This window comes from Gracilinanus agilis, chromosome 2 (assembly GCF_016433145.1).
Source record: "Gracilinanus agilis isolate LMUSP501 chromosome 2, AgileGrace, whole genome shotgun sequence".
NCBI lineage: Eukaryota > Metazoa > Chordata > Mammalia > Didelphimorphia > Didelphidae > Gracilinanus > Gracilinanus agilis.
The window spans coordinates 719,473,866-719,545,954 of NC_058131.1; the positions used below are offsets into that span (position 1 = coordinate 719,473,866).

At 36.9% G+C, this 72,089-nt stretch overlaps 2 protein-coding genes across 2 annotated transcripts in view; one reads left to right on the forward strand and one right to left on the reverse strand.

Annotated features, from left to right (window-relative positions):
* The first annotated feature begins 6,537 nt into the window (after positions 1–6,537).
* Positions 6,538–35,777, forward strand: LOC123234439 (gastric triacylglycerol lipase-like). Its single transcript, XM_044660339.1, has 10 exons — positions 6,538–6,642; positions 6,843–6,960; positions 16,468–16,666; positions 18,028–18,134; positions 20,601–20,740; positions 22,021–22,086; positions 26,647–26,793; positions 31,094–31,165; positions 32,749–32,826; positions 35,544–35,777. Exons 1-10 carry the CDS (start codon positions 6,538–6,540, stop codon positions 35,775–35,777), a joined length of 1,266 nt encoding a protein of 421 aa, XP_044516274.1.
* A 15,985-nt stretch (positions 35,778–51,762) lies between these two features.
* The window catches only part of LOC123234440 (lipase member J-like), a 44,871-nt gene continuing 24,544 nt past the window's right edge, over positions 51,763–72,089 (reverse strand). The window contains 9 exon segments of the mRNA XM_044660340.1: positions 51,763–51,996; positions 54,383–54,435; positions 55,983–56,073; positions 60,730–60,876; positions 64,418–64,557; positions 67,111–67,217; positions 67,841–68,039; positions 70,739–70,856; positions 71,056–71,169. Coding sequence (XP_044516275.1) covers positions 51,763–51,996; positions 54,383–54,435; positions 55,983–56,073; positions 60,730–60,876; positions 64,418–64,557; positions 67,111–67,217; positions 67,841–68,039; positions 70,739–70,856; positions 71,056–71,169 — 1,203 coding nt within the window.

The following is a 72,089-nucleotide window of genomic DNA, read 5'->3' on the forward strand; positions in this document are numbered from 1 at the left end:
TGGTTTAAAATTAAAAAAAATAATTACACTGAAGAGAATGACAATGATGAGACATCCTACCAAAATCTGTGGGATGCACCTAAAGCAGTACTCAGGGGGAAATTTATATCCTTGAATGCATATATTAACCAATTAGGGAGGGCAAAGATCAATGAACTGGGCATTCAAATAAAAAAAACTGGGAAGGGAACAAATTAAAAATCCCCAGTTAAAAACTAAATTAGAGATTATAAAAATTAAAAGAGAAGTCAATAAAATTGAAAGTAAATGAGCTATTGAATTAATTAATAAAACTAGAAACTGGTAGTTTGAAAAAACAAAATTGACAAAGTACTGGTCAATCTAATTAGAAAAAGGAAAGAAGAAAACCAAACTATCAGTATCAAAGATGAAAAGGGAGACCTCACCTCTAATGAAGAGGAAATCAAGGCAATCATTAAAAACTATTTTGCCCAATTATGTGGAAATAAATATAGCAATCTAGGTGGTATGGATGAACATTTACAAAAATACAAATTGCCTAGATTAACAGTAAAAGAAATAGAATACTTAAATAATCACATATCAGAAAAAGAAATTGAACAAGCCATTAAAGAACTCCCTAAGAAAAACTCGCCAGGGCCTGATGGATTCACAAGTGAATTCTGTCAAACCTTCAAAGAACAACTAATCCCAACACTATATAAATTATATGATATAATAAGCAAAGTTCTACCAAACTCCTTTTATGACACAAATATGGTAGTGATCCCAAAGACAGGTAGAAAAAAACAGAGAAAGAAAACTATAGACCAATCTCCTTAATGAACTTAGATGCAAAAATCTTAAACAGAACATTAGCAAAAAGGCTCCAGGAAGTAATCATGAGTATTATTCATTATGATTAGGTGGGATTTATACCAGGAATGCAAGGATGGTTCAATATAAGGAAACCATTCACATAGTTGACCATATCAACAAGCAAACCAACAAAAATCACATGATTATCTAAATAGATGCTGAAAAAACCTTTGAAAAAATACAACACCCATTCCTACTGAAAACACTAGAAAGTATAGGAATAGAAGGGCCTTTCCTAAAAATAGTAGATGGTATATATCTAAAACCATCAACAAACATCATCTGCAAAGGGAATAAATTAGAAGCCTTCCCAATAAGATCAGGAGTGAAACAAGGATGCCCATTATCACCTCTATTATTTAACATTATACTAGAAACACTTTTTTTTTTATCCTGGGACTCCATTCTAGGAGCATAGGGCCACAACCAGTAGGCAATGGGTCACACAGTCGCTCAGGGTCACCCAGCTGGGAAGTGTCTGAGCCCGGATTTGAACCTAGGACCTTTCGTCTCTAGGCCTGGCTCTCAATCCACTGAGCTAGCCCAGCTGCCCCTACTTTAGGTTGCAGTTTCTTTAGCAGATGTAGTTTTTACAGGGTGGGGTTGCTAGCCCCATGCCCAACCCTCCTCCTTTTTCATCCGGGCTAGGGACCGTCCTTAGCCCAGGAGTGGTAAGGGTGGGCGATAGGGGTCAAATGACTTGCCCAAGGTCATACAGCTGGAAGTGTCCGAGGCCGGACTTGAACCTTGGACCTCCAGTCTCTAGCCCTGGCTCTCAATCCACTGAGACACCCAGCTGCCCCACTAGAAACACTAGCAGTAGCACTAGCAGTAGCAATTAGAGAAGAAAAAGAAATTGAAGGTATCAAAATAGGCAATGAGGAGACTAAGCTATCACTCTTTGCAGATGATATGATGGTCTACTTAAAAAATCCTAGAGAATCAACTAAGAAGCTTGTAGAAAGAATCAACAACTTCAGCAAAGTTGCAGGATATAAAATAAACACACATAAATCATCAGCATTTCTATATATTTCCAATACATCACAGAAGCAAGGGTTAGAGAATTTCCATTTAGGTCTTAGGGCTGTTAGACATGTTTTAAATCATTAACACCTTGCAGCTTAATCCTTACCTTAGGGCCCAAGACCTGAGTACAAAGACTAGGTCAATACTGCCACTGCTTCTCATGATATATGACCTACTGTACTACTTTGGAATATGGCATTATTTCCTTTTAAAGCCATATTACAGTCTTGGGTCTTCTACCAAGTCCCAAGTCCTCACGAGAATCATCTATGCTCAAATTTACATCCTTACTCTGAGAACTCTACCTCAAGAAACTTATTAATTTTAATTTTAAATTGTGGACAAATATTTCAAGCTTTTGTGTTTAGTAATCTCTCCTCTCTTAAAATGGGTTGGAAGTGAACTTCGTGTTGTCTCTTCTTCATCCTTGTTAGAGGAAGCTTCCTCCAGGGAAATTGTCTATAACAGCATAACTAGGATTTGGAATCTTTAGAACTGTGGTTCTAATCAAGCATGATAAAGCCCTCCACGTCTGTACAATAAGAATGATAAGCAATCTCTTGAATAAAAATATATTCAGCACCTGCCAAGGAAAAGCAGTCCCCTGAAAGAAAAAAAGCAAATGAAAGCCACCCACAAAGAAATCTCTTGATAGCTCAAGAGCCCTCCGTCAGGGTTCTAGAATTGATTTGGTAAATTCCTGTCATCCAATGGGGCTCAGGTCAATGTACCCTGGATCACAGATAACCCAAACTGCCTCATGTCCAATCTGAAGTCTTGGCTCACATTAGCCCCAGTTAGTGCGTTAGGGGAAGAGTGAGGCAATTTCAAGCTGTATTAGCTTGAACAATTTCCTGACCCGTGACAAGATTTTAAAGAGTCTGCATTGAAATCTAAAGAGATTTGAAGCATCCTGCATGAAGGCTCCAATCAGTCATTTAAACAACAAGCATTTGTTAAATGCTTACTATGGTGCCAGTCATTGCCTCATTGCCAATTACATTTTGTTTTCTGTTTGGTTAATGGGGTGGTTTGATAAGAAGCTGTCAACAGAAGCATCTCAATGAGCCTGGAGCTTTGTTCCACAGCTGTAATGCTCAGAATGCCATTCTTCAAAAGTGACGTTTAATGATTGGCTACAATATATGCAAAGCAAAATAAGTATTGACAGGGTTCACATGGGTCACTTGACATAAGGAGCCAAGTCTGTTCAACAGTTCCTGCCAAGGATAGTCAGCAAAAATTTGAGTTTTCTTATATTCTCTCTACTGGCTGTTAACCTTGGCTCATTACTATCTTCTATTAATTTGCACACAGACTTTGCATAGTGGTCTGCCTTATGGACCACCTTCATGCTTTGAGGGTATAGAATCAATGGCAAAGCGATTTACTTCAGGGGAGAAAATAGATTAAATTTCTCTGAGCACATGTGTTAAGTGTTTGAGAATTCACTTGGAATTTTTTATATTTCATTGAATGCTTCTTCTAGTGTGTGTGTGTGTGTGTGTGTGTGTGTGTGTGTGTGTGTGTGTGTGTGTGTAGAATGAAAATTGTGAGCCACCCAAAGGACATGCTTGGGAAGAGATAGGGGGCCCTGAATGTCCCCTGGCAACAGATAGAAATTCTGCTGTCTGTCCTTCATGACCTGTGTCTCAACTGTTACGATTAAAAATGATGAGGGCCGAGATCAAAAGGGAGAATAGTATTTTAATAAAAGCCATGCTGATAGAGATAAACTGACCACGCACCTGTAAGGAACCTATTCCAACTTCACTTCAGCCATTACACTTCTTTGGTCTCTGCAACATCACTCTAGTTAAAAGCACTTTCTAAACTTAGTCTGAAGCCTAAAATTTATCCCATAATCTTGATTGATTTGTTTCACCTAGTCAAGGCCCTAAGATACTTTCTCACTTAATATGAGCATCAGAATGACTTGATTGAACCAAATGTACCACTATCCATGCATCTTTATATTCCCAGTATCTAGCTCAGTCTTCCACACAACATGAACACTTAGTAATTCCAGTTAATTGATCGAGTTAAATGCATTAACCATATGATCATTTAATAGGACATTTTTCATAGTATAGTAAATACAATGCAATGAAACAAAAGACAGTGTTCACATATAACTCTTGGACATGTCAGAGCTTCTGATTACATTACCTAAAACTCAACTGGATTCAGCTCATGGGTGAAAGTTTTATTCCAGGAATCCAGGGCAAAGTGATGGTGAAAAAAATGAGAAACATGTCAAAAGAACCCAGAATGTAAATCTATCCAGCTTTCTACTTTGTCTTGATATAGCTCAAGGCTAAAAATTGTTGATGGGGGTGGGGTCTCCTAAATTGAGTCACAAGACTGATTAAAGATAATTTTTTCCAAAGCATTGCTCCTCCATTCCTTTTCATTTCATTTCAAGTTTCTCTGGCATTGAATAGCAGAAGAACAAGTTTCCATCCTCTACAGATGAATCAATGTGACCTCCTCCAGGAGTATTTAGACTCTGATCTGATGTGTCCTCACTGATGTTTCATCAGGGCGTTTGGTTCAAAGGAACTTTCAAGTATTTGATTCTTTACCTCCTCCTGAGTTGTACTGCTCCACATTCCTTGTGGTCTCTCTCGTGTCTCTTTAACTTTATTCCTCCAGTTCTCCCCTTTTAGTTGTCCTACTCCTTTAAGCCCTAGTGTCTTCCATTTCAGAACTATAGAGGCTTCCGAGGACCAGCCAAGAGAATCAAGCTGAAATCTCCCTTCTTTCTATGGCACAAGGAGTTCCAATAAGGTAAGCTTCCAAATACCATGAAGACTCCAAGAGACCCTATTAGGGCATGTTATATTTGGTAGAACAAAATAAAATGCAATAATAAATCAATGACTGTATTCAAGTGTGAATTACAGATTGTGACATGTTACTCAACATTGTAATATCCAGATCAAATTAATCTCCAAAATTCAATTCAAATTGATTAGAAGGATAAAGTCCAAGTAGAACACAAAAAAGTGACCAAGGATATTTTGAAACTAGAAGCATGGAGGAAATTTGGATTTTATTGGCTTTGTAATCAGAGGATATTGGTTTAAATATCACCTCTGGCATAATATAACCTTAAACAAGTTATTCATTTTCCATAAGACTAAAATTTCCTCATCTCTAAAATGGGCCTCATGGCCACTGAGTTTTGAGTCTTTGAGTTTTCAGTCTACCATTCTGAGATCTTATGACACACTTCTACTTAGTTCACAATCCTTTCCAAGTCACTTGATTTCCCTAGTTCCCAATTTTCTCATCTATAAAATGAAGTGGTTAGATAAGAGGATTCAATTTAACAAACATTGATTGAGAAGAGATGCTGGTGCTGAATATGGAGATCTGGGAGTCATTTGCATAGAAAACCTTAACTGTATTTGTTATCCAAGGTTCAATCCAAAGCTCTTTTTTATGCTCTCTTTATACCTTCTCTCTACTTCTCCATCATTTTCTTTATGTCCTTCTCCCTATCATCTCCCCTTCTCAATTTGTCTGTCTGTTCCCAACCCCAGCACACATACTACTCCAGGAAGAGGAGTGGTCATACAACTTAGATCCTATTGCCATTTTCAGACCCTCCATTCCATGTGCTTCTCTTATCCTATTCAATTTTAAAATTTTAGATTTTTAGATCTGGCCTCCAGATCATTCCCCATCTTTTCTCAGAGAGTTCTGTATCTGGCCTCTCTTGAACCCAAACCCCATGTCATAACACTCTGGTGTTATAACCAGAGTCATAACACTTCAACTATCTGAATTGTAACTCTCAGTCACACAGAGAAATGAATGGCCATTTCTTGGTCTCTCTACCACCAAACTGAAATTCCTCATTTAGATCAGAACCTTTCCCTTTTCCTCAGTTATACTGAATGATTGATTTCATTCTTACTGTAACTCTCCAGTCACAAGAAAATCAAGGAAAGTGACTCTGCTTTCCCAGCCCATGAACCCCTATTCTGGGATTTCTTTCCTGCAAGTAATCAGTTCCATTCATCACATCCTCTACCCTTGAATCTTTGGACCAATTTCTTTATCTTTCTACTTGTGTTTTCATACACCAGTCTTGGATTAACCCAACCACCACCCTTTCAACTCATTCTCCATTGTGCTAAGTAGAACAGGAGGAAGACACTCAGCTTTGCCCAGATTGACTTTTGATCACAGTTTCCCAGCAATAGTTTTAAAACTTCACCTGTCTCTTTCAGCTTCCTATAGTAACCATCTATCACCCAACATATGCTTTTTGTAGGATATGACATCATTAATAAGATGAATACTCTTTTCTCCCAAATATTATGCATAATTTTCTCTCCATAACATTCTTTTCATTTTGTTAAGTCTTTTTCATCAAAGGCAATTTCTCTATTTGTTCCCCTTAGCTCACCACCTCCTGACTCCCTGGAGAGTCTCCTCTGTAATTATTCATCATTCTTTCTACCTTTCATGCATGTTTATCCACTGGCTCATGACTCTGGTATCTTCAAGAATTCCTTTCTGCATCTTAGCCAATAATGATAATTATTTATAGTTTTCTATTACTGGTCTGATGCTTTCAATCTATGTTTCTAAGATCATTGTCCTTGTCAATGCTTATGCAGTGCCATTAATCTCCATGCTCCAGGTGAAAACAAAATGTGGATATTTGTCATGGCAGCATTTATAATCCAGGCACTGGGAACAGAATGTCATTCCTGTTTTCTCAAAAGACCTGTGAATCCTGAAGTTCTTTTAAGTGCTGTAAGTTTTCTACTTATTAGGAAAAATCACATTCAACTCATTGCTCTATATCTATGATTTCAAATTTTTGTTAAAATTTAAGAGTTTGAGCACTAGCAGTAGAATAATCATATGTGTATTAGGAAACAAAATAATGGAATTGAAATGGTAAAAAATGGATTGCCTGTTCTCTAGACTGAATGCAGCTTTTCTCCAACTAGAGTCAGATCATTTGCTACTGGAAATACCCACTTGAAGTGCATGAAGTTGAAACTGCTGATTCATATATCCTTACCCTTCATAGAATTCCTTATGGAAGAGCAGGCAATAAAGTACCAGGTATGTACCAAGTGAAAGATACCCAAGTTTGGAGGACAAGTATCAGGGGTGGAATCCCAGCCTTTTGTTTACTGGCTATGTGACCGTGGGCAAACCACTTCCCTCTGGGCTTCTCTATTTTCCTTTTTTCAATGGGAGGGTTATATTGGATAAATTAATATCCATTCCACCCCTAACAATTTTTATTCTTAAGTGAAGAAATACTTCTGAGCTAAAGGCTATGTCTTCCCTTTAGAGAAAAATAGAATAGGAAAAGGATTTTGAAGTCAACTGGACTATGGAAAAGGCTTAAGAAACCTCTCTTATCCAATGGAATCACATCCACCACTTTTTCTAGAATTCTGGTTAGAGAAGGACCTGACAATAAAGTTAAAGACAATGAAGGGTGGGTGGCTATCCAAAATCTGGGGTGAAGGGAATGTCTAAGTTCTCTTTGTTTTTTCCAAGGAAGAGTGGCCGGCAAGTCTTTTTCTGTTAACCCATGTACTCTTGTACATGGTTCTCTGGGAGAATACTTCATGATTCTTTGATAGACTAGAGCCCCAAGCTCAGACTCAGGTACTTCACTCAGCCCTTAGCAGACACTCATGCAGAGACAACTAACACCAGAGCTGGTTCATACCGACTGGCTTATTTCTTTTTTAAATTTTTTGGTTTTTATTTAGAATATTTGTCCATAGTTACATGAGTAATGATTATCCTCTCCCTTTTCTTTCTCCCTACAAGAGTTGCCAAACAATTCCACTTGGTTATATATGGATCATTTTTCAGAACCTATTTCCATGTAATTCATATTTGCAGTAGAGTGATCTTTTAACATCAAAACCCTAATCATATTCCTATTCAATTAAATGATTGATCATAAGTTTTTCTTCTGCATTACTGTTCCCACAGTTCTTTCTCTGAATGTGAATAGCATTCGTTCGCATAAGTTCCTTTGGATTGTCCTGGGTCATTGCATTGCTGCTAGTAGGAAAGTTTATTACATTTGATTGTGCCATAATGTATCAGTCTCTGTGTAAAATTTTATCCTGATTCTGCTCCTTTCTCTCTGCATCAATTCCTGGGTATCTTTCCAGTTTACATGGAATTACTCCAGTTCATTTTTCCTTTCAGCACAGTAATATTCCATCACCATCAGATGCCACAAGTTTATCAGCCTTTCCCCAATTGATGGATGCCCCCTCATTTTCCATTTTTTTAGCCACCACAAAGAATGCAGCTAATAAATATTTTTGTACAAGTAGTTTTCCTTACTATCTCTTTGGGGGAAAAAATCCAAGAGTGGTATGGCTGGGTCAAAGGGTAGGCAATCTTTTAAAGCCCTTTGAGCATATTCCCAAATTGTCCTCCAGAATGGTTGGACCAGTTCACAACTCCAACAGCAGTGTATTAGTGTCCCAGTTTTGTCACATCCCCTATAACATTTATCACTTTCATTAGCTGCCATGCTGTCCAGTTTTCTAGGTCTTAGGTGGTACCTTAGAGTTGTTTTAATTTGCATTTCTCTTATCAGGAGGGATTTAGAACACTTTTTTCATGGGCTTATTGATAGTTTTGATTTCTTCATGTGAAAACTTCCTACTCCTGTCCCATTGCAATTTGTTGATTGGGGAATGGCTTACATTTTTGTAAATTCAACTGAGTTCCATATATATTTGGGAAATTAACCCTTAGTCAGAGAGTTTCTTTATAAAAATGTTCTCCTGGTTTGTTGTATTCTTTTTTAATTTTGGTTACATTGGTTTTATTTTTACAAAACCTTTTTAATTTGATATAATCAAAGTCATTCATTTTACATTTTGTAATGTTCTCCATTTCTTGCTTGGTCTTAAATTTCTTCTTATTCCACAGATCTGACAGGTATACTATTTTATGTTCATCTTATTTATTTATGATTTTGCTCCTTATATTGAAGTCATTCAACTATTTTGAATTTATCTTGGTATAGGGTGTAAGATGTTGATCTAAACCTAATATTCCCTATGCTTTCCCCCCCAATTTTCTCAGCAGTTTTTGTGAAATAGTGGGTTCTTGTTTCAAAAGCTGGAATCTTTGGGCTTATTGAACCCTAGCTTGCTGAGTTCATTTACCCCTAGTCTATTCCATTGATCCACCCTTCTGTCTCTTAGTCAGTACCATATTGTTTGATGACCACTGCTTCATAGTACAATTTAAGATCTGGTACTGCTAGGTCCCCATCCTTCACATTTTTTTTCATTATTTCCCTTGATATTCTTGATCTCTAGTTCTTAGATGAACTTTGTTATATTTTTTCTAATTCTATAAAAAAGTTTTTTTTTGTAGTTTGATAAGTATGGAACTTAATAAGTAGATTAATTTGGGTAGGATTGTAATTTTTATTATGTTAGCTCATCCTACCCATGAGCAATTAATGTTTTTCCAGTTATTTAGATCTAATTTTAAATGTTTGAAAAGTGTTTTTTAGTTGTGCTTGTATAATTCCTGTGTTTGTCTTGGTAGATAAATTCCTAAATATTTTATATTGTCTAGAGGGATTTTAAATATAGTTTCTCTTTCTAACTCTTGGTGCAGAATTTTGTTGAAAATATATAGAAATCCTGATGATTTATGTAGGTTTATCTTTTCATCATAACTTTGCTATAGTTGTTAATTGATTCCACTAGTTTTTAGTTGATTTTCTAGGATTCTTTAAGTATACATCATAACATCTGCAAAGAGTGATAGTTTAGTTTCCTCATTGCCTACTTAATCCCTTCAAATTTTTTCTAGAAAAAAATTAAATAAATAGAGGGGATAATGGGCATCCCTGCTTAATTCCTGATCTCATTGGGAAGGCTTCTAACTTTTCCCCATTGAGGATGATACTTGGTGATGGTTTTAAATATGTACTGTTTGTTTTTTTGAGAAATGGTCCTTCTATTCCTATACTTCCTAGTGTTTTCAATAAGAATGAGTATTGTATTTTGTCAAAGGCTTTTCTGCATCTATTGAAATAATCATGTGATTTCTATTGGTTTGATTATTTATATAATTAATTATGTGGATGGTTTTCCTAATATTAAACTATCTTTGTATTCCTGGTATAAATCCCATGTGGTCATAGCAGATAATTATTGTGATAACTTGCTATAGTCTTTTTAGTAGTATTTTACTTAGATTTCTGCATCTATATTCATTAAGTAGATTGGTTTGTAGTTTTCTTTCTCTGTTTTTGGTCTGTCTGCCTTTGGGATCAATATCATATTTGAGGCAAAAAATGAATTAGGGAGACTCCTTCCTTGCTTCCTTTGTAAAATAATTTGTATAGTATTGGGATTACTTGTTCTTTAAATGTTTGATAGAATTCACTTGTAAATCCATCTGGCCCTGAGGATTTTTTCTTAGGAATTTTCTTGATGGCTTGTTCAATTTCTTTTTCTTAGGTGAGATTATTTAAGTATTTCCTCTTTTTTAATCTGGGGTATTTATATTTTTGTAAATATTTACCTATTTCACCCAAATTGTCATATTTATTGCCATAAAATTGAGCAAAATAGTTCTTAATATTTACCTTAAATTCCTCTTAATTAGAGGTCATATTACCCTTTTCATCTTTGATACTGTTAATTTGATTCTCTTCTTTATTTTTTATTAGATTAACCAGTACTTTATCTATTTTATTTGGTTTTTCCCAAAGAACCAGCTCCTAGTCTTATTTATTTGTTCAATAGTTCTTTTACTTTCAATTTTATCAATTTCTCTTTAATTTTTAGAATTTCCAATTTAGTTTTCATCTGGGGAATTTTAATTTATTCTTTTTTTAACTTTTTAAGTTGCAAGCCTAATTCTTTGATCTCCTCCCTGCAAATTTTGTTGCTATAGGCACTCAGAGATATAAATTTCCCCAAATATTGATTTGGCTGTATTTCATAGGTTTTGATATGATATCTCCTCATTGTCATTCTCTTTAGTGAAGTCTTTAATTATTTCTATGATTTCTTTTTTGATCCACCAGTTTTGAAGAACTAGATTATTTAGGTTCCAATTAATTTTAAATTTGACTTTCCATGGACCCTTAAGTATAATTTTTATTTCATTATGATCTGAAAAAGTTGTATTTATTATTTCTGCTTTTCTGCATTTGTTTGCATTATTTCTATGCCCTAGTACATGGTTGATCTTTGTATATGTATCATGTACTGCTGAGAAGAAGGTATATTCCTTTTTATTCCTATTCAGTTTTCTCCAGATATCTATTAACTCTAATCTTTTTAGCATTTTATTCATTTTCTTTACTTCTTTCTTATTTATTGTTTGGTTTGGTTTATCTAGTTCTTAAAGGGGAAGTTTGATACCCCCCCCCATAATATGGTCTTACTACCTATTTCCTCCTTGAGCTCCTTAATTTTTCCTTTAGCAATCGGAATGCTAGGCCATTTGGTGCATAAATGTTTAGTAATGATATTCCTTCATTGTTTATAGTACCCTTTAACAGAATGTAATTTCCTTCCTTATCTTTTTTACTCAGATTAATTTCTACTTTAGCTTTGTCTAGTATCATGATTGCTACTCTTGTTTTTTTTACTTTAGACGACACATAATAAATTCTGTTCCAGCCTTTTACCTTGAAATTGTGTGTGTCACCCTGCCTCAAATGTGTTTCTTGTAACCAACATATAGTAGGATTCTGGTTCTTAATCCACTCTGCTGTATGCTTCTGTTTTATGGGTGAGTTCATCCCATTCACATTCAGCATTATGATTACTAACTGTATATTGCCCTCCATTATATTATCCCCTTTAAATCCTTCTCTATTCTCTTTTTCTCTGTTCCTCCTTACCAATGTTTTGCTTTTTGTCAATCCCCCCTCTTCTTCCACCCTCCAATTATCTCCCTCTTCCCTTGTTTTATTTCCCTTCTAATTCTCTGTGGGGTAAGATAGAATTCTATACTCCAGTGAGTAGGTAAGATGGAATTCTATACCTTAATGACTATACTTGTTTTACCCTCTCTGAATCTTTTACAATGAGAGTAAAGTTTAAGCATTGCCTGTCACCACCCTTATTGTCCCCTCTCTACAATGATTTTCATGCCTCTTTATGTTATATAATTTACTCCATTCTATCTGTCCCTTCCTTTTTCACTCAGTGCAGCCCTCTCTTTCAGCCCTTGATTAATTTTTACATAACATTCATATACATACATATCTTATCATACATATCATTTCATATCATCACATTTACATATTCATCATATCATCATACTCAACTTACTTCTCCACCCTCTTTCTGAGTAAATGACTTCTATCTTCTCTACTACTGAGAATAATTTTTGAGAATTACAGAAATCCTCTTTCCATGTAGACATATAAACATTTTGACCTTAATGAGCCCCTTAAATTTTCTCTTTCTTATTTACCTTTTTGGGTTTCTCTTGTGTCTTGTGTTTGGATTTCAAAATTTTGTTTAGGTCTGGCTTATTCCTGAGGAATGTTTGGGATTTCTACCTCATGGAATATCTATTTTTTCCCTGAAAGAATATATTCAGTCTTGCTGGATAGGTGACTCTGTGTAGTAAACCCAAATCTTTTGCCTTCCTGTATATCATATTTCATGCCTTTTGGTCCTTGAATGTAGAAGCCACTAGGTCCTGTGTGGTCTCAATTGTAGCTCCATGGAATTTGAATGATTTCTTTCTGGCTGTTTCAAGTATTTTTTCCTTGGCTTGGTGGCTTTTGAATTTTGCTATTATATTCCTAGAAGTTGTCATTTGAGGATTTCTTTCTGGAAGTGATCTGTGAATTTTTTCTATTTCAATTTTATTTTCTTATTCGAGGATCTCTGGATACTTATCTTTGATCATTTCTTGTTATGATATGCAAGGTTTTTTCTTGATCATGGCTTTCAGGTATTCCAATAATTCTCAAATTGTCTCTCCTAGATCTATTTTCCAGGTCAGTGGTTTTTTTTTCAATATTTCATGTTTTTTCATTCCTTTGATTCTGTTTTATTGTTTCTTGATTTCTCATGAAATCATTAGTTTCTAGATGGTCAGTTCTGTTTTTTAAAACCTAATTTTCCTCTGTCAGTTTTTATTCTCCTTTTTTTAATTGGACCATTTCTTCTTGCATTATTTTTCTTTCTCATTTCATCACTTTCATTTCTGCTTTCATCACTTCCCTTTCTCTTTCCCACTTTTCCTCTGACTCTCTTAATTGGTTTTTGAAATTGTTTTTGAGTTCTTCAAGAATCTGTGTCCAATCCATATTTTTTTTTGGACTTTGGATGTGTTTCCTTCCTTTCATTTCCCCCTTCTGTGTCTTCACCTTGCTCTTTGTCTCCATAAAAATTCTTAAGAGTTAGGTGTATTTTTATTGTTTACTCATTTTTTTCTATTTAATTATAGGTAGGCTTGGGATGATGGTCTGAGGGCTGAGAGCTCTTAGAGCTTAGAGTCCCCTCCCCCTGATGATTCAATTAACCCTTGTGATGCTGATAGCTTAAAGACTTGCCTAGGCTTAGATGTAAGCTTTTGATCTCATTCTGATATTAATCAAGTCAGGGGCTGATCAAATTCTAGCCTCAGGCTTAGTCTCAAGTTTTTGGTCTCACTATGTACTTGATCCAATCAGGCACACCCTTGATTTTCCTGTCTTGGAACTCCATCCTGAGCTTTAGGCATAAAGATCAGTACTTAGTATTTCTTATTATCATCCATCCCAAAGTGTGAATCAAGTCCTTGTCCCAAGCCTAGACTGGAATTACCTGTATTGGGGTTCTAGACTTCTCCACAGGTTTGAAATTTCAAGAGATATGGGTTGACTTGTACCTCTATTTGTTCAAGCAGAGTCTCAGGATCTTGATGTTGGCTCAGGCATAGGTTCCTGAACCTTGGACAGAAGATATGAGGTGGGGCTGGGTGGATTGCTCTTCCCTCCTTTCTCCTACTTCTTGGTGGGTCTGTTCTCCTCTTATCCCAGTTCCCCAGATGTTCATTACCTACCTTTTGGGTTTTTCCTCTTCTTGAAAGTTGTTTCACTTTGTCTCCTTGTTGGTTCTTTCACTCCTATATTCATTTTGTGGTGATATTTTAATCTTGGTTAGAGAGGATTCTCATGATGGCCCAGAGCTCCTGAGAATTACTCTAAGATCTTGCCTCCCCCCCACCCTCAAAGTCCCTTGAGTGGCTCATTTCAATGAAAGTGTCTCCTGAGTTTCCTTTGATCCTTGTGCCAGATCCCTGAGAGTTGTGGCATCTGACTAAGTAGAAGCTCTGGTATTCTGGAAGAATTCTATCCTCCTGCCACTGGAAATTGAGAGCCATTGGTGGTAAGTCAGAGAACCTCAGTTTTAGTGGTAGCTCCATCTCTAACACATCAAGTAGCCTTAATCACATCCCTTCTATTCTCTATGTGTTAATTTCAATGTTTATCAAATGGGACAGTTTGGTAGTACAGTGAATATTTGGATTAGAAGTTGGAGTAGATTTGAGTTTGAATCCTTCCTCAAATACTTTGTAATTATGGAATTCTAGGCAGATCATTCAACCATTTCTATTCTCTGTTTCTTCATCTGTTAAAATGAGAATAATTTTAAAAATCTACCTTACAGGGTCATGAAAATCAAACTAGATAAACTCTACCAATTTCTATTATTATTATTACTATTTTAATCAAGCTATTCCTAAAATCCCCTTCTAATTCTTGAAGCTTATCTTGTTTCTAATCTGGACATGGCTAAAATAATCGTCTCCTCCATCACTTTGCTTACTTCAGAATGTCACTTTCTACAGAGCAGTTATTGATTCCTGTATGCCTATTTCTGAATAAATGAGATTCATATGGGAACATTGGATTGAATGGAAATGACTAATGAACTAAGGATAAGCACCCTATTGTTCTGGAGTTGGTTCTGGAAATGCATATTATAAGAAACATTCTTTTTTTTAAAACATAATATATTATTTCCCCCAAAATTCACATGAAGCCAATATTTTACATTTCTTTTTCAAAATTTTGATTTCCAAATTCACTTCTTCTTTGCATTCCCCCCCCCATTCTTTGATCTCTCTTACTGAAGGTGGTAAACAATTTGATCTAGGTTATACTTGTGTGATCATGCAAAGCATATTTCCATATTATCCATGCTGTGGAAGAAGACTCATATTTTAAAAAAAACCATGAAGAAAATAAAGTGAAAAATAGGATGCTTTGATTTGTATCTAGACTCCATCAACATGGATAGCATTTTTGGTCATGATTTCTTCTTTTATCGTATGTTCCTGAGAATAGATGTCATTCAGAGTTGATTACTGTATGATATCACTGTTACTGTGTACAATGTTATCCTGGTTGTAGACATTTTATTTTGCATCTGCTCATGCAAGTCTTTCTAGGTTTTTCTGAAATCCTACTCATAATTTCTTATAGCACAATAATATTCCAATACAATCATATATGGCAACTTGTTGATCTATTCCCCAAATGATGGACAGTCCCACATTTTCCAATTATTTGCCACCTGAAGAAGAAGTAACATAAACATTTATGTACAAATAACTCTTTCCATCACTTGAGTTTTTTCTTTTTAGGGTACAGGCCTAGTCATGCTAATGGCATTTTCCTTTTCTTTCATTTATACCAGTCTGACAGGTATGAGATGGCATCTCACAGTTGTTTTAATTTGCATGTCTCTAATCAATATTTTAACACTTTTGCATATTAGTATATATACTTTCTCTTTCTTTATCTGAAAACTGCCTTTTCATATCCTTGGACCATTTATCAATTGGGAATTGACTAATATTCTTATAAATTTGACAGAGTTCCCTGTATTTTTGAGAAATGCTGTTATCAGACACATTTCCTGTGAAACTTTTTCCCATTTTTCTGCTTTCCTTGCAATCTTTGATTCATTGGTTTTGTTTGTGCAAGACCTTTTTAAGTTTAATATAATCAAAATCATCAGTTTCATATCTGGGAATGCTCTCTCTTTTTGGTCTTACATTCTCCCCTTATACATACATCTGAGAGGAAAACTGTTCCATGCTCCCAAAATTTGCTTATAGTATCACTATTTATGTTTAAAGTATGTGCTAATTTTGAACTTATCTAGGCATATAGTATAAGATGTTGGTCTATTCATAGTTCCTACCATTCTGCTTTCTATTTTTCCAAGAGGTTTTTGTTATATAGTGAGGAATTATTATTTTATTTTAATTTTTTTAATACATTTAAAATTTTAAAAATAGTTTTCCATGTTTTCATGATTCATTTTCCCCCTCCTCTCTTCCTTCCCCCTTCCTAGAGCCAACAAGCAATTCCACTGGGTTGTACAAATACTATCACTTGATACCTATAGGAAATATTATTTTAAACAAAAGGTAAGTCTTTTTTTCCTCTGATGGATGACTATATTTCCAACTCTTAGCTCCTGTGGTTTGCACATTTCCCTGGGAATCCAAACTCCACATGTTTAAGTAGAGATTTTCAATGCCAATGTGGCAGAAATTTGGTTGTGAGTATTCAATATGTCTCTCTTTCAGGTCAGCGGCCTGTTATATTTTTGCAGCATGGTTTGTTGTCATCAGCTGTCACCTGGATTAGCAACCTTCCCAACAATAGCCTGGCCTTCATCCTGGCAGATGCAGGTTTTGATGTGTGGATGGGAAACAGCCGGGGGAATACCTATTCCCTGAAACATGCCACCTTGTCAACAAATTCCAAAGAGTATTGGGCTTTCAGGTAGAGAAAACTTGATTAAATATTTTGTATACCTTTGATCTTTCAATCACTTAGCATCAAGGAATGTAATGTCATCTTTACTTAGTTTATTGCAATTGAAGCTATGTCTTTGTAAGTTTTGCCTTGAAAAATCATCCAGCCTTGAAGAAAATTCATTCTATCTGGGTATCTGCTTTCCTGTGATACATTTGCTTTATTTCCAATGAAGCTCTGGATGCCTGATATTGTAGGAATGACATTATAGAGAACTGAATTTTGATAAGAGCAAGTTTGAGAGCATTGGAAATTATCTCCAAACTGCTGGGTTCAAGCCAGGAATCCTGGAGAGAATTCTGGAATGCAGGAGCTGAGAAAGAAGGAGTTTGAGGGGAGAACTGAGCTGGAAGAGGAAGGGACAGCTTTCCTGGGCTACCTTATGTTAACCTGTTTGTGGAAGTTTGGAGGTTCCTTTTCAACTGGAGAGCATCTTAAGGAAGATCTAGATATTCTTGGTGTGTTTACCAACTTGTCTGAAGTTTTATCTGAAGATCTTGTCTATTGGGATCTGGAGTTTTACCTCAGGGTCAGACCCAGCTTTGAGTGGACTCAGCCATCTTGAGGCCACTCAGTAGATTTTGGAGGCAACTTCTGAGAGAAATAACTTAGCTAAAGACTGAGGATTACACCCAGGGACATTAGTGAGCTTTTGGGGAAAACCTAGCTAGAAACAGGTAGCCAGAAGAACAGAAGTATCCACTGTGAAATGGACTTGGATTGGTTGAGTGAAGTATAAGAAATTAGGGACAGGGTATTCTTTTTGTTTAATCCTCACAGTCTACCTTGATTTCTAATAAATATAGATACTATTTTCTTATAACATAGTCTCCAAGGCTTTTATGCGCACTGGTCCAGTGGCGGGGGGGAGGAGTGACTTTTGCTTCCTTTCACTAAAAGGCAATTGTGATATTTATCAACAGCCAAATAAGTATCCAAACCAGTTCCCTAATGTGGATAACACCATCTATCCACATTATTCCTTCAATTAGGGACATTATTTCTTCAGTAACAAACTCAAGCAGAGACAAGTCCCTGTAGCTACATATTGAATTAGAAAGCTACAAATTAACATTATCTGGGTTCTAAAGTACTTTTAAAATTTTAGGTATCATTTCCTAATAACACTTTTCTTTGGCTCTGGCTACACTAGAGATCATTGATAGAATGATTCTGACATGTCTATTAGAACACCTTATTTAGATATGTTCGAAGATCAAGAAATAGATTATGTTTTCAGCTAAGACAAAGAAGGGGTGTGGTTAGTCATATGTGGAAAACATAGTTCAGATGTAGATCTGAATTCATTGTTGTTTGTCTTTTTGCAGTTTTGATGAAATGGCTAGATATGATCTTCCGGCCTCCATTGACTACATTGTGAAAAAAACTGGGCAGAAGATATACTATGTGGGCCATTCTCAAGGCACACTTATTGGTATGGTCAGACTGTTTAGTATCTGAGAACTTCCACTCCATCCCTCCTTCATGAAGTCCAAGTTTTTGTGGTTTTTTGTGTGAGTGTGTGGGTGTGGGTGTGAGCACACACAGCAAGAAAGAGTAACACATCTGTAACTAGATACTAGGTGTGAACCTGGAGGAGAGAAGGTGGATTGAAATTAGGGTTGAAGTTAGAGGAAATGGGATGGGGAACAAAAAGCACTTTCAGAGGGCTTTTTGTACAAGAGGGAAGATTTATTCATCTTGCTCCCAGAGGTCTGGAAAAGGAGCATAGTGTAGAAAGTAGAGAAAGATTTTAGTGATCTAGGAAAACATTCTAATGAAGAGAACTCTCTGAAGAGGGATGGAGTAATTGAAGAGGGAATGAATTTCTCTTCAAGTTAAACATCCAAGTGGAAGGAAGGTAACCATTTGTCAGGGCTCCCAGTTGGGTCGTCTGGGGCTAAGTTAAACAGATCTAACCCCTTTTCTACATGAGAGTCACTTAAAAACTTGAAGTCTAGGGATGTCACCCCTACATTTTGTCCAGGCTAAGGGATGACCTGATAATATTCATGAAGGATAAACACAAAGCCCTTTGCCTTCCTGATCAGTCTTCCCTGAGTGCTTTCCAGATCATGCATGCTCATTCTATGATGTGGTGTCCCAAATGAAGATGTGACTTCATATGCCATCTGACTTGGGCAGAGAATCCTAGAATTATTTTATCCCTAGTGATAAAGTTCTTTCTGATTCCTTAGTGGTTATTCTAGAGGTTGAGTCATTCAACCATTCCTAAATGAGCATAAACTTCTATTTCTATAGTTCATTGATCTTTATATCTTCAACATGAATAGCATGAGAGACTTTGATATTGAACACTTTGCTGAAATTTAGATAGTCCTGGAGAGCAGCCTGTCAGGAATTAGAGTGAGACCAATACCTTATTCCACACTCACAAAACATTCTAAATAGATATGTGACTTTCGTATTAAAGGTAGGTATATTAATAAATGGAAGACAAACAGGTTCTGTACTTCTAATAGCTATGAGTAGAGAATGTTCTCTAAACAAGCAAGGGTTAAAAGCAATCACAAAATATTCAAGTGATAACTTTGGTTACATGAAAGTAAAAAGGTTTTGCACAATTAAAATCAATGCATCCAATAAGAAAAATTGCTGAATAGGTAAAAATCTTCATATCAAAATTTTCTGATAAAGATTTGGTATTCAAGATATATAAACAGAAATATATATATATGTATATATACATGTTTATAGCTATATCTCTACAGATACATATATATATACACACTTATATGGATATGTCATTCCCTAATAGATGAGTGGTCAAATAATATGAATAGAAAATTTTCAAATGTATCCATAAGTATTTTATAAATTCACAATTCACATGAAAACTTCCTCTACTCACTAATTAGAGAATTATAAATGAAAAAAATTCTTAGGTTTCACCTTACATTCTGTAAATTTGTTAAAGGAGAAGAAATGCCAACAAGAGTCATATAGGCAATATCTGCAGAATTTCTCCCATCTAGCAGTGTAGTGACCCTAGTATAACATTTAGATCATTTGAGCAAATTCTTAGAACAGTATCAGTGATAGCATTCATCTCAGTTGAGAAGAGAGAGAATTCAGAATTTTCCAAGAAAAAGACAATACACTCAAGATGTAAACAAGGAGAAACAGGACCACTGGGACAATAGGATAATACTTAAACCTTTTGTTCCTGAAATGACAGCCTAAGGTATACAAGAAATTATGTGGAACCATAAAGATGTCTTCTCTCTCTACTTGGTTTAGTAGACTCTTTTCACTCTTTGATTGCCTGGTATCTTTGTCAGGAAGGAGAGGAGCATCCTACATGGTCTTACTACTCATGTGATATTGGCAAAATCATTTAATTCCCTATAACCTCATTTTTCTCATTGGTGAAAGGAGGGATTGTGACAAGATGACCTTTAAGCTTCTTCTTGCTATACATCATATGGGTCATTTGTGATAATCTCTTAAATCTCACATGAAATGATCTCTTCATTTAATGTTTTGCTTTAAAAATACAACAAGGATATTTTAAATAACACTGAATCAGCTGCTCTTTAAATTGAGTTGAGTAAATTGACTCTATCTTTGTTTATTGAGGTTCAAACTAAGACCCTGTGAGTGGAGAAAAGGAGACAGGATATATGAGTGTCCAGGGAGAAACTTGTTATTCTTTTGCCAGATGGTAGGAACTAGATGACCCCTGAGGCTTAACTTGGAGATTCTTTAATTCTGTGATTCTCCCATTGAACAGGATCAGTATGTTTCCTAGGGCTGTTGTCTGAGTGGCTAAGCACCCCATTGTGCCTTCTGCTTCACAGAATCAAAGGGTCCTTGTTGAGAATTGGAAGTGTCTTCACAGGTCAAATGTAGTAAAACCCAACCTCCTATTGTCTTTCAGGTTTCCTGGCATTCTCTACCTTACCTGAGCTGTCTCAGAAAGTCAAAGCTTTATATGCCTTAGCTCCAGGGATTTCTATTAAGCACACCAGAAGTCTACCTTTTAGGCTGCTTTTTATGATGCGTCAGTCAATGCTCAAGGTATGTAATTTCTTTTGCAAACTGGAATTGAATAAGAAATAAATGAGAAGAAGTAGAGCATGGGCCCTGGTAATACCTGTTGTGCATTTCAGAATGAATGAATCCAAGCACAATTCCAAAGGCAGGCCATTTACCTAGAGATGGGGAAGAAAGCTTTTCTGTGTAAGAACACTGATGCATTCTGATGTCTCAGAATGAAAAACAATTCTGTCAGAGAAAACCTTAGGGATGATCTTGCCCAATTCCTGCCTTCATCATCCTGGCTCTGAGGGTCAGTGCTTACATGATTTAGGATGTCATTCTTTCTCTCTGGCCTTTGGTTTCCTAATCTTTATAATGGGAAAGTTGGATTGGGACAATCTCTTAGGGCCAGATAGAGGAAAGAACTAAATAATTAGACACCTTGTTAAAATGTTATTGGTAAATCTTTCTCTCTTAACAGTAGCTAATTAGACAGTAGTCAGTTTTTAGCTCTGTCTCCCATATCTGACCTAGGCTCCCTCTTTGATGTTGCCCCTTAAACTTCTGAATTTTCTTCAAACTTCAGCTCAAATCTGTTGCTAACATTAATTCTCTCTAATGCTCTCAGGCACTAGGACCTTCTTTTCCCTCCCATGATTTTGGATTCATTTTTTATGTTTATTGCCTTACTTTTTTATGTATAGCTCTAGGCAATGAGGTATAGCGGAGAGAGTTGGCCTTGAATCCAGGAAGTTTTGAGTTCAGGTTCTGCCTTTAACATCTATTTGATATAGGATACTAAACAAGCCAATTAAATACTCAGAGATCTAGGCAGCACTCTAGAACTGTAGTCAGAAAATTGGCAACCTTCATTGGAAGGATTTCCCTTCTCTATGGAGTTACCAGAGCAACAAAGCATGAGTCCAGTTCCTAATGCTATCCTTTCTGCAAGTGGGTTTTGTATACACTCTCCTAAGCAAACACTTCCCTTCCTGAGTCAGTAGTCAATTAACATTTTTTAGGTAATTACCATGGGCCAGGCACTGTGCTAACCATAGTCCTTGTCCTCAAAGAGTTTGTAATCCAATGAAGACTATAACACAGAAAAGAAAGGTGGAAGGGAGGGGAAATGACTCCACCTGGTGTGTGAATATGGCTAAGAATCAGAGAAATCTTAACTGAGCTCAGCCTGGACAGAAATGAAGAGATGTCTAAAGAGATGTCTATCCTGTCCTCTGCCCTTAGGTGGAAGATTTCTTATCAGAGGAACAGATGGTACTCATGAAGCTTGAATTTCAAGATTGACTGGATCTTTCCAGATGATGAGAATTACCAGTGATGGGTCTGCAGGTGGTGGTGGGCTGTATGATGGAAAAGTTGAGGAAGTAAAAATTGAGGGTATCTAATGGGAATTATTAATGGGAAACATTAAAATGAGAGTATCCAGCTGATGAACTTGGAGATTCTGTCATGTCAACCTGAGTTAAAGAAATAAAATTCTTTATCTTTGAGAAGAGAAGATTCAGAGAGTAGAGAAGTGTGATACAGAGAGGAGGGCTTAACAGTTTGAGGGCTTTTGCTGAGTGCTTACTTCAGTTAAGAGGTTTTAGAATCTTGGAAGAGGTTCAGTTGGACCTGGGAACTCGTGGAGGGAACCAGGGTCCAACGGAGCTCCTTCTGGAGATTGAAACCTTACCCTAGTTTTTCAGTTTTTTGAGATTTGTTAATTTAGATAAAACCTTTTAATCCCCTACCCTACCTCATTTTCTACCTTCATTTCCCTTACCTAAATGTCTGAGAAGAGTGAATAAGGAGAGTGAATCAGAGAGTTAGTTCAAATCTGTGAGAGTTTAGCCCTACCCTTACAGTAATTTATCTAGGGAGGTTTTGTATCCATCATCCTAATCCCTTTTGATTTCAAAATCACCTTGAGAGCTGAGTAAAGGCAGAACCTTTCTGTCTCCCATTCCTGCTTCCCTTCCCCCACCTGAGGTTTCTCTGAGCAACTGTTAGGGCTTCCTTGATCCTTTTACCCTGACAATCTATCCTGAGAAGACAATAAACCCCTTTGTGTTTAAAACAGAACTTTTGGTTACTTCATTAGTTAATTAGTAAGAAAGGGAAGAAGAGGAATAGAATCCACATACTCTGGGTTTGAGGGAAGTCGGGTATCCATCTTGAAGGAAGTGTAACTTCAAAACAAGTCCCTTCCTGTGATACTAACTAAGCCTGTAGTTAATTTCAATCAGTCTATTTCCCTTCAGTGTTTTGTCTTTAGCCGAAGTCCCAGTCTGTATTTTCTGCTGCTGTTTGCCTGTTTAGATTAGTTCATCCTCTCCCTGGCAATCCTTGTTACCACAGTGTTATACTCCCTGAACTCAGACATTCCCTTATTTTTCTACCACCTCAACTACCATCTTTCATCATTGAACCTTCCTCATCCCTTGTATTGTCTTAACTTCCCTACTACCTAGTCTAATCCCTTGTTTACCTCTAGCCTTGGATCCCTTGCCGTGTCTTATTCCCTGATCCTACCAGTTATTACCCCTAGCTTCAGCTTCATATTATATCCTGCATCTCCTATTATATCCTACCTAATCCCATATTACATCTTTCCTAAGTCCCCTATAACAGAAGGTGCATGAGAGTTTTCTTTGAATATATGAAATTCTGTTTTTTGGAAATGAAATTAGAACAAAGAGAAATGGGTAGGAGGATCAGAATGAGGTAACAAAGAGATCTTAAGTAGGTAATGATAATAATGCCAAACATTTATATTATGCTATATGGTTTCCAAACTATTTTATTTACATGATCTTATTTGACTCTCGCAACAACCCTGGGAGGAAGGTGATTTTATTAACACCATTTTGAATATGAGGACACTATAGCCAAGGAAGGTTTAAGAAAGCCTCAAGACCTGCCCAGGTTAACCCAGTCTTTAACACAGAAATCTACCTAGAGGTTAAATATTTTTAAATTATTTTTTATTATAAAGACATATTTTTTTACCAATTACATGTAATAACAAATCTCTACATAAATTTCTGAAGTTATATGATCCAAATTGTCTCCATACTTTCATCCTCTCCCTGCTCCCAGAGCAGGCAAACAATTCATTCTGTGTTACACATGTATTATCATACAGAGTACATTTCCCTATTATTCATTTTTGTAAGGGAAAAGTCATATAATACCAAAATTCCAAACATAAAGTTAAAACATTTGATCTACATTACTCCTCCAAAGTTATTTCTGTGAAGGTGGTTAGCTTCCTTTGTCATAAATCCCTCAGAAATATCCTGGATCAGGGCAGCTGGGTAGCACAGTGGATTGAGAGTCAAGCCTAGAGACAGGAGTTCCTAGGTTCAAATCCGGCCTTAGACACTTCCCAGCTGTGTGACCCTAAGCAAGTCACTTGACCCCCATTGCTCACCCTTACCACTCTTCTACCTAGGAGCCAATACACAGAAGTTAAGGGTTTAAAAATGTAAAAAAAAAAAAAAAAAAAAAAAAGAAAGAAAGAAAAAGAAAGAAAAGAAAAGAAAAAGAAATATCCTGGATCATTGTATTGCCAATAATAGCTAACTCTCACAGATGGTCATTCTATAATATTTCTGCTACTGTGTACAATGCTCTGGTTCTGTTCCTTTTGCTCTGCATCAGTTCAGCTAGTACTTTCCACTCTTCATGAAATTCTATTCATCATTCCTTACAACATAATACTATTCCATCACCATCATATGCCACAATTTGTTCATCCATTTCCCAATTGATGGACATCTCTTCAATTTCCAGTTGTTTGCCACCACTAAAAGCACTGCTAGAAATAATTTTGGACAATTAGGTCCTTTTATCTTCTTAAAAAATTTCTTTGGAAACAGACCTAATGGCTGTATTGATGAATCAAAGGGTATGCATTTGGTTTATAGCCTTTGGGTATAGTTCCAACTTGTCCTCCAGAATGGTTGAATCAGTTCACAACTCTACCTGTAATGCAGTATTGTACCAATTTTGTGACATCCCCTCCATTTGTCATTTTCCTTTAATGTCATATTGGTCTATCTGATGAGTGCCAGGTTTTACCTTAGAGTTGTTTTAATCTGCATTTACCTTAATAAGAGGGATTTAGAACATTTTTCATATGATTATTGATAACTTTCATTTCTTCATCTGAGAACTGCTTATTCATATTTTTCATCCATTTGTCAAATGTGGAATGACTTGTATTTTTGTAAATTTGACTTAATTCTTTGTATATTTGAGAAATGATACTTTTTCAGAGAAACTCATAAAATATTTTTTCAGTTTATTGTTTCCCTTCTAATATTGATTATATTTGTTTTGTTTGTACAAACATTTAGATTTAATATATGCAAAATTATTAATTTTATGTCTTCTAATGTTTTCCCTTTTTCATATATCTGGTAGGTAAACTGTTCTATGTTCCCCTAACTTACATATAGTAGTATCCTTTGTGTCTAAATCATATACCTATTTTTACCTTATCTTGGAATAGAGTGTGAGATATTGGTCTATACCTAGTTTCTGCCATTGTATTTTCCCTAGAGGTTGAAGATTGAACTAGAGTCACAAAGCTTATAAATGTCTGAGGCAGAATTCAAATTTATGCTATCCTAATTCCAAATCCAGAATTCTGTCTGTTGTATCACCAAGATGTTTTATAGACAAAATGCTGGATTTTAAGTCAGAAGACCTCAGTTTGAATTCTGCTATGTGACCTGGGTCAGTCACTTAAACACTATCTGCCTCAACTTCTTCATTGATAACTATGGGATAATAATGGCACTGTTTGGGAAAGGCCTAGATGAATGGGAGATGAGAAACACCCACCTAGGGACCTCCCTAGGGCCAGTAAAGCACAAAACCATTGGACTTTAAAAACCAAGTTTATTTTGATAATTGGAGTAAGGTGAAAGGGTAGATAGGGTCCTAACACTACAAATCTAAACTCAACCCAATTTCCATGCACCTCACAAGAGGTTGCCCTTCCTTTCTTCTGTAGGTCCTGCCTATCCACTTCCTGCTCTTATCTACAAATCCAAGTGTTTTCTGACTATCTGCTAATCTAATCACTCAGATTGTCTTTAAGAAGGCAGAGGAGACAGGACTCACTGTTAGCCTGAATCCCCTTTCAGGCCTGGGGTTGGCTTCCTAGGTAACCCAGAATCCCAGATGACAAAACCCTTGGGATTACTTTAGCCAAGTTGATCTCTGACCCATTGATCTCAGACAAGTTGGTCTCTGTAATCCAGGGAAAAGGCATTCTACTCCAAGGCAATTCTCCAAACCAGGAATTCCTAATATTTCCACAAGATTAGTTCTTTCAAGGGTATGTAAGAGCAAAGTTTCTCCTTCCAGCTCAGTGGAAAGCTAGATCAGGAGTGACAGTTACCAACAGTCAACTCCCAAGATCCTCCTCTCCTTCCAGAATCTTGTCTCAGGGTTTGGATCTAAATTCTCCTTCTTTCCTCTTACAGACAGTCTATGAATTTATCTCTGTCACTAATCACTTATACTTACAACACTGACTTCCCAGGGGTATTGTTATGATGAAATGGAATATTATTTGTAAAGAGTGCTTGGCATAATACTTTGTACAGAGTAGATGCTGTTTTAATGTTTATTCCTTTATTATTTCTCCCATATCTGAAGAGCTCAGGCAACATCTGGATGGGCACTTTTGAGGATATAGTCAGGGACTTTTGGGTTCCTCTTAGCTTTTGCCCAAATCTGATTCTTGAGTCTCATGGGCCATAATTCTCAGGGTCCTTCACAATAGATATCTTAACAATTCAAGAATTGTTGGCAGGCAGTGGGTGTGCAGTATCTGATGGTACTGGCAATAGGGAGCTGATATTTTTAAAATTCAGCTTTCCCCATTTTAGTGGCTTTCATATTTGATTTCATTTTTTCCTTCACAGCTTTTACTGGGCAACAAGGATGTCCTGCCTGAGACTGCCATCACCAAGTTTCTGGCCACTACAGTATGCAACAATAAGATAACTGGTGTCATATGTGGCAAAATCATCCTCAGTTTTTATGGATTTAATCCAAAAAATATAAACATGGTATGAGTATTTCCTTTTACTCTTCTCAGATGTTAGTGGCATATAATTTTTACATGAGAGATAACCCAAGATATTTTATAAGATATTTTATCTCTTCATAACCCTGACCAATCATTGACCCCTAAGATCACCTATTCTGGAGACCATTCTGGAGACCAAAAACTTTTCTCCACTATGTGGAGCACAAGGCTTCCTTTTGGCTCATGTACATTCTTGGTATATATCTTATCCCTTCAAAAGCCAAGTAATAACAACCAACGATTCTGATATTGCTCTCAGGTTAGGAAAGCAACCTAGGTATATTGTTTTATTTAATTCTTGCACCTTCACTTCTGAGAAAGTGTTATTATTAATATTATATTAAAGATCCAAGAACTGAGCCTGAGAGAGATTAAGTATCTTACCTAAGAGAACTAGTCAGTGCCTGTGGTAGGGTCTCTAGTGGGATTTGAACCTAGGTCTTCCTAAATTCAAGTCTAATACTCCCTAATACCACCTAGTGTTCCAAAAAGTACTGGATATACACATGAACTTACAAAAGAGTTCTTGCTTGTACTCATCTATTTCCCCCCTTTTTAATGTAGTCTCTGGGGCACCTGTTTTGCACAAGGTTCCTCCTGAAGACATATTAGAAGTTGAAGGTATTCTTTGGGGTAGCGCTCATTCAAATAATCAGTCATGGTCCTCCTCCAATAGGGACACTTTTACTAACCAAGCAGCAGAATTATTTGTTATAACAAAAGGAATTTAATTAAATAGTATAGTAAGAATAGTGACAAGATAAGAGTCTTCTAATGCACACTCTTTAACTGTTTATCATACCACTGTTACGATTAAAATGGATATAGGCAGATGTAAATAGAAGTATTAATATTTTATTTAATTAATATTTTAATTAAAGCCATGTTGGTAAAATAAAGAAGACCACGTTCCTGCTAAGATCTAATTCAAATCACCCGCCATACTTTTTGCCACCTGGCTGCCTCAAAGAGACCTCCCCCAATGACATCAGGAGTACTTATACTGTTCGGCCACGTAATCATACTTCCTGTATACTTGTATTGCAAAAGGAATCATGGGAAATGTAGTTTCCAAGTCCCCTAAGCATCCACAGGAAGTTTATGTCACATATCTAAATATTTAAGGCTCAAATGAACCCCAAATTTTCACTAACACACCACCATTAGGTACGGAGGGTAAATAGGCAGAAAAACCTGTAACCTGTGAACCACAATGAAAATGCACATATAAAGAAAATGTGAAGAGAGAATGAATATATGAGAAGCTCATTTCAAGAATAGATATGGCCAGAGAGCAAAAGGAGAGAGAGAGAGAGAGAGATGGAGAGAGTGAGAGAGATAGAGAGAGAGAGAGAGAGAATGTGTGTGTGTGTGTGTGTGTGTGTGTCCAGGGTATATGTAGAACCAGAATAACCAATACCTTTGGTACCACAAGGCCACTGATGTCCTCTGGTGATGCCATCTCTATCTTCTTATTTATCTTCTACTGGACATGGCATCTCCACTTACTGTAGAGCATTATGTTGTCACTTCTCTCCTTTTTTTGAAACTCTTGTTGCCACTGAGTTTCTCTTTGCTGCCATCTGTTGGGCTTCCTGTGTTCAGGATCACTCACTGCTTATTCTGGCTTCTATCTTCTTGGAAGCAATAACCATTTCCAAAACTATAAGCAAATACCCCCAGCAAAGGGGGAGCAAAGAAAATCTGGCACCATATGCAAAAGGTAAGCTTTGAAATTAAAATGCTGGTTCCGTGCCTGAATCAAAGTCCATTGTCCAGGATAATTCATCTTTGTAAGCCTTATGTGGATCTTGACCTTCCAAAACCCATTACATGGGTTTCTATGGAAGAAACTCCACAGAGAAGTATTGAGGCAGGGTTTCAATGTGCACCTTGTAGTCACAATCCTTTCTGACTTAAGATGCAAATGAATCAGAGTGAGAAGAAAACTAGGTAAAAGCCAAGGCAAAGTCAATGTCTTAAACCCCATGCCTGACTTTTAAGCATTCTGAATATGATAGAGTAGCATAAACCCAGAGACAAACCAAACCCAAGCCTACTTTTGATGCTATATTTTGGCTAACGATAACTTCTTGTGGTTATTTCTCTTTATCTTGAAAGAAGTCATATTGAAAATACAAAATACTCTTGGTAGGAGATGTTCCTGCTGAGAGTTCATCTTTTGCTCTAATATTCATTGTAAAGGTGGAAGAGAAATTTGGTGTTCATGCAAAGGAAAGAAGCATCTAAAGGAAGAATAAGTCACATCTTTACATCATTTGAAGGTTGGCCAGGTGAAATTCCAAATTCAGCTCTACAGTGACAAATGCAATGAGCTTTCTACTACCCTACACTACCTTTTCAAAAAACAAATCTGATGAACTCTGGCCTAAGGGACATCTTTAATTTTTCCTTCTTCCCATTTTTATTGCCAATCCCTCTCACCTTCTGTTTCTTGAAAATGGTCAATGGATTCTTTGTTTTTCTAAATACCATTTAATTTGCTTAACATCTTGACTCAGTTTGTGCTGTTTCTGTTGACCTTTTATGGACTCTGAATAAGTCACTTTTCCCATGCTCTAGGCCAATGATGGGCAAACTTTTTAAAGAGGGGGCTAAAGGAAAGGAAATGCTCATCTGTTAGTCTGTTTCTAAGGCAACTCTTTCGAAGTTTCTTGTATTGTATCCTACTCATTGAATTCATCAGATTAGGAATAATTTCACACAGCTGGATAGAACATTTCAGGGGGCTGCATCTGGCCCACTGGCCTTAGTTTGCCCATCACTGCTCTAGGCAATGCCCCACGACTCTAAATTTAAGAGAAGTTACCAGTCTGCACTTGTAGAGAGATTTCCCCATCTAAGAGATTCCTAGACCAAAAATGTCATTAGTCTTGTCCCTACCTCCTATCCAAAATATTAAGGAACATAATTGAGAATTGCTTTTTCATTTTGACTCTACTGCAGACTCACTGAGGATTATCAAACAAAATTATTTCTCTTATTATGTATTTGAAGGAATCTTGTTTGCTTTTCATAGATGGATGTCAGACACCTGGTTTGGTGAGAGCCTTAACGCAGAGGTCTCTAAGGGGACTTTGCACAGACTTTAGGGAGTCTATGATATGAACTTGGATGGGAAAATTTGCATCTTTATTTTTTGTTAATGTTTAGTTCTCTTATTATCCTGTGGTCTTCATTATAAGCATTTAAAACATGACTCTAAGGACCAGATCCTTTTCCTGAACTGACAGTCCAAAGAGACTGGAATGCAAAAAAAAAAAAAGTTTCAAAGTCTTCCTTGAAGTGAATGTTTTTTTCTACTAAATAACAAAGTGTTTTTAATGCATAACAAACCAAATGGGATCATGTCTTCTACATGTTTCAGTTGTGTTAGTGTAAAAATATTGTCTACTGTAGAATATCACTTGTAAAAGACAGTCCATTCCCTTCTATCATCCTCACTAAGTAGGAACTTTATTTGAAAAAACATTTGTATATATGTTGATCATAACTGGTATTCTGTTGATTGACATTAGAATTCCCTACCCCCACCTTACCCCCCGGCCTTTTTATTGTTATTAACTAGTCTTGCCTGCTCTTCATTTTACCTTTTGAGATTTTCTTGTCAAAGATACTGGAGTGGTTTGCCTTTTCCTTCTCTGGTTTATTTTACAAAGGAGGCAACTCAGACAAACAGTTAAGTAATTTATTTGTCCAGGGTCACACAGCTAGTAAGTGTCTGAGGAGAGATCTGATGATTTTTCCAGACTCAAAGTCCGGCACTTTATGCACTTCACCACTTTGCTGCTGGGGAAGTCAAGTAAATCAGGAAATAAAAAAGGAACAAAAGGCTGTCCATTTGTTATTCATAGGTGTCTTAAAAATCATTATTTCCTTCCCATATTTTCAGTGTCTACAAGAAGAGAAATGGTTTAATCCATAGCCTTTTCTCATCTTTCTTTTCTTCATGGTCATTTCTATTAGAACAGGGAGCATTTTGCTTGGTCTCATGGATTACTGTGGCCAATTTTTTGTCAACTATATAGAGGACCTAATGCTGGTGATTCTATCTAGGCTTAGCCAGACTGGTCCTGAGAGAGAAACCCAGCCTTTTACCACCCCTGCTCTGGAGAGCTTTCCAGCATAATAGAATCTGCACAACAATTGATTCCACTGACTGAGCCTTCTAGGGCCCAATTTCAGGCTGTCAGAAGCTCTTGGAGTAGTATTTTGTAGAGAATTTGTAGAGAAATTAAATGATTGCCTTTTCCTTTTAGAGTCGAATTGATGTCTATGTGTCACATGGCCTCCAGGGAACATCTAGCCAGAACCTTCTCCATTATGCCCAGGTACTATTTCTTCAATGCTTCTAGACCCTGAAGTTCAAGCCTCTCCTCTCACAATGCCTCTACAAAGTATGGAAAAACAACCTGGTCCCCAAGTCTTGGACCCCAAACCTGTCTAGTGTGCCTGCTTGGAGTTCCCAACTTTATGTCTGTCAAGAAAAGCCTTTTGTTATTTGTACCTTGTTCTTAGGGCCAGTTTCCACCTCAATATGCTTGGATTTCTTTTTCTTTCTCTGAGTTGTATCCCCTTTACAAAATAAGCTTCTTGTAAACTATTCCTTTTACTTTGTTGTTTATCAGCAAAGCTCAGAGTCCTGTGATAGAAGCTTAACTGGGATCATAATAGAATGGGCTAGACTTACCAAAGTACCATGCTCAAGAGTTGCATTCATTGCCTCTTCCACCCACCCCTGGACTCCATGTCTTCTCCGTATCACCAGGGAGCTACTTTTCTCCTGTGCATGTACTCTTAGAATGGAATCTCAAAGGGAAGGTTACTCACATTGGAGCTACTTAGGTAAAATTCCGTTTTTCCATTTCTCCCACTAAACAAGGGTAGCCTTGATTGCTTAGCGATGACCTAAACTCTACGAGCTTCTCAGAAAATCATCAGAAGGCCAATAGCCATCCCACAGGATTTCAAGCTCTAGGCAGATTGGTTTGTCTGTTTTCATGTAATATATACTTGGCTCCCTTAATGCACCAGAGAACCTCAAAAAGCTTAAAGGTTCCCAATTCCTACCCATTTTTCCTCTTTAGCCTAGGACTTAGAGTCTTTTAAAGTATCTTTCCAGATTACATGTAGAAACAATTTTTAATAGTCATTTTCTGATATTTTGTTTTCCATGTTCTCTCACTTCCTGCCACTTCTCTCCCCTCCCTGAGATATCACATAATATGATAAAGCTTATACATATACTATCATTCAATACATATTTCTATTTTATTTTGTTGTAAAAGAAGACCCACAGTGCTTCTATGGGAAAAACCATCATGAAGCAGATAAAGTGACAAATGTATGCTTCAATATGCATTCAGGAGGGGCAGCTGGGTAGCTCAGTGGATTGAGAGCCGGGCCTAGAGACCGGAGGTCCTAGGTTCAAATCCGGCCTCAGACACTTCCCAGCTGTGTGACCCTGGGCAAGTCACTTGACCCCCATGGCCCACCCTTACCACTCTTCCACTTATAAGTCAAAACACAGAAGTTAAGGGTTTAAAATTAAAAAAAAAATATATGCATTCAGGCTCTCTCAGTTCCTTTTAGGTAGAAGAGAGAAATTTTTTTGTCCTGAATCTTTAGAGTTGTCAGGGATCCCTGCCTTGCTGATAAGAGTTAAGTGCATTATTGCTGTTCCCGTCTACAATATTCTCCTGGTTCTGTTCACTTCACTATTTATTACGTCATTTAAGTCTTTCCAGATTTTTTGTGATTAAGGACATAGTATCTTATTTTCATTTTTGAGGGAATAATTTATATATATAGTCATATTTCCATGCTGGATGCAGTGGGGTTTTTATCCACTGAACTTGAAGATTGGCATTGTTTCCATTATATATATTTATTCTTTTTTTTGTTTCATTTTCAGAGTTTTCATGACATTGAAAATGTTACACGAGCTTATGATTATGGGACTCGAAAAGAGAATCTGGCTCATTATAATCAGGTAATTTTTTGGAAACAAATGATGATTTATTTCTTTTTACAGAGGCAGTCAATTAAGACAATTAGAACAGCAAACTAGGTCTCCTGACAACAAATCCAGCATACTTTATGCCTCACTACATTGCTTCTCTGCCAAATGTGCTTTGGTGGTGAGCATTGAAATAGCTATGAAAGCCCTTCGTGATTACTGTGCTTTAGCTTACAAGTATCTATCTTGTTCATTAAGATGACAAGAAAACTTATCTCAATTACCTGGCCAAAATCTAAATTCCCTGAGCCTAAGGCATCCTTCCTCCTGCCAACCTAGTGACCTGATCAAAAAAGATGACTCAAGGGGGCAGCTGGGTAGCTCAGTGGATTGAGAGTCAGGCCTAGAGACCGGAGGCTCTAGGTTCAAACCCGGCCTCAGCCACTTCCCAGCTGTGTGACCCTGGGCAAGTCACTTGACCCCCATTGCCCACCCTTACCAATCTTCCACCTATGAGACAATACACCGAAGTACAAGGGTTAAAAAAAAAAAAAAAAAAAAAAGATGACTCATTCTTCTGGTATTTGAGTTACATCCTTACCTTACTTGGACTAAGTATATATGAGAGAATTTTTTTATATAAGTGTGTTGATAGCTGATGGAGAGACAGAAGAAATTGATATCTATAAATGAATGAATATATATGTTCATGAATATTTTTTTAATATTTTAAATAATTTATTTTTAGAAAAATTTTCCATGGTTACATAAGTCATGTTTTTACTTTCCCCTTCACCCCCTCAACCCCCCGCCCCCCTGTGCTATAGCTAATTTGCATTTCCACTGGTTTTATTATATGTGGTCAATCAAGACTTATTTACACATTATTGATAGTTACATGGGTGTGGTCTTTTCAGATCTACATCCCCAATCATGTCCTCATCAACCCAGGTGTCCAAGCAGTTGTTTTTCTTCTGTGTTTCTACTCCTGTAGTTCTTCCTTTGAACGTGGGTAGTGTTCCATTCCATAAATCCCTCAGAATTGTCTTGGGTCATTGCATTGCTGCTAATACAGACGTCCATTACATTTGATTTTACCACAGTATATCAGTCTCTGTGTACAATGTTCTTCTGGCTCTGCTCCTTTCACTCTGCATCAATTCCTGGAGGTCTTTCCAGTTCACATGGAATTCCTCCAGTTTATTATTCCTTTGAGCAAAATAGTATTCCATCACCAACATATACCACAATTTGTTCAGCCATTCCCCAATTGAAGGGCATACCCTTGCTTTCATTTTTTGCCACCACAAAGAGCGCAGCTATAAATATTTTTGTGCAAGTCTGTTTATCTATTATCTCTTTGGGATACAATCCCAGCAATGGTATAGCTGGATCAAAGGGCAGGCATTCTTTTATCGCTCTTTGGGCATTGTTCCAAATTGCCAGCCAGAATGGCTGGATCAGTTCACAACTCCACCAGCAGTGCATTAATGTCCCAATTTTTCCACATCCCCTCCAATATTCATTACTCTCTCCTGGTATTATTTTAGCCTTTCTGCTAGGTATGAGGGGGTACCTCAGAGTTGTTTTGATTTGCATTTCTTTAATTATTAGAGATCTAGAACACTTTTTCATGTGCTTATTGATACTTTTGATTTCTTTATCTGGAAATTGCCTATTCATGTCCCTTGCCCATTTATTAATTGGAGAATGGCTTGATGTTTTACACCATTGATTTAGATCCTTGTATATTTGAGTAATTAGACCTCTGTCAGAATTTTTTGATATAAAGATTTTTCCCTTCTGATTTTGCTTGCATTGTTTTGCCTTATACAAAACCTTTTTAATTTAATATAATAAAAATTATTTATTTTACATTTTGTAATTTTCTCTAACTCTTGTTTGGTTTTAAAATCTTTCCTTTCTCAGAGATCTGACAAGTATACTATTCTGTGTTCACTTAATTTACTTACAGTTTCCTTCTTTATATTTAAGTCTTTCACCCATTCTGAATTTATCTTGGTGTATGGTGTGAGATGTTGATCTAAACCTTATCTCTCCCATATTGTTTTCCAATTTTCCCAGCAGTTTTTGTCAAATAGTGGATTTTTGTCCCAAAAGTTGGGCTCTTTGGGTTTATCATAGACTGTCTTGCTGACATCACTTACCCCAAGTCTATTCCACTGATCCTCCCTTCTATCTCTTAGCCAGTACCATACCGTTTTGATGGCCGCTGCTTTATAGTATAGTTTAATATCTGGTACTGCTAGACCCCCTTCCTTCACGTTTTTTTTCATTATTTCCCTTGATATTCTTGATCTTTTGTTCTTCAAAATAAACTTTGTTATAGTTTTTTCTAATGTAGTAGAAAAGGTTTTTGGTAGTTTGATAGGTACGGCACTAAATAGGTAAATTTGCATATATGAAAGTATAGCATACATAAAATATATATCATATGAACTTATATTAGAAAATATATTTACACATTTTATTTTAAATAACAATTATTTACCAAGAAAAACAATGTTCCTCTCACTTCGATCATAGTGGTATTATTTTTTTTCTTTTAAAAAAGTAAATAAAGTCATCTATTATAGTTTTAGGTTCTGGCAGTCCCATTTAGGAGAAAAGAAGAAGCATATAAAACATTTTTATAGAATCAAAGGCAGAATTGGCTCATCCATAGTTATGATATGGGCTTGAATTGTGACTCTCTGTGAAGACTCTTGCTCTCTTTTGTGTTCATGCAGCCTACTCCTCCAAGGTACAACCTGTCATCTATGAGAGTGCCAATCGCACTGTGGAGTGGTCAAAAAGATTTGGTGACTGACCCAGAAGATGTTGCCATCTTAGTTTCCCAAATCCCCAACCTGATTTACCATAAGACTCTGCCTAAATACACTCATTTGGATTTTATTTTTGGTGTTAATGCACCTGAAGATATTTATAATGAAATCATTAATATGATAAAGAAATCCCAATAAATATTTTATTGGTGATGATATCACCTTTTTTTTCCTATAGGGATTGGGTATGAATTTATTTTCTCCTGTATAATGTGGTTCTTTGAGAGATTATGGGACTGGTTACTTCATTTCAATACACTGAGAGAAATAAATAATCTTCACCAAGAAATATGTTTTATTGCTACCTTTTGTTTCCACATAATCAGTTTTAAAATACTCCTTCCTTTAATGCAAAAATATTAGTAATGGTATCTATTCCTGACAGCTGTATACACTTATTTACCCTGGTTGTCCCCAGCCTCTCTGCTAAGAGGAGAGAGGAATAATTCATTTTCTCTTCTATTGTTTTGTTGTTTGTTCATTTACTCAGTGCAGCTTCTTTACAGGTGATACTTAGGTTGTACAGTGGATAAAGTGCCAGGCCTCAGGTCAAGAAGTCTTGATTTCAAATCCAGACTTAAATACTAACTAGCTGTGTGTCCTTGGACATGTTCTTAACTTTTTCCTGCTTTCAGTTGTCACTAGTGTTAAAGGAATTTTATTAATCTCTCCATCTGTCTCTTTAAGAGGCAGGAGCAGGGGATTTCTATGTGGAGAAGAGCTGACAGGAGTCTGTGTGTCAGAGCTGAAATTCTGTTACCAAGGAGATGAGGGGAGGGAAGGAAGGAATCAGTTGGCAGTTGAGTCTTTTGCCTCTAGATCTCTAGAGAGCAGGAGGTCAGTCTCTGCTACTGGCAATTTAATACTGACAGTTGGGTATAGAAACTGAATAAGGGAGTTTGTGAGTGGTGAATGTCTGTTTAATTAAAAAGATAGTTAATTAGTGAATCAATTTTAGGTAGTGTGGGTTAGATAAGCCTAATCTGGCCAGTCAAGAATTGTCTTTTGAAGACAGAGTAGATTTTTAGAAATTTTAGCTAGGATTAGGAATTTAGGTATAGTCATAGGGTATTAGAATAATAATCTCTCTTTCCTCCTTTTCTATTTTCTATCTGTACTACTTCTCAATTTGAAATAAGTGTTTTACAAACTGCTCTCCTCACTTTTGTCAAACTCCTACTATTTAACCCTAACATAACCTTTTCCTGCATTCAGTTGTCACACCCCCCCAACAAAATAGGGATAATAACATGTACATGGCATAGTTGTTGTGGAGATCAAATGAGATAATAATTGTAAAGGGTTTAGCATGATGCCTGGAACAGAGTGAGTGTTTTCTAAATTTTATCCCCTTTTCCTTTCCTTTTTTTCCCTATTTTAAGATTCTTTTACCTTCTTTATATTCTTTCCATCTACAAACCAAAAATAAACAAACAACAAGAAATGCTCTGGATCTTCTGAATTGATCACATGCTGAATTATATGATTCACTATGCTATAATTAAATAAATTTATAAATAAATTTAAAAAATACTACCGCCTAGTAGTAAGGAATAGTTCCCAGATCTTTTCTTATGCCACTTCAGTGCTGTCTGTGTTCAGGTCCTAGATCTACATTTGAACCCAAGGGAGAGAACATGAAAGGATGAGAGATCATTTTGCTTATATTAAATAAAAATGTATTTTGTTGTACTTATTTAATCTAATGATTAAACTTTAATCCTTCAGTGTCCTTATACCTGGAGTTAGGGTTTGGGTTAGCCTATGCCTGTCCTAAATCATGGTTGGCTTATCTTACAGCTCCCTTTCTCTTACCATCTGTTTAGTAAGAATAAGTTTTATTACCCTATCTCTGTTGTAGAAGTAAGGCTGAGTCAAATAAGAGTAATAATTTTTTTTTACCTAAATATAAACAAAATATTAACTAAGACATATAGACCAGCAACAGATGGGAACTCTCTCAGGTCAGTAATAGCCACACCCTAACAAACTACCCTTCCTTTTGACTCCAGTTGATATATACGATTTTCCCAAAGGCAGCCATCATAAACTTATCCTATGGTTCCTTGGAACATCAAATCCCATCATTTCTTTTACATGTAAATAAATTGATGCCCTAATTGGTTGTGATCTAAGGACTCAGAGCATATAAGGAGTAGGCATGAGTTTTAACTCATTCACATCCAATAGCTTAATCCTCACCTTAATGTCCAAGGCCTGGACACAAAAATTACAATAACTCTGCTTCCCTTGTTCTTTTACTTAATCTACTTCCACCAAATATTTCCTTCTACTGCAATATTACAATCATTGATTTCCTCCTACCAAGTCTTCTCTGACTAAGGTTTCATGATTCCTGCATGCTTCTACTTCCTTCCTTCCCTTAAAAACTCTAGTTCATTATGTTTATTAACCTAACTTTTGAATTTATGGACAGACATCTGAAGCCATCTTCTCGAATGACCACTTTTATCTTTAAATGTGTATGCAGTGAGCTTAGTGTTGTCTCAATTTCATTCATTGATTACCTACAATACAGGATGAGGAAAAGTTCTTTTGTTACTCAGTTGTTTTCCAGTAATGTCAGATTGTGCGATTCCACCTAGAGTTTTCTTGGCCATTTCCTTCCATAGCTCATTTTATAGATTAAGAAACTGAGGCAAACAAGATTAAATTATTTATTCAGAGTCATATAGCAATTATCTGAGGTCAGATTTGAATTTAAGTCCTCCTTATTCTAGTTGTGCTCTTTCAATTGAACTACTTAGCTGGTGGGGTATGTGGGGTATTCTGGGAGGACTAGAATCCCTCTTGTGAGGGCTTTACTACCTCCTTTAAAGGCTGATAATCCACCTTTAGTATTTATCTTTCACTCAAGTCTTACCAGTGACTCGAAGAAATTGTAGCACTCCTAGCAGCTACTCCCTGGTAAAATCTTCTCTGCATATGAGACAAAACATGAAGAGTTAATGTACAGAACTCAAGCCCATTAATAAATTAGGGGAATGTCTACCTCCAAGCATGTGAAGACCTCCTCCACTGGAATGGGTGGATGAGGACAACTTTATTATGCTTCATAGATATATGACATTTATTGGCTGTTCTTTGCCTTCCCCTTCCTTTTAACTTAAATTGGTTTTCATTAGACTTTTATGTCTACCTTTATCTATATTTAACTATAGATTATATATCCATAAAACATATAATTACTATACCAGATGGATTATAGTATATTTTATATTATGGATATTATATATTTACATATGACACATAGAGATGTAAGGATGGGATTTGTGAAAGGGGGATGGGACCAAAGGAGCCAGAGAAGGCAGTTGCTGACAGTTGAGACAAGAGAGGATTCTGGGAATTTCTCCAAGGAAGGAGGAGAAGTGAGGTCTTTGGTCAGAGGACTGGGAAGAGGGAGGAGGAGGACAACCCACCTCAGATCCAGTTCTGAGGGTCTCCTAAGGATCTTTCTTTTGGAAATTGAAACCCTGATTCCCTGATCAAAGCCATTCCATCGCATCTCACCCATCAAGTCTTCAACCATCAATCAGCTAAGTTTATACTCCGTTTTGGGAGCAATCGCTTACTCTCCTTCACCCATTACCCAACCTTGCTGAGAGACCCTTTTCAGTCAAAACTTACAATTATATAAAAGGATAGAAACAGAAAAATAGAAATAGAAGGAGAAGGGGTGCGAGAAGAGGCTTAGGAGTTGGAACCACTAGTGCTCCACCTAAGTGATGGACCCCATAGGAATAGCAAAGAGGGCACCCCAAAATCCCTTTGCCTTTCACCTCTTTCCCTAATCCCTGATGTTAGAATAATTAAAAAAACATTCAATAGTTAGATAGCATTCCAGAGTGCCTGAGAGACAATGAGGGAAACGGGAACCACAGCTTGGCCTGGCTGCCTCCATCTTGAAGCTGGACCACCCACTGTAAATTTACCTGGTGGTAGGGAAGTTTGTGTGAACCTTGTCCTTATTCAGGATCGATTGGGGTACCACATACATCCTTTTATAGGGAAGCCTTGCCCCCATTTCCTGTGGGGAGGTAGGCTCATGAAGGTCACCCAGTTTTGGGGTGACACTCCTTTAAAATCTCCCAGTGTACATTCAACCCCAGGGGAGTGCTTGAAGAGAGACTCAACACATAGACTTTCTCTATCTCCCTTCTAGCAAACATTGATGACTGGTTTTTGTTTTGTTTTGTTTTTTGTTACAGAGATCATATATAAACATATAACTAGGTATCTAGATATATGTCATATATAGAGAAACATAGACATTTGTTGAAAGTCCTATATCTATAATCTTATGATAGATAATATGTTCTACTTTGGACATGGAGAGTTTGAGATATCTCCGAGATATCCAGATTAAAATGTTTTAATAAACTTTTGATAATGTAGGAGTGGAGCTCAGGAATGATGCTTGACAGAAACATAGACAGGAAAGCAATAAATTTAGAGAGGAGAATTAAAACTATGGGAGCTGATGAGGATACAAAAAGCGCAAGACAGAACATTGGGACACAAAAGTTATGAGGCACGGTATGGATGATGGTCTGCCAAAAGAGAAAGTACAAAGTATGAAGTCATCAATCAGATGACAGAAGAAGCAAGAGAGAACAGTCTGGAGACAACCAAAGACAGAGAGAATATTGAGGAGGAAAGGTTGTCAGCAATGTTCAGTGCTATATAGATGTTGAACTGGATGAGCTTGAAGGAAAAAGTATCATATTCAATATCTGATAAACTGTTAATAAATTTAGAGGGAGCAATTTCTCTTTGTGATTAGGTCAGAAGCTATACTGTAGGCCTGATGGATTCACAAGCAAATTCTATCAAACACTTAAAGAACAACTAGTCCTAATACTATATAAACTTCTTGACAAAATAAGCAAAGAAGAAGTTTTACCAAATTCATTTTATGACACAATATGGTACTGATAACTAAGCCAGGCAGAACAAGAACAGAGAAAGAAAACTACAGACCAATCTCCTTAATGAACATAAGTGCAAAATTCTTAAATAAAATACTAGCAAAAAGACTACAGCAAGTTATCATGAGGATTATCCACTATGACCAGGTGGGGTTCATACCAGGAATGTAAAGATGGTTTAATGTCAGGAAAACCATCCATATAATTAATCATATGAGTAGACAAACCAACCGAAATCACATGATTATCTCAATAGATGTAAAAAAAGCCTTGGACAAAATACAACATCCATTTCTATTGAAAACACTAATAGGAACAGAATGGCCTTTCCTCAAAATAACAAACAATATTTAATAAAAAACCATCAGCAAGCATCATCTGCAATGGGAATAAGTTATAAGCCTTCCCAATAAGATCAGGTGTGAAGAAAAGATGCCTGTTATCACCTCTATTATTTAAAATTGTACTGGAAACACTAGCAGTAGTAATTAGAGAAGAAAAAAGAAATTGAAGGGATTAAAGTAGGCAATGAGGAGATTAAACTGTCAGTCTTTGCAGATGATATGATGGTCTACTTAAAGAATCCTAGAAAATCAACTAAAAAGCTAGTGGAAATAATCAACTACTTTAGCAAAGTTGCAAGATACAAAATAAACCCACATAAATCATTAGCATTTCTATATATATCCATCGCAACTCAGCAGCAAGACTTAGGAAGAGAAATTCCATTTAAAACCACCCTAGACAATATAAAATATTTAGGAATCAACCTGCCAAGAAAAATACAGGAATTTTTCAACACAACTACAAAACCCTTTCCACACAATTAAAACTAGATCTAAATAATTAGAAAAACATTAGAAAAATGACAATCCTACTCAAATTAATTTACTTATTCAGTGTCATACCTATCAAATTACTGAGAAACGTTTTTACTAAATTAGAAAAAAAAACTATAGCAAAGTTCATTTGGAAGAACAAAAGATCAAGAATATCAAGGGAAATACTGAAAAAAATGTGAATCGGGGCTTAGCAGTACCAGATCTTAAATTGTACTATAGAGCAGTGGTCATCAAAACAATATGGTACTGACTCAGAGATAGAAGGGTGGATCAATGGAATAGACTAGTGGTAAATGACATCAGCAATTTAGTGTTTGATAAACCCAAAGATCCCGACTTTTGGGAAAAGAATTCGGTATTTGAAAAAAACTGCTGGGAAAATTAGAAAACAATATGGGAAGAATTATGTTTCAATCAACATCTTTCACCCTATACCAACATAAATTCAAAATGAGTGAATAAATATGAAGAGTGAAATCATTAATAAATTAGATGAACTTAGAATAGTATGCCTGTCAGATCTCTGGGAAAGGAAGGAATTTAAGACCAAACAAGAGATAGAGAGCATTTTAAAACATAAAATGAATGACTTTGATTATATCAAATTGCAAAATTTTGCGCAAACAAAACCAATGCAACCAAAATTAGAAGGAAAGTAACAAACAGAGAGAATATTTTTATAATAAATCTCTCTGACAAAGGTTTAATTTCCCAACTATATAAGGAACTAAGTTAAATTTACAAAAGATCAAGCCATTCCCCATGGACAAATGGTCAAGGGACATGAATAGGCAGTTTTCACATGATGAAATCAAAACTATCAATAAGCCCATGAAAAAGTATTCTAAATCCCTCCCAATTAGAGAAAAGCAAATTAACACAACTCTGAGGTAGCGACTCTGAGGTACCACCTTACACCTAGAAGACTGGCCAATATGGCATCAAAGGTTGCAGCATATTCCTTAATGACTCAGGAGAAAGAAGAACTGAAAAGAATATCTGGTTGACTGTGGAAGTTGAACATTGGCATAACAATTCCACTTTCTCTGGGCTCTCATTGGTCTGCTGGGGTGAGGCAAAGTGAGGAATGTCCCAAGAGAGGGTACAGAGGGAGAGGAGAGTGATCCAAGCACTCCACTCCCCTTCAGCTCTGCTGCCTGTGAGCCACCCACCTTTCCTCCTGTGTACTTCCATTGGGCTGTTGGACTGAGGGGTGGGTGATGTGAAAAAATATGTTCCAGTGTAATGGAAAGGGAAGGGAGCAGCTCTGCTTGAGTCCCTCTGCCTTTCTAGTAATGAACTCTGGAGATAGGGAATGGAGGATGGCCACATACCCACAGAGAGTGATATGTGTACCATCATTGGCACCTGTGCCTTCGGTTCACCATCACAGTTGTAGTTAGATAAGCTCTCTCTACCTGGCATGTCACAGCCATCTCAGAGGTTCTGACTGTAACTTCCTGTTGCAGTCCACTCTGAGAATTCAGAGAGATAAAACTAAGGAGAAAGCATTGAATTTGGAAATTAACCAGTTGCAAAACCTGACCTTATGGGGCTAGGTAGTGCACAAGGCTGGATTACTCTATTGTTATTTTTTTAAAAAGATCATTCATGTAAAAAAAAAAAGATCATCCATGCTAAAGTTAAAAAAATGCCAAAAGTCCTGTCTTTTCACAGATCAATGGGATCCACTAAGCCCAGTAAAGACCAGTCTTTCAGAGACACCTAGGAATCCCAATTAAAGTAAAAATCAAGAGAATTCCAAGAGCATGGGAACTGGTTGCTATCCTATTGTCTCTGCATCTCTGGTGGGAAATATTTCTTTTATTTTTGCAGGATCCGCTGTGAAAGAACTCATTGATACAGGATCAATGCACACCCCATTTTTCATTTTATATCATTATGATTTTTTTCTTTTACATGTGATATGTATTCTCTTTCATAGCATGAGTAATATGGAAAAATGTAATGCATGGCAGAGCTGGTATAACCAATATATAAATATTTTCTGTCTTGTGGAGAGAGGTGAAGAGGGAAGAAGGGAAGGAAATACTCTGGATCACATATTATCAGATAATGATCATTAAAATTGTTTCTACACATAATTGAAAAAAATTAAATAGATATAGGGATAACACTCTTCCTTCTTAACCCCCCACTTTCCCTGAAACTCTTCCTCAGAATTCTCTAAAGATCTCCATTTTAGGGATAGTTAATGTTCATCAGGCTGTCTATGTACTATAAACCCTTCTGTTCTTTCTAGGTGGCCTTTGTGGGTTTTCTCCTTTTTATTATCTCCTGATTCCCCAGACTACTTGTGTAATGTTATTTGGCATTGCAATATGGAAAACAGAATGATTGACAGTTAGCAGTTTGGAACTTAGAATGAAAGGAGCCTGGCATGTGCCAGCAAGAGCAAAAGTCAGTTACTGAGAGGACTATAAAAAGCAGGATTTTTGGACCAAAGGAGGTCTCAATTTTGAGAAGGGATTTTGGTGGGAGATCTTGGTTGGGTTTGGGTAGGCCAAGATCAACTTAGGATACCAGCAACCAGCTCTGATCACTACCATACTCTCAAATCCTGTGTGACTCTATACTGTACATCCTGATTAATTACACATCAAGAAGAAGAAATATCAATCACCATCAAACCTGATTCAGGTTAAACAGCCTGACTTTGCCAGGTTGAATCTGGCAGGGAAAGCCACAACAACTGTCAAACTTGAAACCCTGATTACCTTCAATTCTCATAGTATCTGATCATCTATAGCTTAAGCCAAGGATTTCCTTTACCCCTCTCTTCTTCAATTCCCTGTTCCATTTCCTTAAGTTTGTTACCATTACATTTTTTTGTCTTTTAAAAATTATTTTTAATATTTAATTTTTTTAGAAACATTTTTCATGGTTACATGATTCTTGTTTTTACTTTCCTCCCCTTCACTCTCCCTTTGCGCCCCCCCCCCATATCCAACACGCATTTCCACTGGTTTTAACATGTGCGATCAATCAAAACTTATTTACATATTATTGATAGTTGCATTTGTGTGCTCATTTAGTGTCACATCCCCAACCATGTCCGCATCAACCCATGTGTTCAAGCAGTTATTTTTCTTCTGTGTTTCCACTCCTACAGTTCTTCCTCTGAATGTGAGTAGCATTCTTTTCCATAAATCCCTCAGAATTGTCCTGGGTCATTGCATTGCTGCTACTACAGAAGTCCATTACATTTGATTTTACCACAGTGTATCAGCCTCTGTATACAATGTTTTCCTGGTTCTGCTCCTTTCACTCTGCATCATTTCCTGGAGGTCTTTCCAGTTCACATGGAACTCCTCCAGTTTATTATTCCTTTGAGCACAGTAGTATTCCATCACCAGCATATACCACAATTTGTTTAGCCATTCCCCAATTGAAGGGCATCCCTTTGTTTTGTTACCATTAAATCTTAAACTCACTTAGGTGAATGTCATTCTTTACCTTTAGGATTAACAATCATATCCTTGGGTAGTTGAAGAGAGAGGGATTATTTCCAACTAAAGTTAAGTCACAGTCAACTAGCATTTATCCACATTTTGGGGCCAGGATAAGCAATCAAAAGAGCTGTGTGATCTAAACCACAGCCTCTTCACTTGACCACTTATTGTGGAACATGGTTATATTGAAGCTGGGTGTAACAGTTTCTTCACAAATATTCCTGTGGAGTCCTTAGTGTTTCACCACCACAACTTATTGTTACACCTAGGGATTCCACTCTCACTCAGCTTCAGCTACTCATACCATCAGAGGACCATGCCTGTCTCCATTATTATATAACACTTGAAAAGTAGTGACTTTTCTCAATGGTTTCATGCCACCATAGATTTTTTTCCTAACAGTTTATATTACTATCTCTCTTCATGTCCAAAATGATTCCATTCCTTTTCTAATTCTTTGCATCTCTCTCTGGGTTCCTTGCTCTAAATCTCTTCGGTGGACCCACCCTTCCTTTCCAAAATGAGGCTACTCCTTTTCCAATTCATTGTGTCTCCAGTTTGCTCTCTCTTCTCTTGGGGTCTCCCCCCCCATTTTATAATACATCCTCTCATCTGTGTTGGCTACTGATTTTATAAAGATCTGTCATGCCCACAGCAAACCCAACCATGGATATCTAGGTTGTCCCCAGTACACACCATTCATGTGAGTGTCTATATGTTCTGTGGCAGAAAAAGGTGGTGGGGAGGAATGTCATGGGAGTTCTTCACCAAGAACCTGAAATAATTTTTGATCCACTAGCTACTATTGCCAGTCTCTGGAACCAGATACAGAAGGGAATCCTAAATACTTGAAGGTAGTTATTGTTTCATTGTACACTTGCTGAAGCAAACATCAAAGGGGTCCTGGAAACTCTTCTTTTTGTTCATATTCCCTATGCTATGGAAGATCTACTTAACTCTCACCACACCCAGCATCTCCTCTAGTAAGTTGACAGGACCTGAGATTTCCCCACTCTCAAAACCCAATGTGATCCTTCAGAGATGGCATGCTCTTAAACCTGATTCTTTCTGACCTGAACCCTCAGCTGATAAATTGAATGAGTGTGCTGAAAACAGTATTGTGTTAGTCTTTTGATCAGCATTCTGACACCTAGAGATCATCTGGCTGAGAATCTGTTGGGACCAGCAAACTTCTCATGGTACACTGGTGAGTCATGCCTATAGGACCCCCACAAAGGGAACTACTTATAGGATCAATCTGCCATCACTACAGTAACAGACTTGGTGGAGGCTGCTCCATTGCCACAGGCTACTCCATAAGGCCAAGATGGAGATAATTGCAAGAACCTGTGAGTTGACTACTGGTGAAAGAGGAAACATCTACTGGGACAGCAGTATGTTTTTCAAGTTGCCTATTGTGATAATGAGATTAAATCTACCTAGCCCATTCTCAGATGTAATCACCAAAAGTGTAAACAACTCCACATAATTCTCAAGTAGGGAGATCTGTGACCCACGAGTATAAGAGTGGGTGATGAATCTGAATTAACTGCCCCAGAGGCAGTCCTAAGAAAAGCTTCTGTTGTGATTGAACACATAAACTAAGAGGAAGGCACAGGAAGTGATGAAAAAAGAAGCACCTTTAAAAGGGAGTGTCAACTTCCTGTAGCTCTCTTCTTGTTTGTGTCTTGGACATGAAGGAGCTCTTCTGGTTCATTGCTTGGACTTGGAGGAGCACTGGCTGGGACCTTGAGACCTTGGTGAGACTGTTGTTAAATATTTCCCTCAGAATTACATGTGGTGAGTGTAAAGACTAAATCTTCCTAGATTTCTCTGAAGGAACTCTCCTTTCAAGAGGGGCTCTGTGACTGAAATTTCTGTTTCATTCATCCCTGGCCCTTGGCCCTTGGCTCTTAGCTCAAGGCTTAGCCATCTCTGATTGAGGACTAGTTAGATCTGCTCGGATTGAACCAGGGACCCAAGCAAGTTATTTAGTGTGTTAGGTTAACTATCTTACCTTATCCTTTCTCTGATTTTCTTACTTTCTCTCTTCTCATTTGTAAATAAACTTCCATAAAAGTCATTTTAACTTGAGGCTTTTTCATTGGGGATTGATATTTTTTTCAATTCTCTGATGACCAAACCTTTTAATAGTCATCCAACAAAAACCCCTTTTTACCCCTTACACTATGATGTTGGGATATTATGGAAGCATGGTAGATCCCTAAGCTTATCAGGTCAGCTAATTAAGAATGGAACAACTAGGCTCTTGATTGTCTTTTGCTTGCCACTGTCATGAATGTTCACAAGGTTCTGGGACACAGCAGGAAGGATTCAGGTCATGTACTAGGAAACAACTGAGCTAATTTCATTTCCAAATTGGGAAGAAGGCACTATCTGCTGTGACCAGAAGAAATGGCCTTAACCTGGACAACCATGCTCTTCCCTGATGCTGACAAACTTAAAGATGAGGGTTGGTTAAGGAATCCAGCTACTAGCCTGTGGCAGGGCCCTGAAGGATTTCTGGTATTGCCAGACCCTCTTTACCCTCCTCCCACCCCCAATAAATAAGCACTTCTATTTCTTCAGTCATTTAGCCCTTGTTAAACTCATCTGCTTGGCCCAGAAATATTGGTGGGGCTGGTTCCAATAATTTACAAAGGCTTAATATGTGATGTGTCTCATCTTTTCAAAGCATAAGCCAGACATAACTTTAAAGTCAGCCCCTGGTCATTGTTGCTTCCTATCAGCCCTTTTGAGTTATGGAAGAGATTTCATCTAGCTTCTATTTTAATGGATAAAAGTTTGTTCTGTTCTGATAATGACCTGTATGTTTTACCAGTGGGTGGAAGCCTTTCCAATAAGGAAGGTCAGTGCTATGTCAGTAGCCAAGTGCCTTTTGCAAACAATCATTCCCCAGTGGAACCATTAATCATTCCCCTAGAACCATTAATAATGACCAGAGACATTTTACTGGGATTGTCTTCTCCCATCTGCTAGGATTATGGCCCATGACACAGCACCAATGCTGGGTCTATAATCCCCAACCTTTGGCATGCTTAAGGGATAGAATGGAATACTACAAATATAGCTTTCTAAGTTCACAGAGGAATTTTACCTATCTTGGCCCAAGGTCCTAAACCCTTGCCTTCTTCAATCTCAGGTCTATTCTTTTGGAAAGCAAGCCCTTTCTCCTTAGGAGGTAATTACTGGCCATCCTGTGCCCTTATTTCCATGGGATAGGTCAATGATGGGCAAACTACAGCTGGTGGACCACATGTGGTCCCCTGAAATGCTCTATCCAGCTGCCCGACATTATTCCTAATCTGATGAATACAATAAGTAGGATACAATATAATGAAACTCCAAAAGCGTTGCCTTAGAAACAGACTGACAAATAAGCATTTCTTTTCCTTTGGCCCCCTCTTTAAAAAGTTTGCTCATCCCTGGGATAGGCAAATAATACTAGTAATACGTATCTTGCTTTAAAACAATCAGGGCCTGTCTTAAATGGTTTGGGGATCCATCACCTTGTTTCTTAGTCTTATTCTTCAGGATTATCACCTCCTGGCTAGGAACTCCTTTATCCTGAAGATTGGATTTACTAAAAAAGTCACCTTTGCAAGGATTCACATGAACCCCAGTGGAAAGTGTTGGTTCAAGTCATTGTGACCAATCTCACTGCTACTACACCATGGGACACTGATTCTTGGATTTACTTCATCCACTTATAGCCTGCCTCCATCCCAAAGTGGACATCTGAGCCAGTAGAAACTGGAGTCAGGTCCAATTGAAGAGGACCCAGAAATAGCCAGTGTCTCAAAGAGACAGCTTTCCTAAACTCATGAATGAAGGCTGAGTATCTCTATCTTTGTCCACAAATATTCCATTTAGATATCGTTATATTTGTTATTGTTTTTATCTTTTCTTAGGATTTTGTTTTATCTGGGCACTTTTCAGTATTTACCTGGGACCCAACAATCATTACTACAGTGGTCTCTGCTGTACTCATCTCCAATGACACTCCTAATGACAACTGTTCTCACTCTGGCCTTTCTAACACATTTCAAAAACCACCCTGCCCATGCTGATTAGAAAAGTATAAAAGCTCGAGCCAGTCTTAGTAGTTCTTGGATTTGCATCCAGGAAAACTTTTTCCACATAGGACTTGACACAGTTGGGTTGCAAGTGAACCTATCCTTGTTGACTTCTCTTCCTTCAGTGACTCCTTTTTTGTCTCAGTACTGTATTCTGAGGGTCAATGTCAACATATATGACACAGATAGGAATTTGATGTGCCCATTGCTTGTTTTGCAGAATTTCCTTTGTCCACCACCTGCATAATTACTGGCAATTCGTGGCTCCATTTTGAGGCTCTCTATTTCAGTTGGGTAGGTCTCTCAGTCTCTCTACAGCCACACCTTTGTCCTTTGATCTGTGAATGGGACACCATCTTTCAGGCCTTGCTCAGTGGTTTTACTAAGTCCTCCAATGAGCTTTCCCTGGACACTAGAAATGAGGAACCCTCATTGTGTGAAACCCTCATATGTGAAACCAAGACTCTCCTATCTCTGCCTCCCCAGTGGCATTGTAGTTGTGATAATGTCACTCTCATTTCAGATGTGTGGGATCCTACCAAAGAAAGAAAATGCAACACCAAAAGTCATGCTGTTCTCTTTCCAATATGTTGAGCTTAAACTTTGGATGGTGGATATTTTTTGTGCCTCTGTCCCATGGTTTGGAGTAATCTTCCTCATGGTCACTCACCACAGTAATTTGGCTAATATAGCAAACTCCTTCAATCTGGCCACCTTCTCTCTCTTGACCTTTCTGCAGGAGCTAATCTTTTCCATCTCTGTGATGCTCTAAAAGGGCCAGGATCTGGATGCTCTCACTAAAGCTCAGAGGAAGGTATGTGCCTATCTGAGAATCCTGCTGTTTTTGTGTCCAACCTTGTCGAACAATCTGTTAAAATCTTCCATTCATAGTAGTATTTTCTGATGCATTGGGAGGAATCTTGACTTTCTCAATTGGTCACACACAAGTTTCCCTGAGTTCTTTTTAGTCTTTTTTATTATCCCATTTGCCCTTCTCTTTGCTCTCTAATGTGGTTTTGTCCTGCTCTGCTACATGTCTCTGTATGCCAATGTTCAACTTCCACAGTCAACCAGATATTCTTTATGGTTCTTCTTTCTCCTCAGTCATCAAGGAGTGTGCTGCAACCTTTGCTCAAAAGGTGGAACATGGAAATATATATGATCCTAAAGATACTCAGGCTCTTTTTCTTGTGTTATCATATTCTTCAGGACCTGAAAAGGAAGATGAACAAGGATGTTCTGCCCTCTTCTTCCTGTTCACAGTTGATAATGAGGCTTTAGTCCCTTTTTCTGCTTGGACATCTCACCCCCTTCGCAAGCTGATCAGAAGTTAACAATAATAAAGTCCTTTTTATTAAATTTAAGAAAACACACTTCTCTTCCCTTGCTACTCTCTCCCTCAGGTCAAAATGTAGATCCATATCCCAACTACAGGTAGCACTGAAGTGTCATGGGAGAATATCTGAGGATTGTTCAAGGTGCATCCAGACAACCAGCTTTTCTTTATTGGGTCAAATACTTGGAAGGTTCACAGACTGACTTTATTTGACTATAGTGTTGGACTGAATAATATGATTCAGCTGCTGATACATTCAGATGATCCTGGGTATCTTTGTTTTGGTTTAGAGAAGCCAAGAAAATGAAAGGAAAAAACAATTTTAAAAAAAAGTAAGGAGAAGAAATAAGAATTTAGGATTCACCCACTATGTGCCAGTCATCACACTATACACTTTACAATTATTAACTCATTTGATCCTCACAATAAGCTTGCAAGGTACATAAAATTATCCTACACATTTTACAGTTGAGACAACTGAAACAATGATTAAATGACTTGTTTAGAGCTTGTAAATTTTCGAATCTTGCATTACACTTAGGACTTCCTGACTTTTGAGAGTCCTTTGGAGAGCAAGGAGGTCAAACCAGTCAATAATGAAAGACATTATTTCCTGGAAAGTCAAATACTAAAGGTGAAGCTTAAATGCTTTGATCACATAGTGAGAAGAGAGAACTTATTGGAAATCATTTTGATGTTTTGAAGGACTGAAGACAAAAGAGAAAAAACAAGGTTGGAAGAAGATGATGGATGGAGAGTGTCATGGGGACAAGAAACAAGAATTTGGACTAACTTTGAGAGTTAGTGAAGGAAAGAAAGGCCTGATATTCTCTGGTCTGTGGAGTAATGAAGAATTGGATACACCTGTATGAGTGAACAATAATAACAACTCCCTATCCACTGTACCACCTAGCCACCGCCTGGAGAGAAGCTAAACTCTGAGTAAATGCACAAACAATAATGCTACTAGAGAAAAGGTGGTGAAGTATCTCATCCTTTTTTTTGCCAGAGAGGCTGGGACAAATGGAGCAGAGAGTAATATACACTTGACAGGAAAATATATTGTTGCTAATGTTTCTGCTAAGAACAGAGGAGTGTTGTGGAACCAACTGTGGTGTAGAATAAAAATTCATCAATTAAATTTATTTTTAACAACAGTGTTACAAATATATTGGGGAAACTTCTTGCAGTAACAAAAAATTGGAGGGAATTTGAGCTGAGCTCCTAGTGATGGTGAACACAGCATCATTGATAGAAATCAATAGAAAACAAATGACATGGGTAAGGATGAAGATTATTTATTTCTGTTAGTGTATTTAAATGAAGTAAACAGACCCATTATCCCTCTAAGAATCATACCATAGAGAAGAAAATTAATCTAAACACCCATCCCTAGAAAAAAATGAAAGTGATTTCACCATCATCTTCATGAAGTTTCTTTCATCATCTTGATGATTTCATAGTAAATATCTTGAGGTGCATTAATGCCAAAAGTAAAACTGAAATGATTGTATTTAGGCAGAATCTTGTGGTAAATCAGGTTGGGGATTTGGGGGACTAAGATGGAGACATCTTCTGGGTCAGCCAAAATATCTCTTAGACCACTCCACAGGGCAGTTGGCACTTGCATGGTTGATAGGTTGTACCTTGGAGGAGTAGACTGCATGAACACAAAAGAGAGCAAATGTCTTCATAGAGAGCCAAAATACTGTTAAATTATTTCTATGGGTGAGTCAATTCTTTCAATGATTCATTAAAAGTGCTTCACATGCTTTTTCCTTTCTTCTAAATGGGACAGTCAAAACCCCAATCTATAATAGATTATATGGTTTAGATTTTTTTTAAAGAACAGTACTAGTATAATGGGGCCCAGAGAAACACAGGATTTCTTGGTAATTAATCTTTAATTCAAATAAAATATATAGACAGATTTTAAATGTATACATTCATATGTTTTGTAGGGATAGGTACATTTATAAACTATTCATATACATGATATAGTTTCATATTTAGATAGGATTCACATGTTCAGTCATTTATATTGATTTATTTCATCTATCTTTCCATATATCTGTATTTCTATCTACTTGTCTATATATATAAAAACCATACTCGCATACACTAATTCCAAGTAAGAGTAGGAATGAATCATTTTTTTTTATTTGTTCAGTAGATTAGAAGGTGAAGCGATGCTCTGGGCTCAGGGTTTTTTGATTTTGTCCAGGTATGTGGTGAAGTTTTCATGCCATCTCTATGAATAAGATAGATATTTGGACCCTAAAGAAGTCATAATTGACGTGGTTCAGAAGCTATAATTATCATCACCAAAGAATATTGGGATCATTCTGATGAGACAGAAAGTGGGCTGAATTTGGAGTCAGAAGACATGAAGTTAGAAGTTTGAATATTGATTTTCTGTTGACTATTTGTATGCCCTAAAGTAGTGATGGCAAACCTTTTAGAGACCAAATGTCCAAACTGCCACCCTGGAAGTAGCTCAAGCCCATTCATAGTTAAAACTCTAGCCACCAGAATTAATGTCATCCCCACCTCCCTTAGTGGGGAGGGGAGATGAGTTACCCACATGTGACAATAAGTAATAAATCAAGAACAAGGGACTGCCCTTTGGGCAGTCCAAAACAGTATTGAGGCTGCTGTTTGTCCACTGGAATTAGAGGTGGACCTCCAGGAAGTAACAAAAGCTGCTGTCTTTCAAATATGATGGTAAACTTCCTATTGAGGGAGTTTGCACTTTGAACTTGGTGCTGAAGGATCTCTGGTGAGACCTCAGGCGGCTTCCCCTCTGAATTGTCATGTGGGTAAGTTAGGCTGACTTCCTTTCGCCTACCTTGGCATTTCTAGAGTCTCTACCTCAAGGAGGCTTCTTTGCCTCTCTAATTGCTAAGGCCTTCTGGCTAGTAGCCTAGTTTAATTAATCTTTGAACTCTCACCTGGTCCAGACCAGAGTTTTTCTCTCTGTCTTTCCCTACTAATTGTAAATAAACTTCCATAAAAGCCATCCTGACTTAGGTCTATTTTTAATTATGGAATCAATCTAAATCTGATTGATTCCTGGTGACCACACCTTAAATATATATAAATTTCCACTCTTACACGCCACATGTGAGCCACCCTCCTACCCCAGATGGAGAGGGAGGAAGTGCTCCCATTAGGCTGCTGGGCAGAGGAATGGATGATGTGAAAAATGTCCTCAGGCATGGTAGAGAAGGGGAGGAGTGTAGCCACCTCTGCCATAGGTTTACCAACATGGCCCTAAGGCATAATGTTTAAAAGGCAAATCATTTAATGTCTGCTATGTGCCAGGAACTTTAATGCCTTTACTGAGAATCTTTCCTTAAATTTCCAAATCAGAGAGCTTTATAGCTAGAGAAACTTGAGATATCCAGTTGAGGGAGTCTTAATCTTTGAATGTGTTTTTGTGGGTTTTTTAATGTAGTTTTTAAAACTTATTTTGATAACTATTTTAATATGATTGGCCTTATTTGTAAAAGCATATGTCTTATTTTATACATTTGTCAGCCAATAGTAGAAAAGTATTAAGCACTTATGAAAGGCTGGAATTTTTTTTTAAAAAGGCAAAAACCCAGTACCTGCCTACCAGGAACTCACAGTCTAATGGGTGAGGCAAAGTATAAACAAGTGAGAAAGTACAAGTAAGAAAGAAACAAGATACAAAGTGGTGATGTTACAGGGAGGGACTTAGATTTAGGAAAACTTGGAAAAGCTTCTTGCAGAAAGGGGGACATCCCAGAAGGAGTCCTTTAGATTCCCTGACCTACTGAAGGAGTCCATGATACAAAATATGGTTAGATATTCTTGATCTAGAACGAATTTATTATTCTATAGATGAGAAAATTGAGACAATGAGATGCCAAATCAGTTTTCCAAGGACACAGAGCTAGTTACTTCTCAGAATCAGAATTAAAAATTAGGTATCATGACTGTCATCATTCATTTATGTAGTTTTTTTTTTCAGAAAATTTATTTCTTCAGAAATAAAACACAATTTCTTTCCAAAAAAGTACCTGATTATAGTGGGCCATGTTCTTTTTGGGATTCCCCCAGTCATAAGCTCTTACTGTTTCTGGAATTTCATTCAAAAGCTGAAATTGAAGCAAAAAAGAGTAAACATAGAAATTGGAAAAAATACCCATCCTTGAGATCAGATGATAAAAAAAAAACATTGTATCCAATCTGGGAAAATGAAAACAACTATACAATATTATTCTCCCTAAAATTAAAATAGAATAGAGAGTAACTGGGTCTTTTGATTTTGCTAAAGAATATATGTTGTCAGGCCTAAAGATGGGAGGTCTTAGGTTCAAATCCGGCCTCAGACACTTCCCAGCTGTGTGACCCTGGGCAAGTCACTTGACCCCCATTTCTAACCCTTACCACTCTTCCACCAAGGAGCCAATACAGAGAAGTTAAGGGTTTAAAAAAAATAAATTAAAAAAAAAAAGAATATATTTTGTATCAATGGCTACCACACTATCTCTTCTCCCAGATCTCTCCTGCCTCAATGCCTCTGGCTAGAAGGAGATACTTTCTAAGTAGAGAACTGATCTGGTTCTCATACTAGTTCAGCCTCAAAATGCAAAAATGGTAAGTGAAGTGTCTAGTGAAAGTTCTAGGCAACCAGGAACAAACAAAAAACATGGAACCACAAATCAAATACCCTAAGATCAGAAAATGTGTTTACTTTTATTTATATAAGGCATTCTAATAACAAGGTAACAAACAATTATTGAGATTGACTTAAGCTAAATGAGGGTCTAGTGATAAAAAAAGAATATATGTTGTAGGCTAGATGGGGAAAGTTCTGAGAGTGGGGTAGATCTTTAAGCCTCTTGGAGTTTGCCTGTATTCTGAGAATGTCAAATATGTAATATCTTAGAACAGGTAAACCAGTGTCCCTGGAGCTTGATGCCTTCTCAAATTGTTTCTTGACTTCTCTTCCTTTCCTGAGGACTCCATGAAGTTTAGGTATTTTCTGGGTATCCAGGGCTGTCATTGTTGAGTGAGGGGTAGCAGGTGAAATGTAAAAATGAAATTTTCCCTATACATCCAAACAGCACAATCTCCTTTTTCATAATATCTTCTAGCTCAGGACACCTATACAGTGAACAGATAATAACTTCCTGGTGATACTTAGAAAACTTGAAGTCCAGAAGTATTTGGAAAGGGTAACTAATTGATGCCATTCCTGAGCGTGGCACTTTGGTAACTATAGGTCCACTGATTCCAATCCTTGGACTAGTTTTTCTCATATGATCCCTGAGTTCTGCTGAAAATATGAAATATCCTCTTGATAAACATGATGAAAAGACTGGAATCCAAGAAAAGGAAATTACTTACTTCAAGCTTACTTTCCAATAGGGATACAACTTATATATAGAAAAGTCCAGTTAAACTGATCTGAGAAGGGGATTGAACCAAAAATAGAGTGTGAATCACAGAAGGCTTTCCCTGTGAGCCACCTACAGGGGACTCCAAGAAAATATATTGGACAGTTATGGGGTCTGAGACTTAGTAACTAGTTGTTTTTTTTTTTTTCATACTCTGTGGAGGCTTTTCAAGGAGTAGAAGGAAGAACAAAGGTCTTGAATCTGGGTGTCTGAAAACATTAGAGGGAAAATAGTACCTGATAATAATGGAAAATGTTCTGGGTGGATGTTCCTGCTGGTTGATGGGCCACATATACATCAATTCGACTCTAAGAGGAAAAAAACAATAAATTATTTTCTCCTCAAAGTCATCCCTGAGCCTCATGATACCATGGGCTTTGACCTTTGAAGGATGAGTCAATGGAGCTCAATATGGAGCAGATTATACTATATTGTAAAACTCTCAAGCACTATCTTTGCAAGAGACTGGGCTTCTTCAGAACAGGCTGACTAAGCTCAGAGATACTCACTCCCATTAGACTGACCACTTGGTTATAAACTCTGTGGCCACAGAAATCCATAGGACTAAGCTAAGCAAAATGCTGTGTGGGCAAATATATATGACACTGAAGAAAAGAAATATGAGAAAAGCTTGCGAAATAGATCATGGCTCCTCTGTTTCACACAGAAAATGTATGATGGTACTAAGGATATTTGAAGGGCCTGAAACATAAGTTCTTAAGAGGTATGAATAACAGTAAGAATACAAAAGAACAGCTATATACCCAAGTGGATAGAATATCATCTCTGAAAACATGAGGATCTGAGATCAAATTGGGATTCAGATACTTATTAGCTGTGTGACCCTAGGAAAATCATTTAACTCTGTTAACTTCAATTTCTCTATCTGGAAAATGAGCTAGAGAAGGAAATGGAAAACCACTATAGAATCTTTTCCAAGAAAACCTGAAATTAAGTTATAAAGAGTTGGCTATGACTTGTAAACAGCATGACCCAAGACAATGGAATAGGCCACAGTACAATTTTCAAATAGTACTCCCTACAACATAGGAATGCATCTAAATGTCAACATATAGGTAAAGTATTGGAAAAAAAGTCTTCCAAAATGAGGAGAAGTCAGGAAAAAACCCAACCCTGGGAAACTCAGTGACAAAGGACAAAAATTCAAGCTTAGAAGAGGACAGCAATGCAAAAAAGGAAAAAATCCTATGAAGTCTTAAAGAAAAATTTGAAAAGATATCAGTCCTAAAATGGATTCCTGAAAGAGCTCCAAAAGGGGATCAAAAATCAAGTAATAAAAGACTTGCAAGAGAAATTAGAAAAGAAAATGAAAGAAGAAATCAGCAGCTAAGAACAAAAACATGCTGAAGAAATCAGGTTTCTAAAAAAGGGAGTACAAAGCTCAAAGAAGAAAATTACTCACAAAAAATTAGCATTGGACAAATAGAAGCTAAGGACTCCATGAGGCATCAAGAAACAATAATATAAATTCAAAAGAATGAACAAATAGAAGAAAATGTGAACTACCTCATTGGAAAATTAGAAGAACAATTGACCTGGGATAGCCTAAGAATAATTTGGCTGCCTGGATCCTATGGTTAAAAAAAGAGCCTAGACAACCTATTGCAAAAAATTATTAGTGAGCTGAAAAAGCCTTTGACAAAATACAGCATCCATTCTTATTGAAAACCCTGGAAAGTATAGGAATAGAAGGAACTTCCCTAAAAACAATAAACAGTATATACCTAAAACCATCAACAAGCATCATATGCAATGGGGATAAATTAGAAGCCTTTCCAAAAAGATCAGGAGTGAAACAAGGATGCCCATTATCTCCTCTATTATTTAACATTGTACTAGAAACACTAGCAGTAGCAATTAGAGAAGAAAAAGAAATTGAGGGTATTAAAATAGGCAATGAGGAGACTAAGCTATCAGTCTTTGCAGATGATATGATGGTATACTTAAAAAATCCTAGAGAATCAACTAAGAAGCTGGTAGAAATAATCGACCACTTTAGCAAAGTTGCAGGATACAAACTAAATGCACATAAATCATCAGCATTTCTATACATTTCCAACACATTAGAGCAGCAAGAGGTAGAAAGAGAAACACCATTTAAAATCACCCTAGATAATATAAAATACTTAGGGATCTATCTACCAAAACAAACACAGGAATTATATGAAAACAACTACAAAACACTTTCCAAACAAGTAAAACTAGATCTAAACAATTGGAAAAAACATTCATTGCTCATGGGTAGGTCGAGCTAACATAATAAAAATGACAATTCTACCCAAATTAATTTACCTATTTAGTGCCATACCCATCAAACTACCAAAAAACTTTTTCACTGAATTAGGAAAAACTATAACAAAGTTCATTTGGAATAACAAAAGATCAAGAATATCAAGGGAAATAATGAAAAAAAACGTGAAGAAAGGGGGTCTAGCAGTACCAGATATTAAACTATACTATAAAGCAGCAGTCATCAAAACGGTATGGTACTGGCTAAAAGACAGAAGGGAGGATCAGTGCAATAGACTTGGGGTAAGTGACGTCAGCAAGACAGTATATGATAAACCCAAAGAGCCCAATTTTGGGGACAAAAATCCACTATTTGACAAAAACTGCTGGGAAATTTGGAAAACAATATGGTAGAGATTAGGTTTAGATCAACATCTCACACCCTACACCAAGGTAAATTCAGAATGGGAGAATGACTTGAATATAAAGAGGGAAATTATAAATAAGTTAAGTGAACACAGAATAGTATACTTGTCAGATCTCTGGGAAAGGAAAGATTTTAAAACCAAGCAAGAGTTAGAGAAAATTACAAAATGTAAAATAAATTATTTTGATTATATAAAACTAAAAAGCTTTTGTACAAACCAAAACAATGTAGCCAAGATCAGAAGGGAAACAATAAACTGGGGAAAAAAATCTTTATAATAAAAAACTCTGACAATGGTCTAATTACTCAAAATATAAGGAGTTAAATCAATTGTATAAAAAATCAAGCCATTCCCCAATTGATAAATAGGCAAGAGACATGAATAGGCAATTTTCAGGTAAAGAAATCAAAAGTATCAATAAGCACATGAGAAAGTGTTCTAAATCTCTAATAATTAGAGAAATGCAAATCAAAACAACTCTGAGGTATCACCTCACATGTAGCAGAATGGCTAAAATGAAAGAAGGGGAGAGTAATGAATGCTGGAAGGGATGTGGCAAAACTGGGACATTAATGCACTGCTGGTGGAGTTGTGAATTGATCCAACCATTCTGGATGGCAATTTGCAACTATGCTCAAAGGGCTATAAAAGAATGCCTGCCCTTTGATCCAGCCATACCATTGTTGGGTTTGTACCCCAAAGAGATCATAGATAAACAGACTTGTATGAAATTATTTATAGCCGTGCTTTTTGTGGTGGCAAAATACTGGAAAATGAGGGTATGCCCTTCAATTGGGGAATGGCTGAACAAATTGTGGTATATGCTGGTGATGGAATACTATTGTGCTCAAAGGAATAATAAACTGGAGGAATTCCATATGAACTGGAAAGACCTCCAGGAATTGATGCAGAGTGAAAGGAGCAGAGCCAGAAGAACATTGTACACAGAGACTGATATACTGTGGTAACATAGAATGTAATGGACTTCTGTACTAGCAGCAATGCAATGACCCAGGACAATTCTGAGGGATTTATGGAAAAGAACACTACCCACATTCAGAGGAAGAACAGCAGGGGAGGAAACACAGAAGAAAATCAACTGGTTGAATACATGGGTTGATGAGGACATGATTGGGGATCAAAAGTACCACACCAATGCAACTATCAACAATTTGGAAATAGGTCTTGAGTAATGACATGTTAAAACCAGTGGAAATGCATATCGACCTGGGGATGGGGAGGTCAGGGAGTGAAGGGGAAAGTAAGAACATAAATCATGTAACCATGTTAACTTTTCTAATATATAAATATTAATAAATGTTTAAAAAAATTATTAGTGAGAACATCCCTGATGGCCTTGATCAAGAAAGGAATATAGAATTTGAAAGAACCCATTGATCCTTAGAGACATGTATTTTAAAAGGGCTCCCCCAAGGTGTCTGCCATTGATCTGAAAAAAGAAAACAAGACTTCTTGAAAGCCATAAAAAGAAAAATAACTTTCTCTGTTGATCCTCTGTAAGACCCCAAAAGAGTTTCCATCAAAGAAGGATTCTGTGTACATGGTGAGAGCTTGAGATGTTTCTTAATATGTAGCATAGGAGATAAAGGCAAGACCTGAGACATTATTGGTCAATGGTTTTCCTGGATGGGGAAATGTTTCTACAAATGGTGGTCATATTCATATCCTTGATGGCTACAAAAAGTACAACTAACAGTAGGGGCTTCTGAGCTCTGATTTTGAGTGAGTGCTATACCTCAGAACACCTTGAACCTATATTGCCTTTTCTGGAAGAAGTTCCTCAGCGACTACATTTAAAAGATGAAAATAAGTGAATATAAGCAGGAACCTTTTGGTATATTCCTGTACACATCCAGCACTCTGAAATGGTGTAGTATTTTAGTGTCAGATTTGGAGCCAGAAACATTAAATGTTATTTAAGAAATAAGGAAGGTTAAAAGAATTAAAAAAGATAATATATGATATGGAAGGTGCCTCCCAATCCTTAGAATATTCCATAAATTGCTGGCTATTACTTGGTTTTTGAAAAGATGAAGAATAAATTAAGAGGATTAATAAGTAAAAGAGAAAGTCTTTGCACCAGCCTGGATTTGTCTATCTGGTGGAAAAAAAGTTTCTGGAGGTATCTGTGGCCTCTAAAATAAGTGATCTTAAAGGGCCATGATGGGTCAGAATTTGGAAGAGAAAAAACAAATAACAGCATCCCTCTCATGAAAGTGCGACATGGCACTAACACTTGAGAAAAGGAAAAAGAAACAATCATACCATGTTTAAGTTTTGTGGATCAAACCCAAATAAACTGAAGATGAGTCCACTACAGATGACTTCATTTATTTTATTGTTGCATACTTTGGTGGCCAGAAACTTGTTGTTGTCAGACTGGGCCAGAATGTCCTTGTCACCCAGTATGAGCTATGAAAAAAAACAAACAAAAAAAAATATCAGCCAGTGAGATGACGACAGTCTGCTGCAACAAACAGCCACTCCTCAGTGCCAGTACCATGAGGTACTCCATTCCCACTACCTTCCACTCTTTTTATTCCCTTTATTCATTTCTCATTATTTTTTCATGTTTACATGATTCATTTTCTCTCCCTCTCCTCTTCCCTCCCTTTCCCAGAGCCAACAAGCAATTCCAATGGGTTGTAAAAATTTTGTCACTTGATACCTATTTCCATATTATTCATTTTTGCTATAGAGCAATTTTCAAGGCCTAAACCCCAAATCACATGCCCATATATATACGCGATAAGTGATGTCATATGTATTCCTTTTACATTTCTATTTCCACAGTTTTTTCTCTCAACGAGGACAGCATTCTTTTACATAAATCTTTTAGGAGTGTCCTCACTGCCTTCCATTCTTGCCTGCATTGGTAAGAGGCATAAGGTGAAGGATCCTGAGTGGTATGGCCCATGAGAACCAAGAATCAGAATCTCATGGTTGGGCAACAACTGAAAAGGGTCAAAAAGCCCCTAAAGTGGTATCCCTTAAAACTGGCCATCTGGATCTTGACCTAGAAGTCAGTGTTATTAATATCCTCATCTGGCAGATGAAAAGACTGAGACAGAAAAAGAGGACACACAGCTAGTAAGTTCCTGTGGCATAATTTAAATTCAGGTCTTCCTGACTCAAAATACAACACCTTGGTGGTGTCCTGGACAAATAATCGATTTATAGAAAGGAAATCCAAATTTTAATCATTTGCAAAGTTTACAGCATAATATCAATGCTAGGCATGACTAACACCATTAACTAGTTTTGAGCTGTCTATTAAACCATGTTCTTCTTCCTATCATTTTGTCTTTTGCCTCATGGTGCCAAGAAGAATAAATCTAGGGAGCAGCTGGGTAGCTCAGTGGATTGAGAGTCAGGCCTAGGGACAGAAAATCCTGGGTTCAACTCTGGCCTCAGACACTTCCCGGCTGTGTGACCCTGGGCAAGTCACTTAACCCTCATTGCCCACCCTTACCACTCTTCTGCCTTGGAAATAATACACAGTATTGACTCTAAGATAGAAGGTAAGGGTTTAAAAAAGAAGAAATCTAATCTCTCTTCCAAATAACAAAATGTCAGAAACTTAAGAAGAGCTCTCCTGTGCCCTCTGCACTCCCTATATCCTCTGTTGCTTCTCTTCTCCAAAATGAACAATCTTAATCCCTAGACTCATGCTCATATATCACCACCAGCTGGTTCTTCATTGTTCCAATGCTGTCATCTGACCTCTCATTTCTCATGCACTGCACTAATTTTGGACTTCTTTGACTTGTCCATCAATGCCCCAACAGATTCATCACTGGGAAATCTCATTATCTGGTGAGCTCCAGGCCCCCTTGGTATTCACACCTCATAGATGTCTCTCTGATAGGAGAGTGGAGCCCAAAACTCCTCTGCCTAAGGAGAGAGGATGGGATAGACATCCCCTTAGTCTTCTCTTCATTTCCCTCCAGGCCGAGCTCAGTTTGGACTTTTGTTTCTCAACCTTAACCCCATAGCAGGGAGGGACTTCCCCCTCCCTTTTAGCTTTCTTGAGGACAACCTCTGTCTTTCTCCTTCCTATATGTGTCTCCAGTGGTTAGCACAGCAGCTGGCACACAGGAGATGCCTAATAACTTTCTTGACTATTGAATGTTAGAGAAGATAGTATGTGAACAGACTGAGTGTGTACAAAACGTGCTTGCAGAAAAGGACAACATCAGGTCCAGAATCTGTGTTTTCCTTGATCTACTGACTTTCTGGAGAAGTGAATTTCGAACAATGATTGTTGACAATATTCTGAAAATTACAACTACTGGAGTGGTGCCCAGATCTCTGAGTAGTTCAGTGAGTTGCTCAGTAGTTCTCAGTCAGTTTGTCTCAGAGGCAGGACCTGAACCCAAGACTTCCTGGTTTCAAGGTCAGCTTTCTTTTCACTCTGCCACAAGGCCAAAGTTATACACAGAAAGCAAGTGTAATAAACATACAAAATGAATGAAAGATCATGGGAGAATGAGCAAGTTCTATTGGCTGAGGGTTTCAGGGAAACTTCATATCAGCAGCAGAGTTTGAGCTGATCTTTTAGGGAAACTCAGAATTCCAAGACACAATTGAAGAGGGAGCACAGTTCAGATGTGGTGGATAGGTGGAGCTAAAAGGTCCCAGGTATCCCTTCCACACCGAGACTTTCCCCATCATGATTTCAATATATCTCAGTCAGCCTCAGAAATGCAATGGGAATTTTGGACTTTTAGAGAAACTGAGGATGACACAGAGAAGCTTAAAAATTCAAAAATACAAAAAAATGCATGTATAGCATTGTATAATAACAACATATTTTATCATTTAGTATCACAAACAAAATTTCGTTTCTTAAATTAAAATAAGAAAATAAAGTTTGTGAAAAGAATGTGAAAGCTAGCAGATGACACACAAAGGCTAGAAATGTTCAAATTCACCTACAGGTCATAGCTTGTGAGCAAATACTTAAACCAAATTTCACAAGATATGGCAAACATATCCTAAAAGAGATAGAAAAAGTGCACACTTCTTCTCTTGTATGAAAAGAGGGCCAAAAACTTTTACACAGATTTTTCAGATCCCAGGGACACTATACTCCTAACCCCTGGGATGTGGAAAGAATTCCTTTACTGTCTCTTTAGCTAGGGTTAAGAGGGAAAGATTTATCATTTAAATTTTAACACAATGACTAATTATCTAGTTCCTTCCTCAATCTGGCTCTAAGAGATTGCTCAGCTCCAACCACCCCATTCTACAGATTAGGAAACCAAGGCCCAGAGACAAAAAATGACTTGTCCAAATTTATATAGGCCCTAAACCTTAGCAACAGGATGAAGGCAGTCTTAAAGGTAAACAAGTTTCTAATAGACTTTGTGATATTTATCATTGCTTTAGAACATGAAGATTATGGAATAGTGATGATGTTGTAGTGCTCTGACCCAAAAAGTCAGTTTGCCCTGAAAAGTGCCCACATTTTCCTCTATCTTAACAAATTTGCATGGAGTACATTCCAAGTGATGGAAAAGTCTATTCTTGTGCTGGTCAGAAATTTTTCCACATTTTCCAATCAACGAGTCTACCTCTCCAAATTGTCTAGAAATATTATGCTAGTCCATGCCCACCTCATCTCTTCTAAGGAGTGTTATGTCCATGCAACCCTCCTCACACACATCTATTACTTCTAAATTCTAGCAGGGGAAATAAATCTCTTCACTATATAGCTGAAGGCTTATTTGGTTTTAAGGTTGAGAGTAGGAATCAGATAAAATGAACCCCAAGTTCTTTCTAACTTTGAATTTTTTATATTCTGAGACAGTAGGATCGATCTGGTTCTGAAGTAAACTGATTGGAACTATATTTGGGTTCACTCATGCTGAAAGGCACAAAAATAGTCAGGCCTATGCTCTACTTCCCTATTTAGCTGCTTTTCTCTTCATTTGCCCATGGAAATACATACCTTCAGCATTGGCTCAGGGATCTTGGAAAACAGTTGAACCAGGGAATTTTTTATATGCTGAATATAAAAAACTGGTGCTAAGGCATAAAAAGCTTTGACTTTTGGAGCCAGCTCTGGTAAGGTAGAGAATGCTATAAAAGCTGAAATGAAAAGGAGACTTCATTAGTCAAGATGATCTCAAAGTTCTTTCTAATTGTTAACTAGTACCCTGTGATTCTGTAAGCCAGAAGCTAAGGGACTGTTTAGCTCTTTGCAGAAGAGCCCTATAAATCATGCTAACCCTGGTCAATAAGACAATCAGAGAATTAAAGTATCTCTGAGCAGGCCCTAAAAATCCATCTAGTCCCACCCAGTCTGCAATCCCATCTTACTGGAATTGTATATATAAATACTTAAGCAACACACAGTTAGGGGACAAAGAAGGAATTTTGAGAAAGGGAGACAGAATAAGAATTAAAGGGTAAGAGGAAAGGGATAAAGGAATCATCATTAGAAATGTGGGCCAATTTGGAACTAGAAGGGCAAAGGGAGAAAATAAAGGAGGATTTGAGGTAAAGGATGTGAATAGGAGAGGTATTAGTTAAAGGAAATTGGACATCTGAAGAGGGATATGACAGAAAGAAAGAAAGAGGAGATACAGTAAGGATACAATAAGGAGAAACAGTAAGGAGAAATGGAGTAGATGGAAATGTACAACTAGTAACTAACATTGAGTCTAAATAGAATGAATTCACACATGGAAATAAAATGAATAGCAGGAAGGGTAAAAAAAAGGAATGACAATGTGCTATTTACATGAAACAATGAAAATGAGAGACAAAAGTGAAGGTAAGGGACTGAAGAAAAATATATTATGCCTCAGATAAAACAGAGAAGTCGGAGTAGCAGTCATGATATCTGACAAAGTTGGAGCTAAAATGGATATAATTGGAAGGGATGAACAGGGTAATAATATTATATTGGAGGGGTAGTATGGATAATGAAGCACTATCAAATATTGGATTATATGCACCAAGTTTTATAGCACCCAAATTTTAAAAGGAAAAATTAAATGAGGTACAGAATGAAAGAGACAACAAAATAAAAATACTAGCAGACTTTGTCTCCATCTCAGAACAAGATAAATCTACCCTCAAAAAATAAGAAAGAAATTAAGGAAATGAATAGAACCTTAGATAAGTTAAATAAGATAGCTATCTGGATAGCATCCATTCATCTACTGATAGTTAACAGTAGGTTTAAGCCTAAGCATACTCATAATCAAAACACAGTTTTTGGTAGGGCAACAATGGCTTTGAGAGAGTAAATATTCTGCAAAAGTCTTACTTTAGCATTCATATTAATATGGGGCAATCCTTAATCCATGAGGGATTTTGGCCCTGGAACAAAAGTTCCATTGGGTATGACCAACCTGGAAAGACTTGTTAAGAAAGAGTATGGTCCTGGCAACAGATTGTGCCTGCCATCTAAGGACCAATCTAGCAAAATATGGTCCTGGTAATATAAGTTAACTGCGAACCATGTTTGCTAAAGTGATAAAATTAAATGCTGATAGGAACATTGAGAAACACCTAATATTACATTGCTAGATCAGCTATGACTATTTGTTTTAAGAAAATAAGATTACAATATATATTAAGAGCTATAAAGCTGTTAATGCTCATTGATCTAGAGATCTTATTACTAGGATTAGTCCCTAAGGGCATTATTGAAAAGTTAAAAAGCTGTACATATATGAAAATATTCATGGAAGCTTGCTTTGTAATTGCAAAATAACTGAAAATAACACAAACACAATTAATGAGAAATGGCTGAATACATTGTGATATTTGAATATAATGGAATAGAGTATGTTATTGAAATGGCAAATATTCTAACTATGAAGAAAATAAGGGAAATATATGAAAGGATGAAAAGAAAATAAGAATATTACATGATTACATTAAAAAGCCACAAAATCAAGAGAAAAAAGTATTCAAGTAAAATAAATCCAAAAGGGAACTCAAAATCAGATGATATCTATATTAGCATACATATATAATTTATATACTTTAAACAAATTATAAACAATGTGCAATTTGTAGTTTTGCACATAATATTTTTATACATTTGTTTAGCTAAATATTTGCATTGGTAGTGGTGGTTGCTAAGTATAAATATATATACATATATTTAAACTTAAGGGAAACATGGAGGAAGTCAAGTATTTAATGTTTTTCATCTAGAAAAAGCATTAGACTTATTTTTAGCCCCAGAAGACACAAAAGACAACTAGGAGTCTTTGGTCATCTGTTTTCCATTTGAAGTTGTATACTTTCAGGAAAAAGAATTTGCTGCCTTCTGAGTAATTCAATTCCCCCTTAGTGAGGTCTCTTTTTTAGGAAGTTTCCCTAGCTTACTTAATTTGCCTTTCTATGGTTACTGCACTTTGCTTCTTCTTCTTTCTTCTGAGGGCAAGATGAATAAATTTTCCCTTCTGAACAGTAAAGACCTCCAAAAACCTAAAGAAAGTGTCAGTATTTCCTGTCCTTCCCATCTCCTGAAACTTCCATTTTCCTCCATTTTCTCTCCTGCAGGCTCACAATGAGTACTCAATTATAGATGCCATTATTGTTTCTAGACACAAAAATACTTGGTCTTCATAAGGGCGGGCTAAGCTGGAAATTCTCAGATCCCAGTCAGTCTGACCATACCAATAAGGGTTCCTTGAGAATGGCCCACATAATATATCTTCTGTCCAGTGTTTTCCACAACATAGTCAATAGAGGCTGGAAGGTCATATCTTGCCATTTCATCAAAGCTGCCAAAAAACAACAATGAAGTCAGGGTTCTGAAGTCAACATATTACTAACATCCTTTCTTTGTCCTAGGTGAATAGAGAACCAAATTCTTATTCTTCAGACATTTCTATCTGTAGTGGCTCTGCAGATGTACTAAATTCATGTCAGCCATTTTCCCCAGTATAGCAAGAAGGAAACAAAATTGTCACTGGGAAATATTTAGTAAAATAAATAGAAATATAATGGAACAGAGATAATGTTAATATGTAGTTTCTGACTCTACTACTCTTTGAGTTTCATGCCACTGATCTAAAGCTTTATTTGAAATAAAACCAAGTTGTCACAGAAAAGCAGAGACTTGGATAAAATATCAATAAGGTTGGGTGATTACACAAATCAAAACTTTGAAAAAATTGTCATTGATTTAAGCTAAATAAAGATGAGATTTCATCCCTTTCTGCTATTTGATTGCAAGATCAAAGGTACATAAAGCCAGCTGTGTGACCCTGGGCAAGTCACTTGACCCTCATTGCCTACCCTTACCACTCTTCTGCCTTGGAGCCAATACACAGTATTGACTCCAAGATGGAAGGTAAGGGTTAAAAAAAAAGGTACATAAAGCCTGTATTTGAGTTTTCTCTACCTGAAAGCCCAGTACTCTGAAGAATTTGTTGACAAAGTTGTATGTTTCAGAGAATAGGTGTTTCCCCGACTGTTTCCCATCCACACATCAAAACCTGCATCTGCTAGAATGAAGGCCAGGCTGTTGTTGGGAAGATTGGAGACCCAGGAGGCAGATGATGCCCACAAACCATGCTGCAAAAACACAACAGGTCTCTGACCTGAAAGGAAAATACAGTGAATATTCACAACCAAATTTCTGTCATATCAACACTGAAAAACACTTCTAGGACCTGTGGATTTTAGATTTCCAGATCATAGGACCTCAGAGAAATGTGCATAGCAAGCCATCAGAAAAAAAAAATTGGACCTGTTTTTTAAAAAAAGAATGTTTCCATACTATTTGTCAAAATCTTCTGGGGAAATCTGGAAAATGGGAACAGAAGATAAACCAATATCCCACACAATATGTCAAGATAAGGTCAAAATGGGCACATGATTTAGACAATAGAGGGTGACAACATAAGCCAATTATGAGAACATGGAATAGTTTACATGTCACTTCTATGAATAAGAGGAAAATCTGCAATAGAAAGAGACCAGTATGTGATATAAACATGGAACATGTCAATGTTATTAAATTATAAAGTTTTTACACAAAAAAATCAATGAAACGAAGAAAAGGAAAGGAAAAAAATATAAAAATGTTATAATATGTTTTTCTGATAAAGACCTCATTAATATAGAGAACTCTGACATTTATAAGACTACAAATCATTGCAAAATTGATAATTGTTCAAAAGATATGAACAGGCAGTTTTCAGATGAAAAATGAAAGCTAGCTTTAAGAATATTTCCTGTCTTCTGCATTTCCAAATGGGGCAGTTTCCCTTAGTTTGATTGTTAACACCATTCAATCCAATGTTCTCTTATGAATGAGGCATGTTGGGTTGCTTTCACCAACTCAGAAGCAAATATATGGAAATCAATAACTGCCCAGGTAGATATTGTCACATTTTTTTGTGTAAATGAAGTGACCAAGAAGAATTTCCTCTAAAATTCTTGTCATATGAAGATTAAATGTATAATAAATCCAAGTTTCTACATTTGGAATTAGAAGGGGCTTTTGGGAATAGCTTGATGAAAATAATGATAGTAATTTGATAGAGTTTATCTAATTTGAATTTTATTACTCTTTAAGGTAAATAATCTTATTACTCACTTTTTGTAGAAGAGGAAACTGAAGCTGAAAAAGGTTAAGTGATGTAAAAGGGGAAACATTATGGTTGGACTAGATATTAATATTTAAAGGTGTAGTCACCAAGAAACTGAATAAATACCAATTCCTAAAATGATTTTAGTAATTTATTTTCAAAATTTAGAAGAGAGTGGAAGTAGAGAGATGAGAAGAGGGTAGAGTAAGAGTTCTAACTTAACAAACTAGATTTGTATTCAGGTCTGGGCTTTACTCTGGCAGGGCTCCAGAGGCCCAGCCAGAGAACCTAGAAGTCAATTAACAAGGGGTTTAGTCATGAGGGCTTCTCCCAATCAAGGGCCCCTCTGCAGGTTAAGGTAGCCAGCCTTCTTCAGTCACCACATGTAGTTCTAAGGGAAAGATTTAAGAACAGTCTCACCAAGGTCTCAGGGTCCACGTCCAGCCTTCCTCCAGGTCCAAGACATGAACAACAAGAAGCCAAAATGGCTGAGCCCTGGAAGTTCTCTTAATTTATCCAGGCTATTTCTTTCTTCACTTCCTGTGCCTTCCTCTTAGTTTACATGTCCAATCACAACAGACACTTTTCTTAGGACTGCCTAGGGGGCAGTCAGTCAATTCTGATTCATCACCCATTTTTGCACATGTGGGTCACAGACTTCCCCACTTAAAAATTAAGTGGAGTTGTTTACACTTTTAGTGATTAGATTTAAGAATGGGCAAGGTAGATTTAGTCTCATTATCACATAGACTTGCCCAAAATCATACAGTTATTAAGTATCTAAGGAAGGATTCACACTCAGCTCCATGCTGACTCTCAATCCAAATAGCCATTATACTATCCAGCTACCCTATTTTAAAGGCAACAGAAATAAGAGATAGAGAATAGAAGGGACTTGTTTAAAGATGCTTAACTTGTTACTGGTGAGGCTAAGATTAGAAGTATAGTTCTCTGACATACCAGGCATAATTGGCAGGATGAGAGAATTCTTTCTGCCTACCACATCTTCCATTTAGTTAAAGACCACAGCACTCAGGATCTAAAAAGGATCTAAAAGAAACTCAGTAGAGGCTTTCATTGAAACAAACCACTCAGCCAGTAGCAGCTCTGTTTTCAGTTGTCTCTCCATGAGTATCTTCAGACAATCAGATGCCTGGCTCTAAACTTGGTGTTTTAGACTATCCAATAAATTATATATGCTCCTAAAGAACCATTGGGAAGAGCCAAGAATTGGTCAACAGAAGACATATCAGCCACTATTCCTGAGAGAATCCAGGAGGACTTCCTGAAGAATCAACATTCCCCATGATTTGGGCAGTCACCTACCATTCATTCACTTGAATCTAATTGCCAAATATTTCAGTGACTAATATTTCCTAGAAATTGATGAATCTGATTCTCTCAGAAAATAAGGTTTCTAACCATTTTCCCTTCTTCAGTTCACTTCAAAATCCTTCTCCTGATTTGGGTTTCCCTGAAGGGAAGAAAAGGAATTCAGTTGAGAAATATTTATTGTTTTAAGAATGGAGGTCAAAAGTGGAAGGGATCTTAATTATCTACCATGAATCTCCCACTGGAAAGATGAGAATAGAGAGGTCCTGACAATGATAGTTTGCCTAAGATCACATAGCTAGGAAACAATAGAACTGGGATTCCAAACTAGATACTTGTCTTCCAAACCTGAATCTTTTTGACTTAACACATACCTGATACTTTATTGCCTGCTCTTCCATATGGAATTCTGTGAAGGGTAAGGATATATGAATCTGCAGTTTCAACTTCATGCTCTTCAAGTGGATATTTCCAGTTGCGAATGATCTCACTCTGGTTGGAGAAAAGCTGTGCTTAATCAAGGTTATTGGCACATTCATTTTAATGGTTATAAACATATTATCTTATTTCCTAAATAAACATGTGACTACTGTTGTGTGATGATGATCAAACTCTTAACCATTTAAGCATTTGGAATCTTAGATTCACTGATGAGTTGAGTGTTATTTTTCCTAGTAAGAATAAAACTTACGACATTTAATAGAACTTCAGGATTCATAGGACTTTCAAGATCATGGAAGCTAAATTCTTTTTCTAGTGCGTTGATCATAAATGTTGCCATGACAAGACTCCACATTTTTTCCACCTGCAAAATGAGAATTAATGGCATTCCATAAACATTGAAAAGTAAAATGATCTTAGAAGTATAGATTGAAAAGATCAAACTGATGATAGAAAACAATAATTTCTTTATAATTGTAAACTAAGACACAAAAAGGAATACTTACAGGCATCAGGGTTGAATCATTGGATAAAAATGTTTGAAGAGTAGAAATGAAAAGTGGATGATCACATAGGAGACTCTCCAGGAAATAAGGAAGAAGTAAGAAAAGGGGCATAAGTAGATGGACTGACCATGATGAGAAAGACGAATTAAATATACCAAATGACATTGAGAGGAAATGAAGCATTGCATATGAGAGAATACAGAATACACTATTCATGTCATTAACAAGGTGAATCCTTTGAAAAATGTGTGTTGGGAGAGAAGTGGTTAAGAAAGGAAGTTTAAAGAGGAAAAAAAAAAGTTTGAAAAGTTGTTGTGGGGAGTGTGATAGAAAGATAATCTGGACGGATCTGGGGGCTTCACCACTAGTATTCATTGCCATGGATTCTGAATGGAAAGGCTTGTTTTGGGGCAAATCCAAGGCTGGGAGTTGGAAATATATGCACAGAGACTGAGGAATTTAATCAAAGGCTTCGAGGATAGATGGTGGTGAAAATGGACCTTGTTAACCAAAGGATCAATGTTTTGAAAAGAGGAAAGTGATCTTAGATTAGAGACTTGGGGCTATAAAAGCAAAGAGACTTTCTTGCTTTCCTTGTGACTGGAAAGTCACAATGAGAATAAAGTGAAAGGTTCAGGAGGGTTGAGGAAGGGAAACAAAAAGGTAAGACACTACAATTTAAAGAAGGAGTTTAAGAGTTTGGTTTTGGTAAGTACAAAGGCATAGCCATCTATCCTTTATGAAAAGAAGATATCTGAACAGAAAAGCTGATGTTCAA

Bases quoted from the DNA above. Each gene is read 5' to 3' on its own strand.
- LOC123234439 (XM_044660339.1), top strand. From the start codon at position 6,538: ATGTGGATATTTGTCATGGCAGCATTTATAATCCAGGCACTGGGAACA. The intron at 20,741-22,020 runs GTATGTAATTTC...GGATCTTTCCAG, and splicing joins TGCGTCAGTCAATGCTCAAG to ATGATGAGAATTACCAGTGA. The intron at 22,087-26,646 runs GTAAAAATTGAG...TTTCCTTCACAG, and splicing joins ATGATGGAAAAGTTGAGGAA to CTTTTACTGGGCAACAAGGA.